This window comes from Cupressus sempervirens, chromosome 1 (assembly GCF_028749045.1).
Source record: "Cupressus sempervirens isolate cs-2001-9-10 chromosome 1, ASM2874904v1, whole genome shotgun sequence".
NCBI classification, from domain to species: domain Eukaryota; kingdom Viridiplantae; phylum Streptophyta; class Pinopsida; order Cupressales; family Cupressaceae; genus Cupressus; species Cupressus sempervirens.
In genome coordinates, this window is record NC_143118.1 from 632,923,877 (window position 1) to 632,995,965 (window position 72,089).

General features: G+C 35.1%; 2 non-coding genes across 2 annotated transcripts; both read left to right on the forward strand.

Moving 5' to 3' along the window:
• The first annotated feature begins 31,283 nt into the window (after positions 1 to 31,283).
• On the forward strand, positions 31,284 to 31,355 carry TRNAQ-CUG (transfer RNA glutamine (anticodon CUG)). The gene has a single exon. It is a non-coding gene; the product is annotated as a tRNA-Gln (tRNA).
• A 95-nt stretch (positions 31,356 to 31,450) lies between these two features.
• On the forward strand, positions 31,451 to 31,524 carry TRNAN-GUU (transfer RNA asparagine (anticodon GUU)). The gene has a single exon. It is a non-coding gene; the product is annotated as a tRNA-Asn (tRNA).
• Positions 31,525 to 72,089: the final 40,565 nt, after the last annotated feature.

Consider the following 72,089-nt stretch of genomic DNA (forward strand, 5'->3'; position numbering starts at 1 on the left):
AAAACCTTAAATCTTTGATATGTTTCAGTGTACCCATTCTTTGTAGTATGTCATCAAATACACTTTTTCATCAATGGCTTAGCTGATCCTTATACTTCATTAAAACATCATAACTTCAACCTTTCTCGAGGTGTTCCAGTTACATCTTATTGATTGCCACCACCTTGACAATCAACTAATTGATAGTATTTGGATCACTAAAGCAATTGTCATTCCTACAAGTAGCAAGTTTGACATCAATGACAAAACAATGATTGAGGACATTCTTTTACCAGTTCCATATGTTATTCCAACAACTTTTCTTATGATCATTTCAATCATTTCCAACAATCTCCCTCTTTGGCATTGATGGAAAACCAAACTAATCAATTATTACAATTAATCAACTCAGTTACCACCAAGATTGTATACGTTGTCTTGCTGCATTTTTGCTACTAATCTCATATATCCCCCTCTTTCATATATATCTCCCTCTTTCTTTGTATTGATCAATTTTTTGCATATTTCTCCCTCTTTGACATAAATGCCAACGATGTAGCATCTTTATCTTGCAAAATATAAGCTTTGGCTTCTTTGTTGTTTTTCTCCCTCTGTCACCATGCTTGTGAGTGATTTGGAGTTTCTGTTCCTACTGTCATCCTTTGCATCAACCTGTTAATATTTTAATGATTTATTCCTGTTGATGCAAGGCAACTTTCTTGTTGTCTTAAATAGCTTGAGTTAGGGGTATGACCCCCAACTTGCTTCTAAGATATTCATAGGCATCCTTGGGCAATGGTTTGGTGAAGATATCTGCAGTTTTTTCCTTTGTGTGAATGTATTCCAACTTCACTTGTTTGTCTTCTACCAATTCTCTAACATAATGATACTTGATTGCAATATGCTTGGTTTTTGCATGCATCACTGGATTTTTAGATATGTTAATAGAACTTGTATTATCACAATACAATATCACAAGTTTTGTTACTTCTTCTTTCATTCCATTCAATAGATGTGTGAGCCATACAATGTTTGTGCAATTGACTGTAGCTACCACATATTCTGACTCTGCAGTGGACTAGGATGTACATGTTTGTTTCTTGCTAGTCCAGGTAACTAGCCTTTTGCCTAGAAATAATGCACCTCCACTTGTGCTTTTTCTGTCATCAATGTTTCCTCCCCAGTCTGCATCTGTATATGCATTGAGCTCAAATTTTCCATTCTTTTTGTAGTATAGACCAAAATCATCAGTTCCTTTAAGATATCTCATTATTCTTTTTATTGCTATGAGATGATTTTCTTTAGGATTAGCAGAGAACCTAGCCACTATTCCAACTGCTAATCCTATGTCTGGTCTACTATGTACAACATATTGTAGTTTTCCAATCATGGATCTGTACATTGTTTGATTAACTTCAGCTGACTCATCATTTTTGGATAGCTTATTTCCTGTGGCCATTGGTGTGCTGTCTGGTTTGGATTCCTCCAATCCAAATGTTTTAAGAATTTCTTTAATGTACTTTGATTGTGTAATAAATATTCCATGTTTGAGTTGATGTACTTGCAATCCAACAAAAAATTTGATTTCTCCAAACATAGACATCTCAAATTCATGTTTCATTTTGTCAGCAAAGCATTTGCAAAGTACTTCCTTACCACCAAACACTATGTCATCCACAAAGATTTCAGATACAATAATGTCTTTACCTTCTTCTACTTTGATGTACATGTTGTTGTTATCATCAATTCTTTCAAATCCAATTTGTACTATATACTTGTGAAGTCTCTCATACCATGCTCTAGGTACTTGTTTCAAACCATAGAGTGCTTTATGTAACTTACACACCATATCCCTGTTGTTTTCATCAACAAATCCTTTTGGTTGTTCAATGTAGACTTCTTCTTCTAGTATACCATTTAAGAAAGAAAATTTTACATCCATCTGATAGACTTTAAAATCTTTGTAAGCAGCATATGCAAGTAAAGTTCTTACTCCTTCCATTCTAGCAACAGGAGCGAATGTTTCTCCATAGTCTATTCCTTCTCCTTGAGCATAACCCTTACATACTAGTCTAGCTTTGTTTCTGGTAATCTCACCATTCTCATCTAGTTTGTTTCTAAATACCCATTTGGTGCCAATCACATTCTTGTCAGTTGGTCTGGGAACCAAACTCCAGGTTTTATTTTTTCTTATTTGATCAATTTCTTCTTCCATAGCTTTATACCAGTCATCATCTTGTAATGCACCATATACTGTCTTGGGTTCAAATTTGCTGATCAGACATGATTCATGTCTTAGTCTATTCCTTGTCATTGGTCTTGCATCTTTGTCACCAATTATTTGTTCAGCAGGGTGATGTCTTTTTACATATTTGGATAATCTTGGCTCTGTCCTTGTTTCCATGTTTGATCTTTCAGATTCAGGATCACTATGCACTTTGTCATCAGGTTGTTCTTCATCATGTATGTTGTCTTCAGAATTAGATTGTGCATTTTCTTCATTCTACAACTCGGCTTCTAAATGCAACTCGGCATTCACTGGTTGTGAATCGGCTGAAACTGATACCTGTTGTTGATTTCCAATTTGATTGACATCATTTTCATCAACAATCATTCCTTCATAAGAATACACAAAGGTTCTGTACTCTTCCATTTTCTTTGGTATTTCAGTTTGGACTGCTGTGTGCTCATCAAAATTTACATTTGCACTTTCCACACTTTTGTTAGCGTTAATATTCAAAAACTTATATGCCTTACTTCTAGTGGAGTAACCAAGAAATATGCCTTCATCACTTTTTGCATCAAATTTTCCATTTCTAACATCTTTAAGGATAAAGCATTTGCAACCAAACACTTTGAAATGTTTTACATTTGGTGAGTGACCATAGCATAATTCAAAAGGTGTTGTATTTGTACCTTTCTTGACTTGTACTCGGTTTAGTGTATGAACGGCTACACTTACAGCTTCTCTCCAATATAGTCAATCACAGATCTATTTCTTCTTTCAGCAATTCCATTTTGTGGGGGAGTTCTAGGAGCTAATGTTTGTCTTTTGATTCCTTTGTCATTACAGAATATCTTGAATTCCTTCGATGTAAATTCACCACCTCTATCTGATCTTAGGCATTTCAAGCTTTTTCCAGCTTCCTTTTCAACTCTAGCCACATACCACTTAAACATTTGAAAAGCATCAGATTTTTGTTTTAAGAACATAACAATCATCATCCTAGAATAGTCATCAACAAATAGCATTATGTATTTATCTCCTCTATAACTTTGTATTTCCATTGGACCACATAAGTCAGTTTGAACTAACTCGAGTATCTCTTTAGATGTATAGTTTTTGCTTTTGAAACTTGATTTTGTCATCTTTCCTAGCTGACATTGTTTGCACATGATATTATTAGGCTTCTTCAATTTTGGTAAACCTCTAACTTTCTTCATTTTACTGATGTTGACTAGATTGTCAAAGTTGACATGACATAATCTTCTATGCCATAACCATTCATCATCAAATTTTGCAAATAAACAAGAAACATTATCCATATCAAGGTAAAACAAATTACTCTTTGTTTGATCTCCTTTTCCTATCAATTTACCATCATTATCATAGATTTTTGCAGTTTTGTTTCCAAATTCCACTTTGCAGCCTATATTGCCTAACTGTGAGACACTCAGTAAATTTTAGTTTAATCCTTCAACATAGTATGCATTGTCACATGAAATTTGTTTTGTGAGCTTAATGAAACCTTTTCCTTTGATTTGACATGGAGCATCATTACCAAATCTAACACTATTTCCATCATACTGAGTAAAGTTAATAAACTTACTTTTGTCTCTTGTCATGTGATGTAAGCATCCACTATCTATGATCCATATGTCATTCTTGTTTATACATGTTACCTATGCTGTGGTCTCTTCTTCATCTGATCGGTCCTTCATAGCTACATAAACAACTTCATCATCATTATCATTAGAATTTTCTTCAACAATATAACACTTCTTACCTTTTTCTTTGTAATCTCTCTTGTCATCATCTCTTCTACTCTTGTATTTGTTGCCTTCCTTGGAATCCTTTTTCTGTGGACATCTTGCAACAATATGACCTACTTCATTGCAATTAAAACAAATGATAGGCATCTTACCTTTAAATTTTCCTTTGCCCCTGTGAAATCTTCTAGCGAGCAATGCTTCCAATTGTTCCACATCTTCTTCACTAGTGCTACTGTCACTGGATACATAGTTCATTTTTTTTCCTTTCTTTGATTTCACATGTTCGGCATCTTTCAGTGATAACTTGGCCTTAAAAGAAAATTCAGCATTTTTCAGGTTTGTAGTTGTCAAAGTTAGATAACTCAAATGCAGTGAGTCTACCTATTATACCTTCAAAGCTTAGATTATTTCCTGGTATACATCTTAGCTCTTGTATTGCTGATACTCTAATAGCATAGATAGGGAGCAAGGTTCTTAAGAACTTACTATTAACAGTATCTTCATCCAGTTGACCACTCAAGCATCTTATTGCACTTACCACTTCCTTTATTCTTGCACCATACTGAGCAACATTCTCATTTTCTTCCATTTTCATGTCATCAAACTTTCCTCTAAGACTTTCTCTTTTTGCTCTTTGTACATTCTGATCTCCTCCATAGATGTCTGATAGGGCTTTCCACATTTTGAATGTAGTGTCACATCCTTTGATATCATCAAATTTAACATAGCTGAGTGTAGAGGCAATTTCCAGCATTTTCTGATTGTGTTCTTGCTTGTTTTTCATGTCTTCTGCAATAGGAGCACCTGTTGGATCTACATGTTCAGTGACAATTGAATTTTGGGCATAATCTCCTATGGATCCAAGATGTAGCTTCATCAAACTTTTCCATGCAACAAAGTTGTCTTTGTTGAGCTTGGGAACTTCTCTCTTTGCCATTTTGATCTTTTCTGCTAGTAGTCCCTTTAAACTGAATCAACAGTCAGGCTCTAATACTAATTGTTAGAATTCGTTAGAATAATTGAGAGGGGGGGTGAATCAGTTATTCAAGGTCCAAAATTCCCTATTAATACGTTTTTACTACTTTTAATGAATCCATACCCTTTTCATCTGTTCAAACTTAAATCAATCATATAAGCAAGTTACAGTAAATCAATATGCAATGACAAAACATCCAAGATCAACACATGACACAATGATTTACGTGGAAACCCAATTTGGAAAAAACCACCAGTAACATGCTACTTGATTCTCACTCTTCTGAAGTGATGCCCTGCTAAAGGCTTACAACACACTGTTAAATGTGACCTTGTTAGAGGCTTTCACCAAACTGTTAGGAATGGGCCTGGTTAAAGGTCTTTAGAACATTCACTTGGAATGTCACCTTGTTAAAGGATTTATCTTATGGATATTAAACCAACCTAAGTCCATAGGATTTATACTTACTGTTACAATTGCTATAAAGTAACGATAATGGTCTTTTGATCTAATATAACTTACAACATACTTTGCAGATTTCAGATCTCACTTTCAGTCCAATCCTTATGCTTGGCTTCAATCACTTCAGCTCTGACTACTTGTCTCCCTCTCAAGCTTCATCTCCTTGAGTCTTCTTACTCATTTTGCCAATGCAATCATCCTTGTGGTCATCTATCCAAACAGAGTTCCTGTGCTTTCTTCTCCTTAGCACATTCTACAACACTTTATGCTTTTATGCTTGACCACCTCTCTTTCTTTATTCCCCTCTCACTCTCTTTCTTTATTAACTTATGTCTTCATATATAGAAGTCTAATTTTCCTTTGCCACTCAATTTTCCCTCTCCAATTTTAGGGTTTCAAAATGGATTAGGTAGGATACAATGTATCTACCCCATATCTTGTTCTCTTCTAGAAACTTCACCAGTTGTATCCTTAAAAGAAAAATGTTCTACATGGTGTTCTGTGCCACCAGCTCATCATTCTTATCTTTCGTTTAATTCACAAATTTCTAGATAACAAGCTTGTTGACTTAGATCTAGCGAATCTTTGATTTCCAAAATAATGCAACAGCTTGGCATTATTGAGTTACTGGTGCTTGGCACCTCTGTGTTACTCAGCACCTATACCTGCTTGGCACTTGGTTCTGCTCGACACTTGGTTCTACTCGGTACTTGGTTATGCTCGACACTTGATTCTGCTCGACACTTAGTTTTGCTCGGCACTTAATTAACTCTGTGTCACTTCACATCTGAAGTTTACTCGGTATTAACTAGGAATTTTCTTGGCTCTTACTAGCTTGCTCGGCTCCTTCTCTCTAATGAACTTAGTTTGAGCTTTACAAAAGACTTAGCTAAAACTTTAAATCTTTGATATGTTTCAGTGTGCCCATTCTTTGTAGTATGTCATCCAATACACTTTTTCATCAATGGCTTAGCTGATTGTTGTATTTTATTACAACATCATAACTTCAACCTTTCTCTAGGTGTTCTAGTTACATCTTATTGATTTCCACCACCTTGACAATCAACTAATTGATAGTATTTGGATCACTAAAGCAATTGTCATTCCTGCAAGTAGCAAGTTTGACATCAATAAAAAAACAATGATTGAGGACATTCTTTTAACAGTTCCATATGTTATTCCAACAAATTTTCTTATGATCATTTCAATCATTTCCAACACCTTTTCCTTTCAGTTTCCCAATAGTTTTGAATAACTGATTCTTGGTATTTCCTTTTCAGTGTTGCATGATGTCTTAGTAGAATCCAAGAGACCCCCTAACTCTTCATCCTTCATATTGGGTTTATAATACTCCATAAATTTCAAAGTCATGAGTAATTTAGATTCATATGCCATTTAAAAGATATGTATATGTTTCTTTACACAAATGACATGTCAAGGTTTAAAATGAGTGATGACTCATCATTCTCAATTTGGGAAATACATGGGACATATCTTACTTCTCATGCTTCTATTTAATCCACCAGCACATAGACTTCCATTTACCATAATTTGTGGAACTTTTGAAACATTATTCTGGTATTGTATAATGTTCTTATCATATACTTCCAATGATATCTTCCGTGAGTTTCACGAATACCATCTATTATCCACATTGTGCTATCAAAGTTAGTCCCTACCTTTGATCAATTATATCAACGATGCTTCAAATTTTTCAACCTGCATTCCATCAAACGTTCATCACTCACGGACCCCTATAATACATGCATGTTGACAAGTGGCATTTGCTGGTGATATAGTGCTGATCCGATAGAGTTGCAGAAAGACACGTGTATCTCATGAACCGAAACACATTTTAACGATCACTTCAATAAAAAGTTAGAAAACCAGGATTATTCTGACATATCTCAATTTCACAAAGATCCAATGGTGGAGTTGGGAGTTATGCCCCTCGCACCGAGACCCAATTTGATTGTTTGCATTATGTAATTGTTATTGTTGAGCTGATGGAGGTGCAAATAGTGATGTATATTTCATGATTCTGGACACATTTTGGAAATCGCTCTGGTCCTAAATTAGAAAACTAGGATTGCAAACACATATCCAAAATTGAGCTCGATCCAACGGTTGAATTGTGAGATATCACCCCTGAAATGTGACTTTTTTTTTCTGCCATCAGATAATCTGGGATTTCTTCTGCTTGTATATGTTTGTTCCATTTTAAGATGGATGAATTCTAATGTAAGCTCATTGATTAAATGGAGCAGGCTATCTAGTAAATAATTCAATAATTCATAGCTATCTTATTGTTAGAATCCCTTGAAATGAGGAGCTTTAGCACACACAGCACTAAAAATAGAAATCGGTTGATGACTTCAATTGCATGTCTTCTAATTGAGAGCCACTTTTATGGTGTTGGGCATTTGAATTATTACACTCTAAACTTCTATACTGAAAGGTTGACCTTGACCATTTAAGCCAAGATCTAAATCTACAAATTGAACCAATGAGCCACCTTGAACTTCTAAAACAGTTTGAACCACCTCACTTGAACTTCATCTTAATTTGCACCTCTGCACTTTCTTGAAGTCATGGAACTAACAAACTAAACTTGGTGAATACATTGGGATAGAATTCTGAACTTTCTAACCAATCTTCATTTTGAACCCATTTGAACTGCTTTGAAGCACTTTGAACTACTTTGAACTTCAATTCGAAGTGGTTCAAAAACTCTGAACTTGAGGTTTTAAAACTGTGACCACCTTGGGTACTAACACTATGAATGGGGGCCCTCAAAGCTTTGATACCATGTAAAAGAACACAACTTCACAACATAAAATTATTCTAAGGAGCTGGGTGAACTTGACATGTTAAGGAGCCGAGTGGAGTTATCTCGGTAGTAGTATATGTTGAGTTGCTTAGAAACAATGAGACCTGAGCAAACTTGGTCACCAAAGGAGGGTGGAGTGTGGAAGAATCAACACCTGACCAACACTATGACTAAGTGAACTTGATTGATGAAGGAACCAAATGTGCTCAATCTACTTGGTGAAGAAACTCAGTTAGAAAATTGAATGAACTCGATAGACACAACAAAACTTTCGCTTACCAAGTTACCAGAAAGAGAGCTTAGTTAACTAAGGAATCGAGTGAGTTAGCAATAGACAAATTGACTGAACTTTTCCACCAATAAAACACAAAGAATGATAAGAAAGAACTTGCAACTCTAATCTTCTCAAATACTAAGCACCATGTGATAAAAAATAGAAAGGAGACAAAAAAGAGTAGTATGCCTTCTTGCATGCTTTATATTCATAAATTGATTAAATTGAATACAAATCAGGGAGCCTAGGGCTTCAACTAGAAACAAAATTCTTTAACCTATAACTTCTACTTGAAATACAAACTTGAAACACTACAAGGTTTCATACAATAACACGTGTAGAGAAATCATTGCTTCACAGGATAAAATAAAATGAACTTACAAATTGATAGGGAGATTCAGTACATGTTGTTGCATACGTTGAAACTGAACTTTCCTTCTATCCTCTGAACTCTGCTCTGAATATTCCTTTCACCTATGCTCTGATCTGTTGATCTTCTTTCTACACATTTTGAATGAATGAGCTTTATCCCTTTTGTCTTGCATCAAAAACATTTCCCTTTTTTTTTTGAATTCAAATTCACCTACCATGTTGAGTGTTGTTAGGTGGGTAGGTGGGTGTGTGGCTCTAGGACAACCAACTAATTTCAAATTTCTAATAGATTGATTGTTATGAATTTATTTTTAAATGTTAGTGTTACAATTATTGATTAAGAACTAAAAGCCATAAGAAAAATGTGTTTATGATGAGGTCAAGGAAATATTCATGAAGATTTTAGCAGAGGTCGTTGAGGAGGTTTTTAAGTTGGATTTGGTGTTTACCAAGAATCTTTATTTCATTGAGTTGAAAGATGAATATTTTACAATTGATGTCACTCATAATGCATGGAAACTGGCAATGCACAAAAAGGAGTTGGGTACCCTAATTGAAGAAGATGGGCCTTCATTTAACATCAATTTGTTCAAACCTTATTTTGAAATCACATAAATTTCACATGGGAAATTGGGAGGAATTGAAGCCCCAAATTTGATGAATGAGCTATTGTGTTAGCCATGGATGTAAAAATATTTGGGCCTAGACCTTATGACTATGTAAGATATATTGCAAAGTGTATTCATTAACCCTTTCATCAATTTTAAAGGTAGTGAGAATCCCATTTTCAAGCATTATTCATTATTGATGCATATGGTGTTATTCTATGGGTAGTGGGTGGGGATTTGGCTAAAGGAGTTAAGATTAAATATTAAAAACAAGGATGGAGAAGATCAACTAGAATATTTATGGACTTAAATTTGGGATTCAAGGTATACACTCTTAAATTATGTAAAATTTGAAGAGTTGTATCATATGTCCAATCTTCCAGTTAATCCGTCTATTTCAGGAGAAATTAAAATATTTTTGAGACCTAATGGTCTAAAGTAGGTTGTTAACCACAATTGGGGTGATTGATACATGTATACAATGATTTTACATGTTTTATGGGGTTTTGAAGATGTGCCATATAGATTTCCGAAATCTATCCCAACAACAAATAATTTGGAGACACTACATGCAAGTGGAAATTCCCTCCAAGATCTCTTATTTTCAAAGATTTGACTATTGTATTATCTAGAGCATATGAAGTTATTGATAATAAATTGCAAGAGGAATTTTACATGTTGCACCATACTACCAAGAAAAATCATGACCCTAAGAGATATATCCATACATGCATAAAGATGCAACATCTAGGAGATTGCCCCGATGTAGGCATTGAGAAATAAGAATTATTTGGGAATTTAGAAGCTGGTGAAGCTGAGAGGCTAATCGATGAATATAATTTGAAGTTGATGGAGTAGAAATAGGAGTTGGCACAATTCATTATAGAAGCCCATGATTTAGAAGAGTAAGCTACTGATGATACAATCTTGATATATTGTATAATTAAGCTACAAAAAGAAGAGATTTATAAGGAAATAACAATTGTCACTAGATTGGGTATTCATCAAGATGTCAGATTAAATGAATACAACTCTTTTGTTTCTAATGATAATTCTATTAAGTCAGGAAAGAACCTTTTTAATAAATTCATGGGGAAAAGGCTTAAGTAATCTATCCCAACTATAACCCCTAATAATGAGGAGGCATTTTTATTAAAACTCAAAGATGATATAAGAACATAATTAGAGGTTATGACTCTTGAAAATGGAAAGCAATTTTTAGTGGAAGCTGGTGTTATTTTGTTTCTAGGATGGGACTTGGGTGCCTCATTTATTTTTGATAGCATGCTCAGATACGAGAATAAAGATTTCAAATTGGATATAAAAGGGTGAAGGATATTTTTATTAGATTTAGATTTATTGAATATGAGAAAACCATGTTGTTCTAGGCCTTGTATCCCCCACATATGAGGCCCACACATTATCAATGCTGACAAAACATTTGGCCATATGATGATACTGAAAGTAGGGGACATTAAAAGCTAATGTTGATATGTCAAGGTTGAATGAAACACATGTCATTAGAGTGGCAAGAGAAAGGTATTAGTATAAGAAAATGTGTGATGAATGCTTCAAGAGAAGAGGACAACCAATCCCAATGTTGCTGACCCATGATGACATGAAATGGAAAAATAAATGTGACAAGTTACAAGAAGAAAATAAAAAGTTAACAAGGCAGTTGCAATTTGTTCAAGTTGATAATGTTGGTTTATTATTAGCAAACATATTTGGAAACTTGAGGGTTCATTTGGAGTCATTTTTGGATTCATACCAAAGGAATTATAATACTAAATTGTCTCATGATTGAGAGAAGGAAAAGTTGGAAATGAATTTAGATGATGATGTGAATGCTAACATAGGTCAATCTAAAGTGATAAAAGGGGAGTTTAGAGTAGAATTAAAGATTGAATTTGAATGATTTATAGAACTAGTCAAACATGACATCCCATCATTGATGACCAAAAATAGATAAATTTATGAAAATGACAAAAGGATTGTAAAATGCCAAAAACTACTCGAGAATTCCCTTGTTTCTATCAAGAGGGACAACTTTGAGTTAAAGGAAGTGATAGAGCACATGGAATGATTTGTGGCATTAGAGATCCTAAGAAAAAATATTGTGGAGGATGTAGATACTTATATTTCACCTTGGAATACATGCAATATGTGGCTAAGTATGAAAAAATCCAAGGGGATTCACATCTCCATAACTAAATCTATCTAATATCAAATTTGTTAACTAAACTTTTGTATTTAATTTAGTTTCATCGGTTATGTTTTGTGAAATATTGAATCATTTCATTTTGTAACTAAATCCTCATCTTTATATAGAGGAATGCAAAAGTTTTGATTAAAAAAGGCAGGAAGAGTGTCTTGAACCCAAATAAAATAAAGACCATCTCTGCTATAGGCCATTACAACCAAGCATCAATGAACCAAACTATGACCTAGTGGTTAGAGTCCTACACAAAACTTATAGAATCACAAAATAATAAAAAATATGCCATGTTCTTCGAATAGTTTAAGCCAATCAAATCTAAAGCTAACATAAGTCTAAATTATAAACTACTAAACTTACTAACCAAAATAAAGATTTTGCTAACCCAACATTAGTGGGGATTAATATGATAATAGTAATGAGAGACCAAATCGATAGCATCCAGAACATAAAAAATGAAGTTTAAAAAATCATTAAAAAAGGCTATAACCAACAAAGAACTAAAAAGTGCCAAAGGTAGAAAAGGGAAAATATACATTAACAATAGATTATACAATATATACAATATTTTTTAGATTTTGTTTCCCTGAAAGTGTGAAACTATGAACAATCATATGTATGAGAAAAATAGATTGGTTTATTTTAATGCAATATAAGGATCAAGTGTTCAATATTCTAGTGATTCCATCTTTCATTTTCTTTAATCAATTTCTCTATGATGCTATTATAGTTTAACTTGAGTTTTCAATTTGAAGATTAAAGTGGAATAGTGATTTTCAAATTCTATTATATCATATTGGCCTTTCTGAAAAGAGTTAAAATCAATGAGACTAACTTCAAATCCATATTTATATTATGATTCATTTGGATGCCTTCGAAGTGATATTTTTTATGTTAAATTATTAAAAGTGTCTCCACAATTATACATTTAGTTAATTGAATTGAATTGATAAGGAGTCACCTGAGATTGAAGCATTGGTTAGAGTATTTCATTTGAGTTAATATTAAGAAGACATTTTCAAAATCACTTCCAATTCATATTTCATATTTACATTCTTCTAGAATAGCTTTGCAACATTTTAGTATGAAGTAATTAGGCAAGTTAAAATTTGATTGAACTAAAGATTTAATTTGTTAGATAATATAAGAATTTATACATGAAACTACTATTTGTTGTAAAATTTCTCCATATCATACCAAGAGATTTGGCTTGAAGTATAGGATGACCCATATTGATTTTGTTAAGTCTAAAGTGTAGAAAAATTTGATCATTTAGGATCATTCCTCTCACTTGACCAAATTAAGTTTGAAGATCCAAATAGTGAGTAGGAAATGTCAATGGATTTCCAACCAAATAATTCGAGTACCAACACACCCATTCCCTTCCAATGAAGATACTTCTGCAAAGACTTCATTTAAAGATTGTTCAAATGAACACCTCTGCATAATGTGTTTGATTAAAGACCCAAAAGGTTGTTAATTTTTTATAACTCAACTATTTATTATTAATTAACTAAAACAAAATAGTGAAAAAAAAATAAAATAAGCCACACACACATAGGCAATAATATAGATATACCCAAGAAACCCCAATTTGGAAGAAAACCTACAATTGTTGGATCTCATATTTAGCGTAACAACAAAGTTTCTCTCAAAGTCTAATAGAATCTAATTTTAAAATTTTCTATTGCAATCATACATTTATAGAGCCTAGCTTCTTTTCATATTTGAATTATTTTTCTTTCTATGAATTTGATGTGCAATTGATGTGTAACTGGGTTATAAGAAGTTAACATGGTATCAGAGTCATGAACTCTATATACAAAGCTAAGATCTATGACACAAATTATGGAAAAAAATTAAAAAATTGTCTCCAGTTTCTTTTATGGCTATAACAACTAGTGATCGAGTAAAGACAGGTTGTAGGTTGACTATGGTGACCATCATTTGGCATAGAGTTTGCACGATATGGATCCAAGGAGCAAGGATGGGTAGTGTAGAGACTTTGAGGAAGTTATTTCTAGTAGGAAGATATTTCCTCAAAATATTGAGAGGGAGACATTTCCTAGATATGTTGAGAGGAAGAGATTTCCTAAAGACATGGGTCTCTGTAGGATCATGGTCAACCAAACTATGGCCTTAAGTGGTAGTGAAAAACCAACAAATAAGGGTTATGTCAACTTACTACATAATCTTAAAGTTTTGTACTTTATATCAAAAAGTTGTAGGAAATTGAATGTAGTTTCTAAAATACTAGGCCTTATCTGGAGAAAAAATTATTTGATTGGTCAAAAGTTTGGATTTTAATGCAACATTACAAAAATTTCAGGGCGAAAGTAAAAAGTAGGTGTATGTCTGACCACCTTAATTAGAATCAAATGATAACATTTTTTAATATAATTATAGATATAAAAAGTAGAATCATGCCTAGATGTGACACATATTTGGGGTAATTTTATTTCAAATAAACAATTAAATATGAATTTTCTACTATAATTTTTCTAGAATAAAAAAATTCATGTGTCTAACCACCTTCACTAGAAAAATTTACCAAATTAATTTTTTTTCTTTATACTAGGCAAAGCATAGAATGTGATACAACTTTTGGATTTCAAAAATATTGTACCATTTGAAAGTTATAGCTATTTTTCAATCAGTACATCACTCAACACATTACAAACATCTTCATTAAAAATTAACTAATAAATACTTATCGAACTCAAAATTTGACAACAATTATATTGATGGAATCTTGAGAGTGTTATAAAAAAAACCTTTTTCATTTCATTGAATTTTGATGAAAATAATATTGTCAAATGGCTACTCGAAGTCTGAATGCCAGTGAAAGTCTCTCAAACACAATTTTTGAGTTGACCAAATAGGTTTGGTAAATACCAAGCCTAATTGGGTACTTTATTTCAAATCAGGTATCTGATAACACATTAGATACCCAATATGAAATTGGGAACCCAAAAAGTGGTAGCCCTAATTTTTGAAAATTTGAAAATTAGAGGCAAACTGCCCAAATATTGGAGGGTAACCACAATTTAAGAAATGTGGGCTTTATTATTATTATTATTACATATAATTATGATTATTATTATTATATATAGTGATATTATATTATTATTATATAGTAATATATATAATTATTAATATAACTAAATATAACATAGTAATATATATGGTTATTATTATTATTAATAAATATAATATAGTAATATATATGATTATTATTGTTACATAATCTAGTAATATATTTTTATTATATTAAAATATATAGTATTATATTATTATTAAATGTAATATTTTCATGAAATGCATCAAAAGGGGTCATAGGTTAACCTATGACTCCTTTCGATGCATTTGAACCAACCAAAAGGGTTTGTAGGGGCCCTAGGGCCCCTAGGGACATATGTTGTCATGAAATACATTAAAAGGGGCCATAGGTTAACCTACGACCACTTTCGACACATTCGAACCAACCAAATGGGTCCTTCAGGGTCCTAGGTCCCCTAAGGACATATGTTGTCATGAAATACATTGAAAGAGGTCATAAGTTAATCTATGACCCCTTTCAATGCATTCAAACCAACCGAATGGGTCCCTAGGGGTCTTAGGGGACCTAGGAACATATGTTATGAAATTTATCGAAAGGGGTCATAGGTTATTGTATGACCCCTTTCGACATATTCGAACCAACCAAATAGGTCCCTAGGGGTCCTAGGGCCCTTAGGAACAAATGTTGTCATGAAATATGTTGAAAGGGGTCATAGGTTATTATTTGACCCCTTTCGATGCATTCAAACCAACCGAATCGGTCCCTAGGGGTACTAGGGCCCCTAGGGACATGTTGTCATGAAATGAGTTAAAAGGGGTCATAGGATAACCTATGACCCCTTTCGATGCATTCAAACCAACCAAATAGGTCCTTAGGGGTCATAGGGCCCCTAGGGGCATATGTTGTCATGAAATGAGTTGAAAGGTTGATGCATTTGAACCAACCAAAGGGATCCCTTGGGGTCCTAGGGCCACTAGGGACATGTTTTCATGAAACGTATCGAAAGGGGTCATAGGTTATCATATGACCCCTTTCAATGCACTTTAACCAACCAAATAGGTCCCTAGGGATCCTAGGGCCCCTAGGGATATATGTTGTCATGGAATGAGTCGAAAGGGGTCATAGGTTAACCTATGACACCTTTCAATGCATTCGAACCAACCAAATGGGTCACTAGGGGTCCTAGGGCCTCTAGGGATGTAGGTTGTCATGAAATGAGTCAAAAGTAGTCATAGGTTAACTTATGACCCCTTTCGACACATTTGAACCAAATAAATGGGTCCCTAGGTCCCCTAGGGACATATGTTGTTATGAAATGCATCAAAAGGGGTAATAAGTTATTGTATGATCACTTTCCACACATTCGAACCAACCAAATGGGTCCCTAGGGATCCTACGGCCTCTAGGGACATATGTTTTCATAAAATGCATTGAAAGGGGTTATAGGTTATTATATGAACCCTTTCGATGTATTCAAACCAACCAAATGGGTTCCTAGAGGTCCTAGGGCCCCTAGGGACATATGTTGTCATGAAATGCATCAAAAGGGATCATAGCTTATTGTATGACCCCTTTTGATGCATTTGAACCAACCAAATGGGTCCCTAGGGGTCCTAGGGCCCCTAGGGACATATGTTGTCATAAAATGCATCAAAAGGGGTCATAGGTTAACTTATGCCCCCTTTCGATGCATTCAAACCAACCAAATGTGTCCATAGGAGTCCTAGGGCCCCTAGGGACATATGTTGTCATGAAATGCATTGAAAGGGGTCATAGGTTAACCTATGATCCATTTTGATGCATTTGAACCAACCAAATGGGTCCCTAGGGTTCCTAGAGCCCCTAGGGACATATGTTATCATAAAATGCATCAGAAGGAGTCACAAGTTAACCTATGACCCCTTTCAACAACAAACCAAATAAGTTCCTAGGAGTCCTTGGGCCCCTAGGGACATATGTTATTATGATCTCTTTCGACACATTCAAACCAACCAAATGGGTCCCTAGGGGTCTTAGGGCCCCTAAGGACATATGATGCCATGAAATGAGTTGAAAGGGGTCAAAGGTTAACCTATCACCCCTTTTGATGCATTCAAACCAATCAAATGGGTCCCTAGGGGTCCTAGAGCCCCTAGGGACATATGTTGGCATGAAATGCATCAAAAGGGGTCATAGGTTAACCTATGACCTCTTTCTATGCATTCAAACTAACCAAATAGGTCCATAGGGGTCCTACGGCCCTTGGGGAGATACGTTGTCATGAAATGCATTGAGAGGGGTTATAGGTTATTGTATGACCCCTTTTGATGAATTCAAACCAATCAAAAGTTCTCTGGGCATCATAGGGCCCCTAGGGACATATGTTGTCATCAAACGAGTCAAAAGGGATCATAGGTTAACCTATAACCCCTTTTGATGCTCATAGGTAAACCTATGACCCGTTTTGATGCATTTGAACCAACCAAATGGGTCCCTAGGGCTCCTAGGGCCCTTAGGGACATATATTGTTATGAAATATGTCGAAAGAGGTCATAGGTTAACCTATGACTACTTTCGATGCATTCAAACCAACTAAATGGGTTCCTAGGGGTCCTAAGGCCTCTTGGGACATATGTTGTCATGAAATGCATTGAAAGGGTTCATAGGTTATCATATGAACCCTTTCGACATGTTTGAACCAACCAAATAAGTTCCTAGGGGTCCATAGGCCCCTAGGGACATATGTTGTCATAGAATGAGTCAAATGGGGCCATAGGTTAACCTATGACCCCTTTCGATGCATTCAAACAACCAAATTTGTCCCTAGGGGTCCTAGGGCCCCTAGGAACATATTTTGTCATGAAATGAGTCAAAAGGGGTCATAGGTTAGCTTATGACCCCTTTCGATACATTTGAACCAGCCAAATGGGTCCCTATGGGTCCTAGGGCCTGGAGGGACACATGTTGTCATGAAATATGTCAAAAGGGGTCATAGATTAATCTATGACCCCTTTTGATGTATTCAAACCAATCAAATAGGTCCCTACAGGTTGAAGGACCCCTCGAGAGATGTGTTATCATGAAATGTGTTTAAAGGGATCACAGGTTATTGTATGACCCCTTTCAGCACATTCAAACCAACCAAATGGGTCCCTAGGGGTCTTAGGGCCACTATGGACATATGTTTCATGAAATGCATCGAAAGGGGTCATAAGTTATTGTATGATCCCTTTTGATGCATTTTAACCAACCAAATAGATCCCTAGGGGTCCTAGGGCCCTTAGGGACATATGTTGTCATGAAATGAGTCGAAAGGGGTCATAGGTTAACCTATGACCCCTTTTGACACAATCAAACCAAACAAATGGGTCCCTAGGGGTCCTAGGGCCCCCTAGGGACATGTTGTCATGAAATAATTTTGACACATTCGAACCAAGCAAATGGGTCCTAGGACCCCTAGAGACATATCTTGTCATGAAATGCATCGAAAGGGGTCATAGGTTAAACTATTACTCCTTTCAACACATTCGAACCAACCAAACAGGTCCCTAGGGGTCCTAGGGCCTCTAGGGAGATATGTTGTGGTGAATTGAGTCAAAAGGGGTCATAGGTTAACCTATGACCCATTTTGATGTATTCAAACCATCCAAATGGGTCCTTAGGGGTCCTAGGGCCCTTATACATATGTTGTCATGAAATGAGTTGAAAGGGTCCCTAGATGTTCTAGGGCACCTAGAAACATATGTTGTCATGAAATGTGTCCAAAGGGATGCATTTTAACCAACCAAATAGTTCCCTAGGGGTACTAGAGCTGCGAGGGTCATATGTTTTTATGAAATGAGTTGAAAGGGGTCATAAGTTTTGACACATAATAGTAATCACAATAATAATATATATTACTATATTATATTTAATATTAATAGTAAAAATCATAATAATATAATATAATAATCATATATATATATTAATATATTATATTTAATAATAATATTAAAAATCATAATAATATAATATAATAATCTTATATAAATTAATATATTATATTTATAGGTCATAATAATAATAATATAGTAATCATATATATCATTAAATATATAATATAATATAATAATAATTGTATATAATAATCAAATTTGTTCTTATAGCCCACACTTGCCAAATTTCTACTTCCCTCCAAAATTTGGGCATCCATTTTGGGTACCCAATATCATATCAGGTATCCGATTTGCGATCGGATACCCAATATGGGATCGGGTACCCAAAATACTGGCATGCTTTTTCCAAAATATTCTATGCCATTGTAGAGCTGACAATCACTTTTTTTGCAGGCCATTTTCATGGATTTGGAGAAAATTGATTTTTTAGGGCCCAAATGATCGAAAAAGTTTCTATAATGTATTCAATTGGGTGTCTGATAATATTTTCTAAATGGGGAGCAATAGTCGTCGAAAGGCTAAACACAAAGGGAAGGTATCAAATGAAGACATTGCAGCATATAGGGTAATAGACAAGGTAAATCACTGAAAGAAGAGACAAGGTATGTTAAATGTGAGTCAAATTTACGATATATTGATCGAAGGTGAAATCATGGAGTCAGATAATGAATATGTGTAGTTGGGGAATGAAAATGTAATAATCAATAGTGATAACATCAAGATTGAAAATTTAGAGAATGAAAATCTAGAGACTAAAAGTTTACCAGTTCATAATGTAAATTGCATGGTTGAACATGTCAAAAATTACAGTGCAGAGGAATGTTACATATCTCCTAATTATAATCGACACAAAGGTTCTAGAACACCAAAATGGATAATTGAATTTGATGAAACAATAATTACCAATTTGGAAGCAAAAAAATCAAAAGGAACCATTCGATTATGGGCTTCAAGACTATATAGGATGTTTTTCAACAACAAGACAGTGGTGGAGCAATGTTAACTTTTTATGCACTTATTAAAGATGCAAAAGATGAGACCTATGATTTCCAAATTGAAGATTTGTGTCAATAAAAAGTTAGGAAAAAATGCCATTATTGTAAAAAATCTTTTTAGTGCTCTCAATAGCATTGGGAAAAATAGTAGAGAGAAGGATAAGAGAACTACTCGAAGGGTTATTGCAACCTCTTTGGTAAGTCATCATTTGAGAAAGGGTAGATATATGAGACAAACTTGTATTGACTTGAACCTAAATTATATTACTTTGAGAAGAACACTTAGTAGATGACTGAGAATTGACGATCCTCTTCAAAATGAAACATGGGGTTTTGATGGTAGATTTTCACATTTTGATAAGAAGTTATCTAATGATGTGAAGGAAGAAATTACATAGTTTTGTCACTCTAGCTCAAGAGTATCACCCAATCCTAAAGATGTGTTAAAGTTGAGAATTGGAATCAAAGACTGCACACCACATCCTAAACATTATTTGGAGGTAAGTCAAACTATGTTGGTCAAACAATTTAAAGAGAGTCATCTAAGATTTCATATATCGCAATGGCTTTTGAATCTTTGAAGCCATTTTATTTTGTGCTAGTCAAAATTTGAAATACATGCTATTGCAAATATCATGTCGAGTTTTCTATGCACCATGAACTATTACGCTTCATTCGTTCTACTTTGCATAGTAAAGAAATATTGGAGAATTGTGGTGCTAGTGGTCTTCCAAAATCATCAAGAGACTTGCTAGATCTCATTTTTTATGTCATAGAGTTTATGGTTGTTTCTTTTATAGAAATGCTTTCTTAAATGATAAGTGTTCAAAATGTGGTGGCTTATCCAAGTTTGACACATGTTTCCATGAGAGGTGCAAACAAGATCTTGGGAAGACTAGTAAAAAAAATGGTATATAAAATGGTGAAATACACATTGAAGAGTGGGGATGAGCGCTCTAGATGTGAATTGGTTGCAAAAGAAATCAGTGTGGCTAGTTTTATTTTAGATTTCAAGAAAAATATTTTCTACAAGTATGCAAGACATAGTCATAGGTCTTAGTGGTTGGATCAACAATTTAGAATGTGTAAGGAGACTTTTCCCATTGGCACTATTATATCAATTGTTGACTTTATTGAGAACTACACATTGTAGCCTCAAAATGAGACACAATCTCAGTATTACAACTTCATTTAGATTGCTACTTTTGTCCACATAACATATAGACATGCCCCTAATAGTGTAGAAGATAATCAGAAGATTATTAGAGAGTACCATTTTTATATGAGTGATGATAGATCTCACTCTCACAAGTTTGTGCAAAATTCTTTTGAGAATTATTTTGATTCTTATAGGAGCATGCAATTGCTATGGATAAAAATATCATTTGGTCAGATAATTGCATAGGTCAATTCAAGATTGCTCGCATATTTTATTGGTTGTGTAGGATGTACATAGAGAGGGGGGTGCCTCATATTTGGAGTTTTTTTGAGTCCGACCACGGGAAAGGGGAACATGATGGAGTAGAGGCCTGTGTGAAGAGATCTCTAGTTAAGAATCATTTGAAGATTTTAGGAGTAGAGCTTCTTGATGCTCGTAGCACTATTGATTGGTGTAGTTCAACATTGTCATAGGGGGGAATCTTGATTTAGTAGCATGCAGGTTCTTTTGGTTGGTTGAGGAATGGTCCATAGGTGATAGATTAGATTGTGCTACAGTGAGAGACTCAAAAAAAATGCTTTCATTCTGGAGCTCTGATTCTAGTACATGGACCATTTAGACATGATAGCTAGCATGCATTTGTCCTAGTTGTTTTTAGTGTGATTCGGATCACTGTGATTTGAGTGAGTGGGTGGAGACATGGGCTCCACATTATCTTACTCCATTGTCTATCATACCCTCTATAAAAAATGATGACATAGGAAGTTCACATGAGCATAACCATCTATTAAATCTTCTTCAACTAGGACATGTTTTTGCACTAGTTGCACCACAGGGGAATGGTGAGAATTTAAAATATTGGTTAGCACATTGTATAAGTGGTAACCAAAAGTTAGCACAACTGATTACAAATAATGATTGATTAACATATCCTACTGGTTTAGTGATTTTTACTGGAACATAGTTGTAGACATACATGCTTAGAAGGAATGAAATTTTTGCATTCGAAGGCTATCAGAAGCACAAAACAATTCTTATATATTCACATCTTATTATAGAAACAAATGTGAAGTTGTTGAAGCATCAAGGAAGACCAAAAGTAAAATAAATTTTCACTATTACTTAATCTAATCATGAAGCCCTATTGGAGACCCTAAAATAGAGAGAGGACCCTATTGGAACACTCGACTAGGTATATTTACTTATGTTATTTTGTTCATAATGATTCAGTGAACTAATGATTATCTTGTTTAATACAATAAGTTACTAATATTTTTTATGATATTGGAATGTAGGTACATCATGAAGAGTAGCCATGCATGAAGATAAAAAACTAAATAAGAAGCAGAATGAAGAAAAATCTATTCTATTTTTGACACTAGTTTTATTGACACTACGATTTTTGACACTTCGATTTTTGATACTATGATTTTTGGTAGTTGTGTATTGATGTAATAATGATGAAACACTTGAGATATTAATAGTGTAAACTTGTTGATTTAATGTAAGTAACAAAGATGATTTTACTTAATGCAATTTATGTGGAGGGACCTAAAAAATGATTATCTTCATACATACTAACGCCAAACTTGCACTATGCTGAATGGAAAAAACTTTTAAGAGAGATAAAAAATAATGTTTTTACTTAATAATAACCCTACTGACACCCTTTTTGAAGCCATGGAGAGCCTCCATTGTTCATGGCCACCCCGTATTGGAGAGCCTCCAAGGTGCTCTAAGTGCATTTCAAGGTTGATATTTCGAGGGTCATAACTCAGAGATCATGAGGGATATCAATGAAATGTCAAATTCTATAGGGTGGCCATGCCGAGGCCTACAATAACCTATCTCATTTTTGAGAGATCACATTCCATTTGGATTGTGCACAGTGATCTTGCTCAATGCCAAAATTTCTAGTGTGCCTCAGTTCATAGGTGTATCATAGTGTAACTTTGAAACCAATCATCTTGGCATTGAATCATCAGAATCATTAGCTTTGGATGGGTGGGTGAACCTTAGTGACGCTCTTGTTCTAGCCATGGAGATCCTCCATCATTCGTGCCCACCCCATACTACAGAGTCTCTGAGGTGCTCTAAGTGCATCTCAAGGTTGATCTTCCAAGGGTCATAACTCGAAGCTTATGAGGGCTATTGATGAAATGTTAGATGCTATAGGATGGTCATGCCAAGGCCTACAATATCCTATCTCATTTTTGAGAGATCACATTCCTTTTGGATTCAGCACAATGATCTCGCTCAATGCTAAAACTCATAGTGTGCCTCGACTCAAGGGTGCATCATAACATAACTTTGAAATCACTGATCTTGGCATCGAATTGTTAGAACCATTAGCTCTAGATGGGTGGGTGAACCCGAGTGACACCCTTGTTCTAGCTGTAGAGAGCCTCCATTGTTTGCAGCCACCTCATACTGAAGAGTCTCCAAGGTGCTTTAAGTGTGTATGGAGGTCGATCTTTCAAGGGTCATAACTCAGAGTGTGTAAGGGCTATTGATGAAATTTAAAATGCTATAGTAAATTCAAAACAAGTCCTAAAATAATCTATCTCATTTATGAGTGATCACATTCTGTTTGGATTCGGCACAACGATCTTGCCCAATGCCAAAACTCGCAGTGTGCCTCAGTTCATAAGTGCATCACAGTGTAACTTTGAAACCACTTATCTTGGCATTGAATCATCAGTGCCATTAGCTCTGGATGGGTAGGTGAACCCTGGTGACACCCTTGTTTCAACTATATAGAGCCTCCATCATTCATGGCCACCTCATACCAAAGAGTCTCCAAGGTGCTCTAAGTGTGTCTTGAGGTTGATCATCTGAGGGTTGTAACTCGGAGCTCATGAAGGCTATTGGTAAAACATTGAATGATATAGGACGGTCATTCTAAGGCCTACAATAATCTATCTCATTTTTGAGAGATCATAATCTATTTGGATTTGGGACAATGATCTCGCTTGATGCCAAAACTCACAGTGTGCCTCAGTTCATAGGTGCATCAAATCATTACTTTGAAACCATTGATCTTGACATTGAATTGTCGATGCCATTAGCTCCAAATGGGCTAGTGAATCCTAGTGACACCCTTGTTCTGACCATGTAGAGCCTCCATCATTCATGGCCACCCCGTATTGAAGAGTCTCCAAGGTGCTCTAAGTGTGTCTCAAAGTTGATCTTTCGAGGGTCATAACTCAAATCTCATGAAGGCTATCAATTAAATTTTGAATGCTATAGGATGGTCATGCCAATGCCTAAAAATAACCTATCTCATTTTTGAGAGATCACATTCTATTTGGATTTGGTATAGTGATCTTTCTCGATGCCAAAATTTGCAATGTGACTAACTTCATAAGTGCATCACAGCGTAACTTTAAAATCACTGATCTTGGTATCAAATTGCTAGCACCATTAGCTCTAGCTAGGTGGGTGAACCTTAGTGACACCCTTTTTTTAGTTGTAGAGAGCCGCCATCATTCATGGCCACCCCATACTGAAGAGTCTCCAAGGTGCTCTAAGTGCATTTTGAGGTCAATCTTTCGAGGGTCGTAACTTGGAGCTCGTGAGGTCTATCGATGAAATATCGAATGCTACAAGATGGTCATGTCAAGGCCTAAAATAATGTATCTCATTTTTGAGAGATCACATTCTATTTGGATTTGGCACAATGATCTCGCTCGATGCCAAAACTTGCAGTGTACCTCAGTTCATAGGTGCATCAGAACGTAACTTTGAAACTGCTAATCTTGGCATTGAATCATTAGTGCCATTAGCTTTGAATGGGTGGGTGAACCCTAGTGACACCTTGTTCTGGCCACATAGAGCCTCCATCTTTCATAGTCACTGTGTACCAAAGAGTCTTCAAGGTGCTTTAAGTGCATTTCGAGGTAGATATTCTATGGATCATAACTCAGAGATTGTGAGGTTTATCGATGAAACGTCAAATGCTATAGGACGGTCATGCTGAGGCCTAGAATAACCTATCTCATTTTTTAGAGATCACATTCCATTTGGATTTGGCACAAAAATCTTGTTGGATGCCAAAACTCACAATGTGCCTCAGTTCATAGGTGCATCACAACATAACTTTGAAACCCCTAATCTTGGCATCAAATTATTAGTGCCAATAGCTCTAGATGAGTGGGTGAACCCTAGTGACACTTTTTTTCTGGTCACAGAGAGCTTCCATCATTCGTGGCCATTCCATACCAAAGATTCTCCAAGGTGCTTTAAGTGTGTTTCGAGGTCGATCTTCCAAGAGTCGTAACTCAAAGCTTAAGGGGGCTATCGATGAAACTTCAAATGCTACAGGACAGTCTTGTTGAGGCCTACGATAACCTATCTCATTTCCAAGGTTCTCTAAATGCGTTTGGGCGGGTGAACCATAGTGACATCTTAAGGGATTGCAAAGATAATTTCAAATTAAACATATATGATACCATTTCAAATTAAACATTGCATCAAAATTTTATAATAAAGATTGTTAAAATGTTATTCATACTTTATTGCATTTGAATCAAATATAACAGACATGATCAAAATGAATGATATTCCATAAACAAGAACAATACACATGATCCATGATAAATTGAACAATACAATACTAAATTAATATGTATATCATTGTACACATAAATGACAAAAATATATTTTAAAATGCATACATCCATAAAAAAATTACACAAATATATATCAAAGTTCATGTATCCATAGACAAATTACACAAATATATATCAAAATGCATAGATCCATATACAAAATGTTGCTGATCATGCCATCAGAATATGTATAATATCAATGTTTCTATATACAATGTGGCATATGTCATCTCAAAATGTCTCATGATGCATCCTATGACAACTATGCTATCCTATGCTACTAGTGGATGATCAAAATGCAACCTCTTCACTGCACTAAGTGGATCAGATGCCTCCTACATAAACAACAAAGAAAAACCCAAAGTTAGACTACTAAATTTATATGGTTCTATGTATCTAACATTGAAATACTCAAATGCATAATGATCTTTTTTTAATAAATATTTATAGTATTAAACTTTCATCATAAATACCTCTCTTGTCAACCTCTTATGCTAGTCAGGAGTCCTCTCATATGTCCTCAACAATGCTTGAACCTCATTGATTGTGACCTGTGTATGTTCAAGTATGTTTGTCATATGAATCTACAACTTAAACTATAACATTATAATTCATAGCATGCTAAATTTATAACATATAATCAAAAATTCAAACTACAACTTACTTGTAGCAACTCCTCCTCTAGATATAATGGCTACATCAGCAAATATACAAAACTCTGGCATCCAACCTCTTGTGCACTAGGTGTTTCCTATGAGATACAAAATACTAGTTGTTAATATCATGGAAATTAGATTTGAATTTATTTATGAAAATAAGGAAAATAAAAAATAAATGATACTTATACATAGGATGGGGCTCTCACTGTGAATGGAAATGTTAGAGGGTCTACATCATGGAATCTACAAAGACTCATCACTAGTAGCCATGCCATATACAATAAATAATGTAATTAAATTTCATTACCACAAAAATTTTACAAGAATGCATCGATATTTAATCACTTTAAAAGTACCTAATTACCTTTCCCTTATCAATACATTGTGCCTCATCCCCTGCACTCTACCCTCGACTGATAGGTGATACTTGTAAGAGACAAGAAAGATTAGAAACCATATATGCTCCAATATCAAATAGAAAAATAAATGAGAACACAACATAATGTACCGTAGATGTCTCAAGAACAAATGAAACAACTGAGAGCATGACATTGTCAACCTATTTGAGCTCCTCATCAGTCATCAACTAAACATGAATGAAGATCACATACATGTATAAGTTAGTATGGGTTAAAAATTAAAATTATTCTATTATAAAGATTAACTTTAAATCACATATGTCGTAACAAAAAAATGTACACACATATTGACACAGAAGCACTCCATGCCTCTACATGCCCCTCCTCTCTCACATCAAGGTGTGTGGCCTCTGTATGTGCATCTGGTGTATCCTCCTCAAATACAAATTGATACTCAGAAAGATCACCTATGGGACCCAAAAAAATATTCTTGCACGTTATGCAAGTATGGTGCACACAAACATGTGATGAGCTCACTGATTATGAACTCAGGCCAGCATGGAGGCAACCTTGACCTATCTTGGGATATCAATAGGCTACTCAATCTATAGATAGCTCTAATAGTCTAAGAGCTAGCCTTTGCAATGATATTAGGATCCTACACTTAAGGAGGGGGGAGAGATTAGTAGGGGGAACAAAAGTGCCAGCTTTTTTTCACTGGTCAAAGTGTTTATCTCGAGGAGCTCCTCCTCCTACACCCATATTGGGCTTCATGCTCCAATAGTTCACCTTGAGGCCCAACACAAATTTGGCATACAAATTTCTAATGAAATAAAATGGCACCTCTAAATTGTTGTGTAGAGGGATGTCCAAAACCATCCACCAATGATCTCAAAATTTCACATCCACAACCTTATTTGTGTACCATTTAATTGATAGTTTGGGCTTTGTGTGTTCTACTTGTTTACTAGTTTTTGGGTTTGCAAAAAGGCTAATCATATCATCTTTAGTTATATTTAGGGTCGTAACCTCATCATAGTCCAACCCAGCATCAAACATGGCATGCATTTGGTCACGCCAGCGAAGAGCAACATTTTGTTCATTAGTAAGTGTTTCAGTATTATCCACTATGGTGTTTAACGTGGATAATATGGAAGCCAATGTGAGTATAGTATTATATGTGGTTCACAAAACCCTCAGTTCGACAAGAATTTCAAATATCAAATCTTCAATTTGAGGAGGGTTTTGAGGGGGTAGGGGATTGTTTGGTGGACAGTTTTGAGGGTGTACTAGATCATTTGGTGGAGGGTTATGAGAAATATTATTTCTTGGCTCAGTGTCATCATTTGGGTCAGCCATACCTATTAATTTACAAAACATAATTTCTATTAAAAATAACCCAAATTTCAACAATTTCTATTTAAAAATCTAATTTTTAAAAAATTCAATTAAAAATAACTAATTTATAATAATATTCATTCAAAACATTAAAAAAAAAAAAAAAAACTTACCCTTATTGTATATCCGTTCCAAAATTCGATACTCGAATGGATGTAAACACTCAAACAAACAAAAATGCAATGTGAAAAGAGCTCTTAGTTTTTTTTTTTTTTTTTTTTAAATCTATGTTATAGGTTCCAAGTATCTGATATGAAATCAGATACCCAATATAATATCGAGTATCCGATATGAAATCGGATACCCGAAAAAACTTGATCCTAACTTATTAGCTTTGGTATCAAGATGGGTGGAAAAAAGTTAGAGCAGATTTTGAAACGCTTTTAGACATTTTCAAACTCTATTCTTTTCACATCGTCACTTTTTGGCACACAATGATCTTGCACATACCCACATTGAAGAAGTGATTTCTTGGTGGAAGAGTATTACCTGGATATCGAAAGGAAGAGGTTTGCTCGAGATCTAAAGAGAAAGGAAGATATTTTCCTTGGATAAATTGTGTGGAAGAGATTTCTTAATTCATGTGTTTTATTTTTTAAAAAGATTTTAAATTACTATGAAGGGAGAGAATTTCAGCTAGAGAAGCAAAGGTGCAATTATTCTTGTGGATATAAATTGCTATACTTTTAGCTATGAATTTTTCAAATTCTTCCCAACATTATTTTTAGCAAAAAAATTTGTGTGCATGTTTAGTAAGAGCTATTTTCTTAGTAGAGAGAGGATTGTGAGGCTGAAGTTATTTTTGTATAACTGCAATGACAATCTTGTAGTCTGGTATTTCTCTTGAAGCTGGATAGAAAGTGTAGTTGCAGGTTTTCTTCATCAGAGATTGAGTGGAGAATTGGATAGAAAAGATCCAATACTTTCCTATTGGCTAATAGTTAGCAGATTTACGATAGTAGATATATCGACAAAGCTTTGGTGAAAAATAAGTTTGTATTCTTCAGAGACAAGTTGGGTGTTGTAGAACACATTCTTAGTTAAGATGGAGTGTTTGTTTTTTGTTGTTTAGCTCGGAAGATGGAGTGGGGTTGCTTTAAAAAAAATTGAGTTGGATATTTAGTAACAACTTTGTTTTTACTCTTTAAAAGAATATTTTTGAGTTTGTGAGTTTGAGAAAAATAGAAAGTGATTTTATATATGATTTAAAGCCTAAGAAAGCAGTAAAATATCTTTTGTTGCAAGCTAAGTAAAGCAATTGGGCTCTCTCTCTATATATAAGATTGCATTAGCAAACTTGAAAACTTGAAAATTGGATTCTATTAGACTCTAAGAGAAAGTCTGTTGTTAGGTTGAATAAGAGATCCAAAAATTACAGGATTTTTGTAGGTTTCAATAGCTCTTTAAGAAGTCAAATCCTACTTATGGCTGGTAGGTAACTTGGTCTCTCAAAGTCATTTAGAGAAATCAAGTGAAATATAGAAAAAACTCTTGCAACTTGTCATCTGCCAGTTTTTAGCGAAGTACGCACGTATACTTCCTCCTATCCAGCAAGCCTCTGCAGATTTCTTCACTACAAATGGACTCGGATATTCATTTTTCATAATCAAGAGCTTGAGACAAATGGAATTCTTGGGTAAAGTTACTCAAGAGAGATGGGGTAGAAGAGCTAGCAAAGATCTCGATGAAATTATGTTAAGAGTGGTGGAGAATCATATGGATGCCAATTTATAGGTTCCTTACCTATCTGAACATGGTTTTGTTCCTTCACCAGTATTGCAGGAATGTCTGAAGAGGCCTATTTTAACCATTAGCTATAGGACTTTCAAAAATTCCAAACCAGTAATAGAAAGAAACATATAACTCCTACAAAAAAAAGGTAGGCCAAAATGAGGCTGGTAAGCCTTGACTGGTGGACAAACAAACTTATATAATAAGGAGTTCCCCCTAATTTGAAACCGAAGGAGATAGAAGTTGAGAAGTTGGAGAAAGAGAAATTGGACGACATAGATGGGTAGTATAATGATATGAAGTAGATTCTCAAGTCATGATATTAATAAAAATGTAATAACAAAGTAAGATTTTTGTTTATGTATTGTCACTGTTAAGGATTGATATTTTCTGATCTGAGACAATTATATGACATGCTGTAAGAAAGCAAGAAAGAATCCTTATCACTTTTTCCAAAAATAATAGACCTTTGTAACTGATTGATGTTAACCTGTGCAAATTTTTTTGGTAATGAGGTGGATATATTTTATATTCTTGTCTAATCTTAGTTGATTGCTGTGGAGATCCTTCGTTAATTGACTCTTTCAATTTTCTAAGGACCCTGTTAAGACTGAACAAATTAAACATCACAAGCTAAGCTTCATTGCTAAGACCTTCATGATCATCCAAATAAAACAAAAACAAATGATATTGAAAAGAAATCTCGGATTTATATATCACCCAGAAATGATTAAATATGGGTTTTATCTGACTGTTTGATGACATAGCATAGAATCTGAAGGCCCATCTTCAAAGAGTTATTCTTAGCATTGCCTAATTGTTACTGAGAGTTCCGTGGCTCAAAACCAAGTCAACCTTTGAATACCTAATTCAGTGCATCAGATTATGTCATATGATATTTGGAGATTCACTCTCAATGCAAACAGTTTACAATTTCAATTAAGCCAATTCATTTTCTTTAACTAGATACCTATTGTTAACTTAGGTACCTATTGTTAAATATGGATGGATGGATCGAATGTCATCATATATATTGTTTTTACACAAGGTTCATATACATATATTGACAAATTAATTACCATTTTTGAGAGTTGTAGCTTTCAGATACATATATGGACAGATTTCTGAGAGTTAAGGTAACACTATACTGAATTTACGAAAAGACAGTTGATTTATAAGTTCACTAATAGCTTTGAGTTTATAACAACCAATCTACATATATGAAAGCTACTCGCTCAAATCAATTCTTCAATATCTTTGTTTTCTTTAACTCTCTTTAACTAAAAACAAAACAATCTCGGCGTTTTAATTTCCAAATTAACATTCGAATAAGTTTATGTTATAGGAATAGTTAATGGTTAATTAACATTTGGCATGCATCTATTGCAATTGGTAATGGTCATTTTGTCATATGTACATTTGGTATGCATATATGCACCCTCTTGAACTGCAAACAAAGAAAGTTTTGAATCATTTGGTGGATCTTGCATTTTCACTTGTTTCTGTTAAGATTTTATCTTCTTCAAACCAACTAATCTGCCTAAAAAACATTGAAGGAAGCACGGAGAAGAAAATTTAGTTTTTATATTGCACTCCAAACTCTACAAATAAAAAATGGTAGATCATACAGAGTTTGATAATTCGGTACATTAAATATAAAATATTAAAAACGAAACAAATGAATTGGCCCCATGGTCTAGTGGTGAGGACATTGGACTCTGAATCCAGTAACCCGAGTTCAAATCTCGGTGGGACCTTTCCAAAGAATAATTTATTTTTCGTAAAGATGTTACCACTTCTTGAACTCTTGGTACTAGTAAAATTGATTTTATTATACATTTTCAACAACAAGGCTGGAATAGCTCAGTTGGTTAGAGCGTGTGGCTGTTAACCACAAGGTCGGAGGTTCAAGCCCTCCTTCTAGCGTATGTTTTAATTTGTTTCCAGTGTTGAACAGTCTGTATATTGTATTTTGTAGGAAGCCAATTATTGAGTCAGAAGATTACAGCATGAGCTGACAATATGATCAGATGATTACAGTCAGCATGAGCAGTTGCATTTTAGCTTTCTCCATTTCCAAGTAATAATTTACATGAAACTTCTACTCTGATCTGCTCCATGAGCCAGAAAATTCGACTCATTTGTTCCTCATTGCGTCCATTGAACATCTGGCTGGTTTCAAGGAAGGGAAATATTCCTTTGCTGTCAGTAACAAGTACCCTGAAAATTCAACATCAACAAAGTTAACTATATTTTTTTGACGTATTATTTTCTATATAATTGTATACGGATTATTATATATTCTAGAGTATTTGTAGAAAGTAAAAGTAGGTTGAATACATAGATCATTTTGTTCCTCTATCTATCTTCCTATTCTTACTTATATATGTTTCTTATTCACACATTCTCTCTCTAATAGAATCTTATATCTAGAGAGAGAATCTTATATCTATTTATCTAGATCTATTTAGCTATTATCTATTTATCCCCTTATGTATCCTAATAGTTCCATCTCTCCTCTTCTTATTTCTTTTTCTCCTACTTCTTCCTCTTTATCTCTCCTTTCATAACTATCCCCCACTTTGATATTTGAGTTTGATCCATCTATCACTGGATCATTCCCTATTTTTTCCTACTTTATTCTTCCATATATCCCTTTCTCCATCTCGTTATGATGCACCATCACTCCTTTGCTCACATTGCATATACATTTGTATTCTTTGTGCATCTTGTTATTAAAGGGACTCTTTCTACTCCTACATCATGAAAGTCTATAAAGAATTCACCACACATGAAAAAATCAACCTTTTGCCACTAAAGTTTTTAAGAAAATTGTAGTTAGAAATTCTTCTACTTTTGTTTATATTGTAGTTTTTATCCATGTTGAATCTCTTATAACAATCTTCCTTTCTTCCTTCCGATCTCTATGTTATCTATTTAAAGGTTCTCCCTCTCCCTATCTCTATTTCATTTTCTCTATTTCTCTTTGACTTACTAATTAAGACTCTCTCCATTAGTTTTTAAATAAAATAGAAAGATAAAATTATATATGTTAATTGAAATAATACATATACAAATTTTATAAATTTATAACATTTTTCATATTATACAAATATCAAACTACTCTATAATATAATAGTTTCTCTCTTACCATTTCTTTCTCATACCATTCTATCTCCTACTTAGCTATTTATTATAATTATAATTTACTTAATTTCAATATCAGAATTGTATTTTAATTAAACAAGCTTCTCTACATGGTATTCGAGATAGAAACTTAGTGCATACTAACATAAACATCACATATTGTGCATTAATAGAAACACTTGTAATTTATGTTGTTGGATTATTTTTTGGTATCGTATGTATGTTATGGGTAGTTCAATTAATACTGATACTAAGAAGTGCTTTATTTTTTAAATAAAAGCAGCCAAAACAAGGGGGTTGGCCCATTACAAACAAGCTAGATGACTACCAATAGATAACCATCAGAATAACTAAGCTCTAGTGCTCTTTAAAACATAAACATAAGTTTATACTATAAATACTACAGTAACTAAAGGCTATAAACAAAATGCCTATTAACAAGCAACAGAAGTTTCTAGTATAATTATAAAAGTAACTATAGGCTTCAAACAAAATCCCTATTAACAAGTTGAAGTCACTTAACAAAAACAAAGGCATTATAGCCTTAAAACCAAAAAAGTCTGTAAACCAGTGGATTAACAGCATGCAAAAATAAAAGAAGGGGGGAGCCCTTAAGATTTCTTGACCTCCTTCCTCCCCAGAAGGACACTCGCCAGTCTTCCACCAAGAAGTCAAAAAGTAGCTTGGAGTCCTCCTTGGGCAGGTCCCCTTTGACGTCCTTCAACAGGCAAAAAGTAGTAGCCACCGCATGAGTGACTTTAACTGTAAACTTGGTTAACAACCCCATTCTTTCCTCCAGTGCCTGGATTCTCTCCCACAACTCATTAACAATCATATCCGAATTGCCCAGATGACTGTCCCTACCAGCCTAAGTATCTTGCACTTGAAGGGGGTTAGTGGCCTTTGTAGAACCTACCTTAACAAGGAAGGAGATTGTAATGGGGGAAGGCATCCTATCCACCATTTTACGGAATTGATCTCTTGTTAGGTCTACACACCTGAGCACAACTGTTGCCGAGACATGTAACACCTCCTTATTCTCCTTGCCATTACCCAAGGTTGACCTAGAGGAATTAGAAATCTCCTCTTCAACCTCCTCTGTACCTCCCACTCCAAAGTTAACAGTTTTCTCCTTCATTCTTCTTTTATGGCAGCTTGAATCTTCAGAATCTGAATCCTCCTTCTGCAAGGTTCCCTCCCTTAATTTTCTCTTAGCCTAAGACATAGCCAACCTCCCTGACCTCCTCCTTCCCCCTCTCCCCTCATCCTTCGATTCCATCTGCATCTTCTCTTTACCTTTTCCTTTTTTTCCCATAGGGAAGGGATTCATTGAGGACCCACTAGGAGAGGGCTGAGGGGTAGGGGTTTTAGGACCTCTAATCCTAAGGAGGGGCATATGGGGCCTAGAGTTTAGGTGAACAAGGATATCAACTTCCACAATCCTAGGGGTACTAGGACAAGTTGAAATTGGTACAACCTAAAAATTAAACCTTGGTATAGAATAGTAAAATTAACCCCCCTTCTCATTTTATCTTTCACGTCAACAACAGTATCCTCAAGATCATGCAACAAGAAGAAGGGAAGTGAAAGAAAATTATGGTGTCAAAAATGATTAAGAAGAAGAAAATGGTAGTAGTAGCAAACTCCATACCTTCCTTCTAAGGTCAAATACTTCATCAGAATCACAAAAACCTCCTTCTACAAGTTAGGTAGTTTTTCCCTCATGAAACCCCCTCTGTGTCGAACTGGTTCCTCTCCTTCCATAAAGAAATGTTCCAAACTTGTTTCATCAGTCACTTGTGTCACCTTCTACCATTTTCTTCCCCACATCACCATGCCTATCACCATAGCAATCACCTCCTTTGAAACATGAAATGAGATACCATTAATTTTCACTTTGTGATTCTCCCATGAGTTAACAAACTGCATAGAACAATTCTCATCACAACCATTGAGAGTCTCCATGAACAGTTGAAAACTACCCTCCCTCATAATTTACCAGACTGAGGGCTTCCTCACACTATCATCAATCATAGCCGGTTCAATGCGCATAAGGTCACTTTCCATCTTTATGATTTTTTTCTCTCCTCTCTCTCTATTCAAATCCCAGTACCTAAAAAATACTTCACTCTTAGAAAGATAAACCTTTAAATGGAGATGATAATTACAATTAATAGTAATAATTGAACTTACCAAATTGGTGCAAAAGATCATGAGACAACCCCCATTTCCATCATTCCCAACATGCCACAAATCTATAAAAAAATAAATCTTTTTTTTGCATGGTGTACAATGCTCCATAAAGGGAAATGAATAAAAAATTCCCCATTCCAAACTTCTAATTTTTAGGCCATGAGTTATAATTATTGCCTGTACCCAAGCCTTTCTCCTTACCACATAAGCATCAAGTACATTACGTCCTTGCTAGCTCAACAACATTATACATAATAACATTATTTATTTCTTTATTCACTAACTCCCTAACCAAATTTGGCAGAACGGTCAAGTTTTTCCAGCCTCTTAGCCCTTCTAGCTTTAAGCCAATCACTACCAAACCATCAGTCGCATTATTTCCCTCCCGAAAAATGTTATTCAAATCAAACCTATTGAGGATGGCTAATAGGTACTTGATATCATCAATAATACTTTTAATAGCCTATTCCTCCCTCATATTGCCTTTAATAGTCGCAATAATGACTTTAGAATCACCTTCAACTTGTACATTCCACCATCACCTTCAACTTTATAAGTGCTATGTTATGATGTTAGTCATTCACGTGTTTTTGATGTCCAAAAAAGGTATTGATTAGATAGTAGGGGGTAACTACTAGTTGTTCTCCATCCTTCTATACTATGCGGTCAATCCCCCTTTTTGGCTACTATCTAATAAATTAAAAAAATCAGATATAGTGCATTGTAGCTAAGTTAAAGTCTTTCAATTCCCACCAAAACTTTTCATTTTCAAATCAACACCCGCATTTCTCAACCAAGAATGCAGATGTTCTCTTTATCAAATTTCATTGATGTGTTTTCACTTCCTTTACAGTCTTTATTTTTCAATAGATAATATGTATCCAATGCAGCAAGTAGTTAAATGGGGTTTATATTTTGCAATGAATGTTTATGTTTGCATTCAATTTATCAGATTTTATATTCTTAATGTATTTGAACATTATTGAGCACCAGTTTAAATTGATTGTTTTGGAATTTGATTAGTAAGCTCATCTCATGGAGCATATGGATCTGGTTCTTCATACCATCAAGTGGATGAAGAGGAGCTTTAGGATTTACTATGAAGCTACTCCTGAGTTTTTCATTGCTAGTCAAGGCCATATTCTAGTGTTTTTTAAATTTTTTTAGAAGCCCTCATGATCTGCACAAGATATTCTTCTATTCGAGGGTCTCTTAAATCCTCTAAAGGAGTCTACAATAGGTTTCCCTAATGTGGCTCCTTGTTTACTCATTTACATACCTTCTAGAAGCAATTGATCCAGGTGGATACACATGATCTTAAAGTAAAGAATGAAGTTGGATTCCCAACTTTTTCTTTGGTGAATAAGGAGTGGGACCAAGTATTCCTGCACATGTATTTCAGTTACCTATCTTTAATTCAAGTATTCAAGGCACCATTCTTCAAGAACAAATGACTATGGATCAATTGGATGCATTGTTGAGGCACTCCATAAGATCCTCTGAAAAAAAGTGATATCAAGCTTAACAGTGTGATATCTTATCATTATCCATCAAAGAGTCTCTAGAGCCTAGATTTCCTAGAAATAAATTCATAATTTTCTAGGTAGTCTACAAAAACCTAACATTTTGTGTGCAATAGTATGCCATGGTAAAATTGCAAATTTCTTGAGCTTGATTGCATGTCCAATAAACAAGGTTGTAAAAAAAATGATAGCTTTTTTTTTTGTTTATCGACATCTAACTACCTGAAAGTCCAAACCAACCAACCAAAGTTTCTCAAGGAGTGAAGTCTATCGTTTTAATTATTATCGTACATCTATTATGAATGAACATGACCATCGAGTATTGACTCTAATTTTAACAATTGATTGAAAAATATATATGGTAAAATGTAAAAATTATTATATTTGTATTATGAATCAAGTCACATATTTATGATTATGGATTATTGAGTGTGATATAAGTTACAAAACCCAAATATAGGCTCTAAGGAATTTAGGGCCAATCTATTATATTTATAGAAAAATGCATATTAAATGCAACAAAAGTCATAGACCAAAGTTAGATTTACCATTAACAAAGGATAGGTGAAACATTACATAGAATGTGAAAAGCATGGGAAGATTATTGGTAGTTGGGTCAACCTTGATTTGTATGTGCCTATAGTGACCAAGATAATTGATTTACCATCTAACTTCCCCCCATAAATTAACTAACATACTTTTTAAGGACCCCCCCATAATGTAGAAATGATAGGTCTTGGCTTAAAGCCTTATTAGATACCTATTTACATTCACTTATCAATTATTCTCATTCATATTGTTCCCCCAATCATAGTTACTTTAGGTTTTTACAAATTACCACTAATCGATGTAGTAATTTAAAGATCACCACAAACTCCAAAAACACCATAGAAGTGGTTTCAAGATCACCATAAACTTTGCATGAAAGTGGTTTTGGCTCACCAAAAACCTCACTCACAAATGATTTCAGAATCACCACAAACATTGCACTCAAGTGGTTTTGGATTACCAAAAACTAAACATTCACATGGTTTTGATGACCACAAGTCATCACTATGGGAAAACTACCATCACTCTGGGCCTTTATCCTTTTTTTCTTTCATGAAAAATAATTATTGAGTCCATATAGAGAAACCCCATCTACCGAGATACATGGGTACCCAACCATTGTACTCACTAGTTGTATAGGAATCCTTTTCAAATACATGGTTCATCAATATGTCAAACAAAAAACCTTTGGATTTTCAGACACAACTGATAATGCACCCCATACATTCACATATCCCATTAACAAACATCTTTAAATCAATCTTTATCACTTTTTTGGGGGATCTCAATCTAATAATCTTCTATTACATGACCATATCTTGACAACATCCATAGCTTTTAGAATTAAACAAACAAATTCTCATGGCCAAACCAACACTTTGAACCCTAACCGAAGTACACATCTAAGACATAACTCATTGGAGCATGACAACTAATTCACCACCAATCCAAACTATTTTCACTTAATCCAAACAAAACGAACTTTAATAACTATTCTATAACATCAAACACACATACTTCAAATAAAATCACATAATAAAACATGTTTAATAGAAATCTAATAAGCTTTAATCATTGACATTAGCTTCCTTCTTTTCATAGATTTTCTCTTTTTTAGAGTTGGCATTCAATTTTGCATTATTTTTTTTCATTTCATCAACTCACAACACATATTTCTAAGCCTAGGATCAATTTCCAATAGTTATGCATCTTTAGCAACTTCTTTTCTTATTTTAGCAAACTCTATAATTTCTTGACCTCTTTGAATGACAACTCTCTACTCCTTTCAAATGTTTTAGTAGCAGTAAGTAACTTCTCCACATTCTTCTAGTAAGGGTAGAACACTTCTCATATTATTGTCAACAATGGTTCATCTTCACGTCATCTTTTTGCATTTGCCTAAAATTCTCCAACATCTCAACATGATGTAAATTTCTTTGACAAACTCAAAAGTATGAAATATGTCTGAGAGATATCACATCAACACTAACCATAAATAATCGAGAAATAAACCAACATGTTATTTGTAAATTAGAAACACAGTCAAACTCTTTAATCTCTCCCTATGGCTTTGATACCAAGTTGAGAAACCCAAATATAGGCTTTGAGGAATTCAAGCCAAGTCTATTATATTTATAGAAAAATCTATATTAAATGGTACATAAGTCAAAGACCAAAGTTACATGTACCATTAATGAAGGATAGGTGAAACATTGCATAGAATGTGAAAAGAATGCATAAACTAGTGGTATTTAGGTTGGCCTCGATTGGTCTATGCTGATAGTGACCAAGATAATTAATTTACCATCTAACAATATATACACAGTTGAAACAAAAAACTATCATGCATCTATCATGAATCCACCCTCCTCTTTTAGATCATTGACTACTGAATATGATTAAAAAAATACATAGTTAGAAACTAAAGCTATCAAGCATCTATTAGAGTATGAGATGATTGATAAGATTCCTTCTAAGATTGTATGAGTTGGTTAGATTCATTTTTTCACTTTCATCTTCTTCCTCATAGATCATTGAGTGTGATTCAAACATATATATGTGTGTGTGTGTGTGTGTGTGTGTGTGGTATATATATATATGTATGTGTGTATATATATATGTGTATATGTATACATATATATATACATACATGTATACATATACATACATACATATATATATATATATATATATATATATATATATATGTATGTATGTATGTATGTATGTATGTATGTATGTATGTATGTATACATACATATGTATGTATCTATATATATATATGTATATACATATATATATATATATATATATATATATATATATATATTTATATACATACATATATGTATAAATATACATACATATACATGTATATATATACATATGTATACATATGGGTATGTGCAGGATCATGGTGTACCAAACTATGGCCTTAGGTGGCAGTGAAAAATAGCAAATCAAGTTTATGTCAACTTGACACATCATTTTGAAGTGGTTATGAACTTTATATCAAAAAGTTGTAAGAAAATAATCTGTAAGAAATTGAATGTAGTTTCTAAACTACTAGGCTTTATAAGGAGAAAAAAATAATTAATTGGTCAAAAGTTTGAATTTTAATGTAGTAATAAGAAAATTTCAGGGCAAAAATAAAAAAGTAGGTGTATGTATGACCACCTTAATCAAAATCAAATCATAATATTTTTTTAATATAATTATAGATATGAAAAGTAGACTCATGCCCGGATGTGACGCATATTTTTCGGTATTTTTATTCTAAATAAATAATTAAATATGAATTTTCTACCAAAACTTTTTCAAAAAAAAAAAGTCCCATGTTTGACCACCCTAACTAATAGAAAATTTTACCTAATTAATTTTTTTTTTTTCTTATACTAGTCGAAGTATAGAATGTGACGCAACTTTTAGATTTAAAAAATGTTATACCGTTTGAAAGTTATAGCTATTTTTCAATTAATATGTCAATCAACACTTTACAATTATCTTCATTAATAATTAAGTAATAAATACTTATCGAACTCCGAATTTGACAGAAATTATATTGACGAAATCTAGAGAGCGATATTAAAAAAAAAAATTCATTTCATTTAATTTCGATCAAAATAACATTGTCAGACGGCTACCTGAAGTCTGAGTATCACTAAAACCCTCTTCAAACACGTCTTTTGGGTTGACCGGGTAGGCTTGATAAATATCAAGCCTAATTGGATAACCGATTCGAAATCAGATATCCGATATCAAATCGGATATCCGATATAAATTGGATATCCGATATAAATCGGATATCTGATTATTAATCTAATATCCAATATGTTCCGATGGGCAAATTCAAAATCCCAACTCATTTTGGAGGAAAATTTGGGTTTAAACATCATAGCTTATTATTTATAAGTTTTTTCACTTATATTACTATGTAAAGACGTATTTTAATACATTATATATATATTAACGTAATCTAAAGATATAAAATATAATCTAGCAATATATAATAATATATTATGTTAATCTTATTACAATCTATAAATATAATTTATATTATTATTATTTTTACTAAATATAATAATGTAATTTATATATATATATATATATATAATAATAATAATGTAATATATTAAATATAAATATAAAATATGTATTATAATTATTTATATATATTAATATGTATGTTATATATATATATATACATATATAATAACATAATATTTTTATTAAATATAATAAAGTAATACATATATATATATATATATATATATATGTTATTAATATATATAATAATGTCATAGGTATATTATATATGTTAATATTATACATATCTATTATATTAAATATGTATACATATTAATATATATGAGTCAAAGGGGGTCATAGGTCAACCATTGACCCCCTTTGACGCATTAAACGATGACATATGTCCTTAGGTGTCCTAGGAGCCCTAGGGACATATTACAATGGTTAATATGGGTCAAAGGGGGTCATAGGGTGACCTATGACCCTTTTTCACCCATTAAATGACAATATATGTCCCTACAGGTCCTAAGACCCCGAGGGACATACTTGAATCATTCATATGAGTCAAAGGGGGTCATAGGGTGACCTATGACACCCTTTGACCCATTAAACAATGACATATGTCTCTAGGGGTCCTAGAACCCCTAGGGACATATTTGAATGGGTAATATGGGTCAAAGGGGGTCATAGGTCCCTTTGACCCATTAAATGATGACATATGTCCCTAGGGGTTCTAGGACCCCTAGGGACATATTCAAATGGGTAATATGGGTCAAAGGGGGTCATAGGGTGACCTATGACTCTCTTTGACCCATTAAACGATGACATATGTCTCTAGGGGTCCTAGAACCCCTAGAGACATATTCGAATGGGTAATATGGCTCAAAGAGGGTCATAGGTCCTCTTTGACCCATTAAACAATGACATATGTCGCTAGGGGTCCTCGAACCCGTAAGAACATATTCGTTCATATGGGTCAAGGGGGTCATAGGTGACCTATGACCCCCTTTGACCCATTAAACGATGACATATGTCTCTAGGGGTCCTAGAACCCCTAGGGACATTTCTAATTGTTCATATGGGTCAAAAGGGGTCATAGGGTGACCAATGACCCCTTTTGACCCATATGAACGATTCAAATATGTCTCTAGGGACATATTCAAATCGTTCATATGGGTAAGGGGGTCATAAGTGACCTATAACCCCCTTTGACCCATTAAACGATGACATATGTCTCAAAGGGTCCTAGAACCCCTAGGGACATATTCGAATTGTTCATATGTGTCAAAGGGGGTCATAGGGTGACCTATGACCCTCTTTGACCCATTAAACGATGACATGTCTCTGGGAGTCCTATAACCCCTAGGGACATATTTGAATCATTCATATGGGTCAAAGGGGGTCATACGGTGACCTATGACCCCCTTTGACCCATTAAACTATGACATATGTCAGACATATTCGAATCGTTCATATGGGTCAAAGGGGGTCATAGGGTGACCTATGACACCCTTTGACCTATTAAACAACAACATATATCTCTAGGGGTCCTAGAACCCCTAAGGACATATTCGAATTGTTCATATAGGTCAAAGGGGGTCATAGGGTGACCTATGACTCCCTTTGACCCATTAAAAGATGACATATATCCCTAGGGGTCATAAGACCCCTAAGGACATATTCAAATTGTTCAAGTTGGTTAGAGGGGGTCATAGGGTGAGTAATGACCCCATTTGACCCATTAAATGACGACATATGTCCCTAGGGGTCCTAGGACCCCTAGGGACATATTCGAATGGGCCATATGGGTCAAAGGGGGTCATAGGGTGACTTATGACCCCCTTTGACCCATTAAACAATGACATATGTCTCTAGGGGTTCTAGTACCCCTAAGGACATATTCGAATCGTTCATATGGGTCAAAGGTGGTCATAGGGTGACCTATGACCCACTTTGACCCATTAAACGATGACATATGTCCCTAAGGGTCCTAAGAATCTTAGGGACATATTCGAATCGTTCCTATGGGTCAAAGGGGGTCATAAGATGACCTATGACTCCCTTTTACCTATTAAACGATGACATATGTCCCTAGGGGTCATGGGACCCCTACAGACATATTCGAATCGTTCATATAGGTCAAAGAGAGACATAGGGTGACCTATGACCCCCTTTGACCCATTAAACGACAACATATGTCTCTAGGGGTCCTAGGACCCCTAGGGACATATTCGAATGGACCATATGGGTCAAAGGGGGACATAGGGTGACCTATGACCCCTTTTGACCCATTGAACGACGACATATGTCTCTAGAAGTCCTACGACCGCTAGGGATATATTTGAATCCTTCATATGGGTCAAAACGGGTCATAGCATGACCTATGACCCCCTTTGACCCATCAAACGACGACATATGTCCCTAGAGGTCCTAGGACCCCTAGGGACATATTCGAATAGTTCATATGGGTCAAAGGGGGTCATAGGTGACCTATGACCCCCTTTGACCCATTAAATGACGACATATGTCCTTAGGGGTCCTAGGACCCCTAGGGATAAATTCAAATCGTTCTTATTGGTCAAAAGGGGTCATAGGGTGACCTATCACTCCCTTTGACCCATTAAGCGATGACATATGTCCCTAGGAGTCCTAAGACCCACAGGGACACATTCGAATCATTCATATGGATCAAAGGGGGTCACAGGGTGACCTATAATCCCCTTTGACCCATTAAACAACTACATATGTCCCTAGGGATCCTAGGATCCCTAAGAACATATTCGAATCGTTCATATGGGTCAAAGGGGACCCATTAAACGATGACATATGTCCCTAGGGATCCTAGGACCCATAGGGACATATTCGAATCGTTCATATGGGTCAAAGGGGGTCATAGGGTGACCTATGACCCCCTTTGACCCATTAAATGACGACATATGTCCCTAGTGGTCATAGGACCCCTAGGGACATATTCGAATCATTCCTATGGGTCAAAAGGGGTCATAGGGTGACCTATGACCCGCTTTGACCTATTAATCGATGACATATGTCCCTAGGCGTCCTAGGACCCCTAGTGACATATTCGATTGGGCCATACGGGTCAAAGGGGATCATAGGGTGACTTATGACCCCCTTTGACCTATTAAACGACAACATATGTCCCTAGGGGTCCTAAGACCCCTAGGGACATATTCGAATCGTTCCTATGAGTCAAAGGGGGTCATAGGGTGACCTATGACCCCCTTTGACCCATTAAACGATGACATATGTCCCTAGGGGTCCTAGGAACCCTAGGGATAGGACACCTATGGACATATTCGAATCATTCCTATGGGTCAAAGCCTATGACCCCCTTTGACCCATTAAACGACGACATATGTCCTTAGGGGTCTTAGGAGCCCTAGGGACATATTTGAATCGTTCTTATGGGTCAAAGGGCCCTATGACCCCCTTTGACCCATTAAGCGATGACATATGTCCCTAGGGGTCCTAGGATCCATAGGGACATATTCAAATCGTTCATATGGATCAAAGGCGGTCATAGGGTGACCTATGACTCCCTTTGACCCATTAAATGATGACATATGTCCCTACGGGTCCTAGGACCCTGAGGGACATATTTGAATTGTTCATATAGGTCAAAGGGGGTAATAGGGTGACCTATGACCCCCTTTGACCCATTAAACGACAACATATGTCTCTAGGGGTCCTAGAACCCCTAGGGACATATTCAAATGGGTAATATGGGTCAAAGGGGTCACAGGTCCCTTTGACCCATTAAATGATGACATATGTCCCTAGGGGTCCCAAAGACATATTCGAATGGGTAATATGGGTCAAAGGGGGTCATAAGGTGACCTATGACTCTTTTTGACCCATTAAATGACGACATATGTTTCTAGGGGTCCTAAAACCCCTAAGGACATATTCAAATGGGTAATATGGGTCAAAGGGGATCATAGGTTGACCTATGACCCTCTTTGACCCATTAAACAATGACATATGTCGCTAGGGGTCCTTGGACCCCTAGGAACATATTCGTTCATATGGATCAAGGGGGTCATAGGTCACCTATGACCCCCTTTGACCCATTAAATGAAAACATATGTCTCTAGGGGTCTTAGAACCCCTAGGCACATTTCGAATTGTTCATATGGGTCAAAGGGGGTCATAGGGTGACCTGTGACCCCCTTTGACCCATTAAACGACGACATATGTCTCGAAGAGTCCTATAACCACTAGGGACATATTCAAATCGTTTATATGGGCCAAAGGGGGTCATAGGGTGACCTATGACCTCTTTGGATCCATTAAAAAATGACATATGTCCTTAGGGGTCCTAGGACCCCTAAGGACATATTCAAATCGTTCATATGGGTCAAAGGGGGTTAGAGGGTGACCTATGACCCCCTTTGACCCATTAAACGACGACATATGTCTCTAGGGGTCCTAGAACCCCTAGAGACATAGTTGAATTGTTCATGTGGGTCAAAGGGGGTCATAGGATGACCTATGACTCTTTTTGACCTATTAAACGATGACATATATCCCTAGGGGTCATAAGACCCCTAAGGACATATTCAAATTGTTCAAATTGGTCAGGGGGGGTCATAGGGTGACTTATAACCCCCTTTGACCCATTAAATGATGACATATGTTTCTAGGGGTCTTAGGACCCCTAGCGACATATTCGAATGGGTCATATGGGTCAAAGGGGGTAATAGGGTGACTTATGACCCCTTTTGACCCATTAAACGATGACATATGTCCTTAAGAGTTTTAGTACCACTAAAGACATATTCAAATCGTTCATATCGGTCAAAGGTGGTCATAGGGTGACCTGTGACCCCCTTTGACCCATTAAACGACGACATATGTCCCTAGGGGTCCTAGAAATCCTAGGGACATATTTGAATCATTCTTTTGGGTCAAAGGGCGTCATAGGGTGACCTATCACTCCCTTTGAACCATTAAACGATGACATATGTCCCTAGGGATCATGGGACCCCTACAGACATTTTTGAATCATTCATATGGGTCAAAGGGAGACATAAGGTGACCTATGACACCCTTTGACCCATTAAATGACAACACATGTCCCTAGGGGTCTTAGGACCCCTAGGGACATATTCGAATGAGCCATATGGGTCAAAGGGTGTCATAGGGTGACCTATGACCCCATTTGACCCATTGAACAAAGAGATATGTCCCTAGAGGTCCTACGACCCCTAGGGACATTCGAATCGTTCATATGGGTCAAAGGGGGTCATAGCATGACCTATGATCCCGTTTGACCCATTAAATAATGACATATGTCTCTAGGGGTCCTAGGACCCCTGGAACATATTTGAATCGTTCATATAGGTCAAAGGGGGTCATAGGGTGACCTATGACCCCCTTTGACCCATTAAACGATGACATATGTCCTTAGGGGTCCTAGGACCCTTAAGGATATATTCGAATCATTTCTATGGGTCAAAGGGGGTCATAGGGTGACCTATCACCCCCTTTGACCCATTAAACGATGACATATGTCCCTAGGGGTCCTACGACCCACAGGGACATATTCGAATTGTTCATATGGGTCACATTTGACCCATTAAATGACGACATATGTCCTTAGGGGTCCTAGGACCCCTAGGGACTTATTCGAATCGTTCATATGGGTTAAAGGGGGTCATAAGGTGACCTATGACCCCTTTTGACCCATTAAACGACGACATGTCCCTAAGGGTCCTAGGACCCATAGGGACATATTCAAATCGTTCATATGGGTTAGAGGGGGTCATAGGGTGACCTATGACCCTCTTTGACCCATTAAACGACGACATATGTCCCTAAGGGTCCTAGAACCCCTAGGGACAGACTCGAATCGTTCCTATGGGTCAAAGGGGGTCATAGGGTGACCTATAACCCCCTTTGACCCATTAATTGACGACATATGTCCCTATGGGTCCTAGGACCCCTAGTAACATATTGAAATGGGCCATATGAGTCAAAGGGGGTCATAGGGTGACTTATGACCCCCTTTGACCCATTAAATGATCGCATATGTCCCTAGGGGTCGTAGGACTCTTAGAGACATATTCAAATTGTTCCAATGGGTCAAAGTGGGTCATAGGCTGACCTATGACCCCCTTCGAACTATTAAATGATGATATATGTCCCTAGGGGTCCTAGGACCCATAGGGACATATTCGAATCATTCATATGGGTCAAAGGGGGTCATAGGGTGACCTATGACCCCCTTTGACCCATTAAATATGACATATATTCCTAGGGGTCCTAAGTCCCCTATGGACATATTCGAATCATTCCTATGGGTCAAAAGGGGTCATAGGTCCCCTTTGACCCATTAATCGATGACATATGTCCTTAGGGGTCCTAAGACTCCTAGTGACATATTCAAATGGGCCATATTGGTCAAAGGGGGTCATAGGGTGACTTATGACCCCCTTTGACCTATTAAACGACGACATATGTACCTAGGGGTCCTAGGACCCCTTAGGGACATATTCGAATTGTTCCTATGGGTCAAGGGGGTCATAGGGTGACTTATGACCCCTTTTGACCCATTAAATGATGACATATGTTCTTACGGGTCCTAGGACCCCGAGGGACATATTTGAATCGTTCATATGGGTCAAAGGGGGTCATAGGTCCCCCTTTGACCCATTAAATGATGACATATGTCTCTAGTTGTCCTAGAACTCCTAAAGACATATTCAAATGGGTTATATGGGTCAAAGGGGGTCATAGGTCCCTTTGACCCATTAAATGATGACATATGTTACTAGGGGTCCTAGGACCCCTAGGGACATATTCGAATGGGTAATATGGGTCATAGGGGGTCATAGGGTGACCTATGATTTGGTTTGACCCATTAAACGACGACATATGTCTCTAGGGGTCCTAGAACCCCTAGGGACATATTTGAATGGGTAATATGGGTCAAAGGGGGTCATAGGCTGACCTATGACCCTCTTTGACCCATTAAACGATGACATATGTCGCTAGGGGTCCTCAGACCCCTAGGAACATATTCGTTCATATGGATCAAGGGGGTCATAGGTGACCTATGACCCCTTTTGGCCCATTAAACGATGACATATGTCGCTAGGGGTTTTAGAACCCCTAGGGACATTTCGAATTGTTCATATGAGTCAAAGGGTGACCTATGACCCCCTTTTACCCATATGAACGAATGGAATATGTCTCTAGGGGTCCGAGAACCCCTAGGGACATACTCAAATCGTTCATATGGGTCAAGGGGGTCATAGTTGACCTATGGCCCTCTTTGACCCATTAAACGATGACATATATCTCTAGGGGTCCTACAACCCCTAGGGACATATTCAAATTGTTTATATGGGTCAAAGGGGGTCATAGGTCACCCTATGACCCCCTTTGACCCATTAAATGAATACATATGTCTTTGGTGGTCCTATAACCCCTAGGGACATATTCAAATCGTTCATATGGGTCAAGGGGGTCATAGGGTGACCTATGACCCCCTTTGATCCATTAAACGATGACATATCTCCTTAGGGGTCCTGGGACCCCTAAGGACATATTCGAATCGTTCATATGAGTCAAAGGGGGTCATAGGGTGACTTATGACCCCTTTGACCCATTAAACGATGACATATGTCTCTAGGGGTCCTAGAACCCCTAAGGACATTTCGAATTGTTCATATGGGTCAAAGGGGGTCATAGGGTGACCTATGACCCCCTTTGACCTATATGAACGATTCAAATATTTCTCTAGGGGTCCTAGGACCCCTAGGGCCATATTCAAATCGTTCATATGGGTCAAGGGGGTCATAGGTGACCTATGACCCCCTTTGACCCATTAAACGACCACATATGTCTCTAGGGGTCCTAGAACTACTAGGGACATATTCGAATTGTTCATATGGGTTAAAGGGGGTCATAGGGTGACCTATGACCCCCTTTGACCCATTAAACGACGACATATGTCCTTAGTGGTCCTAGGACCCGTAGGGACATATTCAAATCATTCATATGGGTCAAAGGGGGTCATAGGGTTACCTATGTCCTCCTTTGACCCATTAAACGACGACATATGTCCCTAGGGGTCCTAGGACCCATAGGGACATATTCGAATCATTCATATGGGTCAAAGGGTGACCTATGATCCCTTTTGACCCATTAATCAATGACATATGTCCCTAGGGGTCCTAGGACCCATAGGGACATATTTGAATCGTTTGTATGTATATGGGTTAAAAAATGAAAGTATATATATATATATATATACTATTTATACTATTTGATGATAATAATAATAATAATATAAATAAAAATTAAATATTAATATTATTATATCTATAGTAATAATAATAATACTATTATATAGCTATAATAATAGTATATATATTAATACTATATTGTAGCATAATAATAATAATATAAACAAACACTAAATATTTACACTATTATATCTATAGTAATAATATTAATACTATTATGGGTATAATAATAATATTGATACTATAGCTATATTAATACTATATATTAATATTTCTATATATTAATACTATTATATATTAATACTATTATACTATTGATACTATTATATATTAATATTACTATATTATTAGCTTAGTAATAAACTAAAGTCGGTTTCCCTCCAATGATTTTCATAATATTAATATAATTATGGCAAAGGAGGTAAATTATAGCAAGTTTTCCTCCCAAATTTTTTAATTTCATAATCGAATATCCGATTTCAAATCGGATATTCGATTTTACTGGCACTAATTCCTTGTCCCTGCAGACCCGACAACATCACTTTTTCACTTCTATTTTCACGGGTTTTAGAAAAAGTCGCATTTTTGGGTCTAACTAATCAAAAAAAATTTGAAAATATAACCTTAGATGTTCGAATTTGTCATCTGAATGGAGAGCAGCAGTTGTCGAAAGGATAAACGCAAAAGGAAGATATCCAATGAAGACATTGCGACATATAGGGAAAGAGACAAAATGGACCACCTAAGAAAAAGACAAGGTATGCTAAATATCAGTCAAGTTGATGATGAATTAATCGAAGGTGAAATCATAGATTCAGATAATGACTATGTATAGTTGGGGAATGAAAATGTACCTATTGAAAATGATAATGCCGAAATTGAAAATTTAGAGAATGAAAATTTTGAAAAAGAAATGCCACCAAGTCATAATCCAAATTGCATAATTGACCATGTCGAAGATGACAATGCACAGGAACCTAATGCACAAGAACCTTACATATCTCCTAATTATAATTGACATGAAGGTTCTAAAACACCAAAATGAATAATTGAAATTGATGAAACAATTATTACTAGTTTGGAAGGAAAAAAATAGAAAGAACCATTCGGTTATGGGCTTCAAGACTATATCAGATTTTTTTCGGCAACAAGACAATGGTAGAGCAATGTCAGCTTTTCCTGCACTTATTAAAGATGCAAAAGATGAGACCTAATCTTTCCAAATTGAAGATTCATGTCAATAAAAAGTTGGAAAGAAATGCCATTATCGTGAAGAATCTTTTCAGTACTCTTAATAGCATTGGGAAAAATAGTAGAGAGAAGGATAATAGAGTTGCTCGAAGGATCATTACAACCTCTTTGGTAAGTCATCATTTGAGAAATGGTAGATATATGAGACAAACTTGTATTTATTGGAATCTAAATCGTACTACTTTGAGAAGAGCACTTAGTCAAAGAGAGAAAATTGATGATCCTCTTCAAAATGAAACATGGGCATTTGGTGGGAGACTTCCATGTTTTGATAAGAAACTATCTGACAATGTGAAGGAAGAAATTACACAATTTTGGCACTCTAACTCACGAGTATCACCAATGCTAAAGATGTCTTAAAGTATAGAATTGGCATTAGAGACCGCACGCCACATCCTAAACACCATTTAGAGGTAAGTCAAACTATGTTTTGCAAACAATTTAGAGAGAGTCATCGAAGTCTTCATATATCACAAAGGGCTTTTGAATCTTTGAAGCCATTTTATTGTGTGCCACTCAAAATTTGAAATACATGTTGTTGCAAATATCGTGTTGAGTTTTCTATGCACCATGAACTATTACGCTCCATCCATTCTACTTTGCATAGTAAATAAATGTTGTAGGATTGTGGGGCTAGTGGGCTTCCAAAATCATCAAGAGACTTGCTAGATAAACTCTTATGTTGTAGAGTTGATGGTTGTTTCTGTTATAGAAATGCTTTCTTAAATGAGAAGTGTTTAGAATGTGGTGGCTTATCCAAGTTTGACACATGTTTCCATGAGGGGTGCGAAAAAGATCTTGGAAAGACAATATTGAAAAAAAGGGTATATGAGACGGTGAAATACACATTGAACAGTGGGAGTGAGAGATCTAGATGTGAATTGGTTGGAAAAGATATTAGTGTGGCTAATTTTATTTTAGATTTCAAGGCAAATATTTTTTACAAGTATGCAAGACATAGTCACAGGTCTCAGTGGTTGGATCAACAATTTAGAACGTGTAAGGAGACTTTTTCCATTGGCACTATTATATCAGTTGTTGATTTTGCTGAGAACTACACATTGCAACCTCAAAATGAGACACAATCTCAGTATTAAAACTCCATTCAGATTACAATTTTTGTTCACATAACATATAGACATGCCCCTGATAGTGCGAAAGATAATTGAAAGATTATTAGAGAGTATCATTTTTTTATGAGTGATGATAGATCTCATTATCATGAGTTTGTGCAACATTTTTTTGAGAATTTTTTTGATTTCTTACATGAGCATGCAATTTCTATGGATAGACATATCATTTGGTCAGATAACTGTACAGGTCAATTCAAAAATGCTCGCATGTTTTATTGGTTGTGTAAGATGCATGTAGAGAGAGGGGTGCCTCATATTTGAATTTTTTTGAGTCCAACCATGGAAAAGGGGAACATGATGGAGTAGGAGCATGTGTGAAGAGAGCTCTAGTTAAGGAGCAACTGAAGATTTCAACAACAGAGCTTCTTGATGTTCGTAGCATTGTTGATTGGTGTAGTTTAGCATTATCACAGGGGGGGACTCTTGATTCAGTGGTACACAGGTTCTTTTGGTTGGTTGAGGAAGGGTCCATAGGTGATAGATCAGATTGTTCTACAGTGAGAGACTCATCAAAAATGCATTCATTTCAAAGCTCTGATTCTAGGACATGGACCATTTGGACATGACAACTAGCTTGTTTTTGTCGTACTTATTTTCAGTGTGATTGGGATCACTGAGTCAAGTGAGTGGTGGACACATGGTCTCCATATTATCTTACTCCATTGTATATCATACCCTCTATCAAAAATAATGACATGGAAAGTTCACTTGAGCATAACCATCTATCAGATCTACTTCAGCCAGGACATGTCTTTGCATTGGTTGCACCACAGGGGAATGATGAGAAATCTGATTATTGGTTACGACGTTGTGTAAGAGGCAAACAAAAACTTGCACAACCGATCATAGATGATGATGGATTCACATATCCTACTGGTTCAGTGGTTGTTGCTGGAACATGGCTGCGGACATACATGGTTAGAAGGAACGAAATTCCTGCATTCGAAGACTATCAGAAGCACAAAGTAATTCTCATATATTCGAATCTTATTATAGCAACAAATGTAAATTTATTGAAGCATCAAGGAAGACCAAAAGTAAAAGAACTTTTTAATATTGCTAATGCTGATCATGAAGCCCTGTTGGAGACCCTAAAAGAGAGAGAGGACCCTATTGGAATACTCGACTAGGTATATATACTTCTTATATTATTTTCTTCATAATGATTTAATGAATTGATGATTATCTTGTTTAATACAATAAGTTACTAATTTTTTTAATGATATTGGAATGTAGGTACATCATGAAGAGTTGGAGGGGGGTGGTATTGGGGAGAATTTCTAAAATTTATGATGTATTATGATGTAAAATGTGTACCTTTTTTGTATATGGTTTTTGTATTTTGCTAGGTTCTTTGTAAGGAATTATAAGAGGAAGATATTGAACAAGTTCTTGCAAATCATATTTGCATGTGATACAAGGCTATAAGGACAACTTTAAGAGTATTTATAACTATATGAAAGATAATTGCATGCGGATATCTTATTACAAATTTGGTTTTTTCCTTATTTGACATAAAGCTGACATTATGATTATTAAAACTATTTTTATCAAACTAATCAAATAAGAAAAATCTTGAAAGTATGGATGAACAATTAGAATACTTGATTTCCTCCATTTTGCAACCAATCATAGCATAATATTGTATAATGTTTTGAAAGACTTTCATATTGAAAAGTTGTATGAAGCACATTTGGGATAAGCCATGAAATCCATGAAAGAAGATAGCATGTAGGATACACAATTAAAGCCAATAAGCAAGATAACACATACATAATGACATGATATGAAGTTGGATATGAAGGCTATGAGTGAATGAGAAAGTAAAATAGGGAATCTCATAGATAAGATAATGGTTTTCACCAAGGCACATTTTTTTATCTTCATTTCTATTTTTTTTTAATTTTTTAAAAATAGGTCAACTATTTTCAAGTTAGATAGTGTTCCTAAAGGAAAGATAAGTTATGATAAGCCAAGACCATAGATAAGTATGCTCAATGATTTTGATAGGGTGAAGGAAGTGAGATGATAGTAGGATAAGAGTTCATTCCTTGGAAGAATTGTATGAGTATGGATAGTAGGTAAGTGTAGCTTTGAAAACATTGCATAAGGGTAGGTGACAAAGTGGGGAAGATCAACATTTACACACACCTTGGAGGGTTTCTGAATGATAGAGGAATCATGGAGGAAATGGATCAAGGTTTAGATGTATGAGCTGGTAGGACAATGTTAGAAGAAGATTGAGTGGAATATTTGTAAGCTTTTGAGAAAGATGTTTGGAAGAAAATGGAGTGGAAGCCTTTGGAATATTGAATGTCAACTTAGATTTATGTTCAATATTAAAGTCTTTCAAGAGAGACTTTGGAGAGCTAGAAGTAGAAAGTGTAGGAGAAGCTTTGAAGACTTTAGATTAGATGGATAAGGACCAAGGATAGAATTATGAAATGCAAAGGGATAGTGACTAGGTATTTCAACATCTTTAGAGTGAGTAGCATGACCAAAGTCATCAATAGACTCATGAGTACCTTTTATAGGAGAAAGACCTTTGATAGGAGTGTTTGAATCTTGAGCATAGTTTTGAAGTGGATATGGAGAAGTAGAACATGAGGGGACACTTTGATCTTGACATCTTTCTTTATATAGCATAGAAAGATCACTTTTCCCATAAGTTTCAGTAAGCTCAATGGAGGTAGTGGAAATGGTATCCTCATTATATGTAGGAGGTGGGTAACACACAGGATATAGAAAGGTGAAATTTTGGATGAGATGAAAAGGTGTTTTATCTTGATATTTATTTATATATTTTTCCTTTTGAGAGTCATCTTGATATGGAGCACCTTCTAAGGACAAGGGAAAATGTGAGGTGTGCATGATAGAATCTTAAAGCAATAATGCAGGATTAGCTAAAGTGGGCATAGTAATCATAGTATTGCATGAATGTTGAGGATCTTTAGTCTTAGTAGCATGGAAAAGGTTTGCAGACAAGTGAAGGTTAGCTTTATTTTCTTTTAGTTGTATCCCTTGAGGGTACACATGGTCTATATGGAAAGAATTAGGTTCTTTGTTTGGTGGAGGCATTTTCGAAAGCTTTGGCACTTTAGGAGGTTCATTAGTGTTATAAGAAGTGAAGGTGTCAAGGAAATTATCACTTGAAATAGGTTCATCAACATGATCTTGTGACACATGGGTATGTGCAAGATCATGGTGTACCAAACTATGGCGTTAAGTGGCAGTGAAAAACCAACAAATCAGGGTTATGTCAACTTGACACATAATTTTAAAGTGGTTCTGGACTTTATATCAAAAATTTGTAAGAAAATAATCTGTAGGAAATTGAATCTAGTTTCTAAAATACAAGGCCTTATCTAGAGAAAAAAATATTTGATTGGTCAAAAGTTTGGATTTTAATGCGATTCTACAAAATTTTCAGGGCGAAAATAAAAAGGTGTACGTCTGATCACCTTAATCATAATCAAATGATAATATTTTTAAATATAATTTTAGATATAAAAAGTAGACTGATGCCTAGACGTGACACATATTTTTGGGAATCTTTATTCTAAATAAATAATTAATTATGAATTTTCTACTATATTATTTTCAGAATTAAAAAACTCCCGTGTCTGACCACCTTAAGAAGTTAAAAAAAAATCAAAATTAATTAATTAATTTTATTTTTCTTATACTAGTCAAAGCATAGAATGTGACGCATCTTTTGGATTTCACAAATCTTATATGGTTTGAAAGTTATAGCTATTTTTCAACCAATATGTCAATCAACACTTTGTAGCTAACTCCATTAGAAAATAAGTAATAATTACTTACTCAACTCATAATTTGACAAACCTTACATTTATTAAAAGCTAAGAACATTCTTAAGAAACCCTTTTCATTACATCACATTTTGGTTAAAAAAAAGTCGTCAGCTACATGCTTGAAGTAAAAAACACATAAAAACACGCCAAAAACACATTTTCAAGATGTTTTAAAGATGACCATATAAGGTTGGTATCGAAAGATATAGTAGGAATTATAAAGGTTTTAATTGTTTTCATTTAGTATCAGGATGGGTGGGAAAAAAGTTGGAATAGATTTTGAAATTCTTTGAGGCATTTCAGAACTACATATTTTTCAGATCGCCACTTTTTGGCACACCATGATCCTGCATATACCCACATGAGTCATTAGAGTTATCAACAATCCCATCATGGAATCTTTAGTTTTATGAAATTTTCTTCCATGGAAGTGGCAATTATTATAATTTCTCCACCATGGAGGTTTGATTTTGGGTTCATAAGGTCTAGAGTTGTCTAGTAATGTGATGGATTCATTATCAAGAAGTGTTTGCAAGATGTTATCATGAGAATCTTCCAATGGAGTAAAAGTTCTCTCAAAAATTTCTCCATGAGAATTTTGTTGTTTCTTAAGTGAATAGAATGCATCCATGTCTTCATCATTATCTTGGTCAAAGATAGGTCCATAATGAAAGTTTGGCATAGGCTCAAAGGAGGTATCACTTGCTTGTTCTCTAAGGTGGTCTTTAGATCTAGAAGATGAAGATATTTGATGTCTTAGCATAGAATATGTAGACCTTGAAGAAGATGACCTGGGTGTATGTAAAGGTCTTAAGGGAGATTAATTTAAGAATGCAATATTCTCCTCTAACCTTTTCTCATGTTTAGAATTGATTTCTATCATGTGCTTAGAGAGATGAAGGTAAGAAAGATTATTTGTCTCTTCTAGCTCTTTGTATTGAACATATAGATATTGAAACCCTTTAGTGGCATGGAGGATATCATGATCATCTAGATTTGGTTGAGGTTTGGTAGCACAAGGTTTGAATACCATAGTGGTAGATAGATAATAAAGCGTGAAGGAGACTAGAGGAAGCTAATAAGGTGACACAAGATAACTTGATGTCCAAACTAGAGAGGTAGAGTATTCACATGTCAAAGAGAGGTAGAAATGAATGAGTGACTTATCAAACAAATTGTCCAAGCAGGTTACGACACTAGTGACTCAAGTCAAGAGCTACGAAAAAATCCCAAATAGCAATGTAGATAAAGAAAGAGAGATGACAAGCGAACAAATTTAAATGTAGTCAATAGATCAAGGAAACCATTTAGTGAAAGTAATTCTTAGTATGCATATCATAGACCATGAAGTTAGAAAATACCAATAGCTCTAAGACCAAAGAGCCATTTTAAGCATGTTCAAGCACTAGAGACATAGAAAATCAAAGTCAATTTATGAAACTCCCCTTAGCAAATAATGCAAACAAATATTTGCACTTGACGTTTTGACTTGGTTGAAAAAGTTTGACAATAATTGATAATATTGTAAGCTTGATGTTCAAAAGAAATTTCTTTTCCAAGAAAGATAGTGACACATGGAGTAGTCTTCAAACAATCAAGCAAGGCACAAAGCAACCTTTCATGATACAAGTCAAAGGTGTCAACCTTTCTTGACAACTTTTCAAAATCTAACTCCTAATGGCTACAAGTCAGTGCCATTAGCTCCGAGTGGGTGGGTGAACCATAGTGACACCCTTGTTCCAACCACGGAGACCCTCTATCATCCATGGCCACCCTGTATTGAGGAGTCCCCAAGGTTCTCTAAGTGCATTTTGAGGTCAATCTTTTGAGGATCATAACTTGAAGCTCGTGAGGGCTATCGATAAACTATCGAATACTATAGGATGCTAATGTTGAGGCCTAAAATAACTTATCTCATTTTTGAGAGATCACATTCTATTTGGATTCGGCACAACGATCTCGCTCGATGCCAAAACTCGCAGTGTGCCTTAGTTCATAGGTGCACCACAACGTAACTTTGAGACCACTGATGTTGGCATCGAATCATCAGTGCCATTAGCTCTGGATGGGCAGGTGAACCCTAGTCACACCCTTGTTCTGGCCACAGAGACCATCCATCATTTGCGGCCACCCCATACCAAGGAGTCCCCAAGGTTCTCTAAGTGCATTTTGAGGTCGATCTTTTGAGGGTCATAACTTAGAGCTCATGAGGGCTATCGATGAACTGTCAAATGCTACAGGATGGTGATATTGAGGCCTAAAATAACCTATCTCATTTTTGAGAGATCACATTCTGTTTGGATTCAGCACAACGATCTTGCTCGATGCCAAAACTCATAGTGTGCCTCAGTTCATAGGTGCACAATAGCGTAACTTTGAAACCGGTAATCTTGGCATTGAATCGTTAGTGCCATTAGCTCCGAATGGGTGGGTGAACCCTAGTCACACCCTTGTTCTGGCCAAAAAGACCATCCATCATTTGCGGCCACCCTGTACTGAGGAGTCTCCAAGGTGCTCTAAGTGCATTTTGAGGTCGATCCTTCGAGGGTCATAACTCAAAGCTCGTGAGGGCTATCAATGAACTATTAGAGGAGACAAGTTTTTAAGGATGGAGTGGCTTAGTGTTTTTGATAAAATGAGTTAGTGGGAAAGCTTTATTAGAGGGTCTTGGCCAAACTAGTGGGGTGTTTTCCCACTCCCTAATTTTAGAGACAGTTAGGTTTTGGAGGGAGATTAGGGGAGCTCTACTACAACTATCCTTACCCTAGCTTGGACCAAGGTTGGTATCTCAAACTTGCTTCTTTTCCATTTCTTTTTTTTAGCATGGTTAAGAAAATATGCAAGTGTGGAGTTTATCAATGGAGTATGCATTGCATTGCATTGTGGAGTAGCATTCATGTGAGTGCTTGAATGGTGTTCATTCCATGTAGATTAGTGTGACACCATTGTGCATCTTGTTGTATTGTGACTCATTTTCCATATCTTTCAATGTTCATGTTCCTTATGATTTTGAAAAGTCCCTTATGTTGCCCCATTGTGATGGAAGGAGATTGTATCATTGTTACCTAATGTATGTGTAGAGGAAATAATTGATAAGGTTGTATATGCATGTTTCATTTGGAGTCTATATTGTTATGAAAGCATTGGTATGAGTCACAGATTTGTTTTGACATCGTTGTTATCATTTGAAAATGTGAAAGAAAGTTTTCTCCTTGTGGTATTGTAAATGACTAGTTGATAATAACAATTCATACATGTTATGTGATACCATTGATTGTATAAATTTAAAACTTAGTAGATTGCTTACAATCTTGTTGTGCACTCAATAATTTGGAAGGAAAATTTTATGTTCATATCACATGCATGGATAACATTGATTTTAATTACCAAGCTTAATGCAATTCTAAGCAAGGAAATCATCAAATTAATTTCATGATATAACAAAATGAAGTTTGTTGTAAGAGAAGACATAATAAAATCTATGAGATACATTGCTGTAGGCATGCATTTTCCTCTTTGAAAAATGTATGGTAAAGGCAAATAAATCCCTTCCTTAATACAAAGCAATAAAATATTAAAGAATATTCCCAGATTCTAGACTGCTATCCAATAAAAATAAAAATAATAATAGCATATAGAGACTAATGAGTGTCCCAGACTAATATATTTCCTAAGTGACAGAATGGTACACATTACAATCTTGTGACCTCTAAGTCACATCCAACACTCAAATAGTGAATTAGTCATTAAATAAATAAAGGCATATTAGTGTGCATGTTAGAGAATATGAAAAATTTAAATATTTAACTCAAAAATAAAATAAAAGCCAAGATTGATCTTGACTGCCCTTCTAGAGTAGCCCCCAACATTTCCTAAGCCATCATAATGCAAAACGTTTTCTCCACTCCCCAAGGCCTATTGTTAAATTTGACATTCATTCTGACATGTCATGTCAAAAATTTTATCCTTGAGCTTGCCTCCTTGAAAAAGGGTTTCATCCCCATTAATATACTTGGGTGCAAAGGAGAAAGGGTTTATGTCACATCCTTGTCTTATGCACTAGTTGTCCCCTCCTTGCAGTAGTGGTCACATGTTCCCAAGCATAGGTAGTCGACTTGAAATTTCTTGTAGTAGTGGTCACGTGTTCCCAAGCATAGGTAGTCAACTTGAAATTAAAGGGGAGTGGGATAACAATCCCAAGGGATTTGTACTTAGGAGAATGTCAAGTTGACATTTAATATGACTTGTTCACATTAGGATTGTTGATTGGAGGAATGAGAAAAAGATGTCCTAAGGCTTGGATTAGTCAAAATTCTGCACATGACCCACGTGGGACCTTGTGGGGACCACATGTAGGAAGAAATGTGGCCTTGGTAAGAGTTAGGGAATGATGATGATTTAAGATAGATAGGAGATTCACCCTTTAGATTTGTTTTTATTTTTATCAGATAATTATTTAATCATTTCAAGTCTTGAATAGAGGATAATGACACTTAGTGTATTTGAGCTTAGTTTAAGGGTAATGTTTATATCAAGGGGCTCATTTAGAAACATGTAACAATTAAACCATATAGTAATGGAAAAGCTCAATATATGAAAATAAATTAAATGAAATAAATAAGTTTACGAGAATGCATATATAATTGAACATGATGTTAAGTACGGAGGGTTTAATTAAATTAGTGTTAAGATTGTAAATTAGGATAGTTGGATGTACATATAATAGGGTTAATATGAAGTAAGTTATCAGATTGATGGGATTGGAGAATCAAGGATAAGGATGGATGATGGATTAAAATAATAACTCAAATCTAGTTTTATCTAGTTAATAAAGCACATTGATAGATAAGAGTTACTAGATAGAATTGAATGCATGACAAACCTGTGTAGATGTTGGATTTAATGTCAAGTGAATTTTATATTTGGCTTGAGGGAATGTTAGTTAGATAATGAATGTTTTGGATTCAATTGAAGATATTAGTAGAATATTGAAGTTGATAGAATATAAATACCAATTTGAAAATGTAGTGTAGGAATAAAGCATTAGTTAGCTAGTATGTAATAAGGGTCAATAGGCATGTCATTAGAGGTAGCTCGTCAGCTCACGTACCCTATGTATAATTAATGATAATATGATTCATGTACACCACATTTTACTACATTATTTGCATGAAATGATGAATACATATATGTCAGAATGACAAGCTATGTTATATACAAACCTTATTTATACGCTTGCACCTAATCCTTGCATAAACAATTCATCTAACAAATTTAAATTGACACACTCAATACGATGGTGTAGTAGGATGTGTTTAAATATAGATTGTGAATTATTATTGAGTTAAGTACTTTGAATTGGCCCTTAGACTTACCAAGAGTTCCTCATTTTATGTGCTTACTAATTCGTACTATGAAACTACTTTGAATCTTAACATGCTTTGATAATAATAATATTGATAGTGAGAAAGTGAGCTTATGGTGAATAATTAGATGTAATAATGTAAAAAGTAAATGTAATAGTATAGTAATTATAGTAATTAAAATAGTAAATGTAAAAGCATGGCAATGTAGTTAGATTAGTTAGTAGTTGATGAGCTAGATGGTTAGTAATTGTCTTTTGTTAGAGTGAGTTTAATTTATGTATTGAAATAGAAATTTTTGTGTTTAGGAAACTGTAGTGAGTGCTAGTTTGGTGAGGAAGCAATGTTGATAGAATGCACAAGGATGACTAAATAGAGTAAAGAGGGAGAAAATGACTCAGTATTAGTCCAATCTTCGAGAGGACCTGTAACTAGTAAGATATGGATGCAAGCACATGATACACGTTTGACACATAAAACAAATTGTTTATTCCATAAGTTGTGTAACTAATGTGTTGAATGATGGATACTATCAATGCAAGTGGCCCCTTCTCCATCATGTAGACTTCAAAGCTACCTTTGGGGCATATCTTTTCTAATTTCCAATGGTTAGATCCGATATAGTGTGGTAGATAAGTGCACATTTTCTTATTTGACTAAGGGTGCTCATGTGATGAGTACTAAATCTAAATTCTCTAGATACGTGTGTTTAATCGATTAAGATATACTACACTTCCACACCATATAGTAATTGTCACATTAATATATATTGTAATGATTAATGAATGTGTGTACATTGGTAATGAGGATAATAAGTAATTCTGATCCCCTTCCCTTACATGCTAGAATCACAACCTAGTCCATATGATACAATCGACAGACCCTAATAGAATATTAGTATCAAAGGCTTGTTAGGATATGAACTACCTCAATAATTTATGAGTGTTGTATCTTGAACTTGCTCATTTGATTCGTGATGCTAACTTGAACTAGACTGTCATCCAATCTATTTGAAAACCACCTGTGACTAAAATGTTACAACTAGATGACACTATCCACATGAGTCTTGAACTCCTATTCAATGATAACCTTGTTTTAAAATATGTAATTTCTTATGCGACTTCATAAGCTACAAAAAAATAAAAAATTGTTGTGTTTTTACTAGTAAAATTTAGGGCATGACACATGATCCACGATAAATTGAATAATACTAGATACTAAATTAATATGTATATCATTGTGCACATAAATGAAAAAAAAAATATCAAAATACATGTATCCATAGACAAAATTTTACACAAATATATATCAAATATCATGTATCCATAGACAAAGCACTCAAATATGTATCAAAATACATAGATCCATATACAAAATGTGGCTGATCATGCCATCAGAATGTGTATAATATCAATGTTTCTATATACAATGTGGCATATGCCATCTCAAAATGTATCATGATGCATCCTACAAAAACTATACTATCCTAGGGTGCTAGTGGATGATCAAAATGTAGCCTCTTCACTACAGTAGGTGGATCAGATGCCTCCTACATAAACAAAAAAGGAAAACCCAAAGTTAGACTACTAAATTTATATGATTCTATGTATCTAACATTGAATTACTCAAATGCATAATGACATTTTCCATAATGGACATTAATACTATCAAACTTTCATAATAAATACCTCTCTCGTCGACCTCCTGTGCCAGTCAGGAGTCCTCTCATATGCCCTCGGCAATGCTAGTACCTCTCTGATTATGGGCTATATATGTTCAAATACCTTTGTCAGATGAATCTACAATTTAAACTATAACATTATAATTCATAGCATGCTAAATTTATAACATATTTAATCATGAATTCAAGCTACAACTTACTATTTTAGCCTCCTCCTCAGGAGTGAGTGGCTGCATCATCAAATCTACATAACTATCCCATTAGACCTCATGTACACTAGGAGTCTCCTATGAGATACAAAAAATGTTGTTAATATCATGAAAATTAGTTTTGAATTTATTTATGAAGATAAGTGATGTAGGAGCATCCCATGCTCATAAGGGAAACATTGAAGATCCAAGGCATTACAGAGGTCATGGAGAATCTCTTGAAGTCAATTGGGCAATCCTTGCACCAATTATGGCTCATGGAAGCATACAAAGTTATAATGTTGGACTCATATGTGGAAAAAAGTTGTAATTGGTAATGAGATAGGATTTTAGGATTTCACATGGTAGATGAGTCATTTGATAGGTTCATGTAGGTTTTCATGATCATATCTTGTCATTAGACAAGACAAAACGTTCAATAAGCCCATTAAAAGCATAGTTTAATAGTTAGAAATTTGAATAGTAACGGTTATGTGTTTTTTGGAGGGAAACTCCATAATTTAAATTTTATGAAGAGTTAAAAAATGAAACCAATTGGAGGTGGTTGAGGGGGTTACTAACCATCTCTTGAAACTTATAAATTGTGATTGTACAGCTTGGAGGGTCAGATTTGTACGGACTATCTCAGAAAATTGAATGAAAGTGCTTGGTTTTCAAGAGCAACTTGAAGAATCCTTTTTTTTGTAAGTTCTTTATGGTATTGTAATGAGTGGTAATATCATCTTAGATATGTAAATTAATGGTGAATTCTGAAGGAGAAGTTCTAGAATTGAGTTTTGGGGTTTGAACAAGCAGGCCCTAGTTTTTAAGCCATTTTAAGGAGAGTTTTGAAGTTTGGGTGTTTAGGAGAGTGACCAAGACCTATAATCTTGAAAATACTTTGATATAGATCATTAATAGAGACTATGAAAAAGGATTAAGTCAGATTGCAAGTTTGAAGGGTACTTGCTTTGTAAAAGTGGTCTAATTAAGCCTAATTCTGAGACAAACTGCCCTGTTTCGTACAATATTTCCAAAGGAGTGATATCTGATTTTTGGATATGTCATAAAACTTAAAAAAGGGTATCTTAAAAGCTAGTTTATTTTCTTGGTGTTTTGGAAAGTTTGGGAGAAAAATTAAGAAAATAGGGTCTGCTGATCCAAAGAAGAGAATAGCCTAGTAAAGGGAAAAAATGGTCTCTTTGGTATCTACTAAAGATTTGTGGGTTTAGAAACCTTAGAAAAATGTTGGTTGAAGTTTTTAAAGGTGTGTAGAGGTGGAGGGAACACTTGGTGAATGTAAATCCAAGTTTGGAGTCTTTGGTGGCATTGTGTGCATTTGGGAACACCATTGAAACATAGGGGTTGGGTCCATATTGTGCTTGAATTTGCAAGTTTTTGGTTAGATCCTCCATCCTCTGTATCAAATGGTATCAGAGCATCAAAAAGGTCTTTTTGGAGTAGATAAGTTGTAGGTTTTGTCATCATAGGAGTCTTTGTCATCCTTAGTGTGTTGGTCTGTTTGTTGAAGCCTTGGCATGTCTAATTCCTCCTTGTGTGTCCCAGAGTTGAAAGGTACATAAGTGGTAACCAAAGATTTCTTGGTGAGGAAAGAAAGAGAATCAGTGAGTTGGCCCTTGGGAGGGAAGAAAATTTGTTGTGAAAATGCCTCCTAAAAATCAAATGGCTAGAGAACTTGAAGAATTGAGAGAAGAGTTGGCAAGAGAGAAAAGAGAGAGGAGAGAACTTGAAGCATCTAGAGTGAGGGAAGAAAGATAGATGAGAAGAGAGAGGCTGAAGCTTATTGCAAGGATAGTATCCTTAGAAAAAGAAAGGCAAGAACCTAGAGGAGAAGAGGTTAGAGGAAGAAATCATGGAGAGAACCACAAAGAAGAAGAGGTTGGTAATGTAAGGCAAGAGCATGAGACAACAGATGATCCTGAAGAAAGGAGATTTATGAGAATCATTAAGGAAGTAAAAGGTAATGGTGGGAAGAACCATATTGATTTGCCAATATACCAGGGTAAAATGGATAGTGAAGAAGTGCTAGGGTGGATAGAGGCCCTTGAGAACTACTTTGATCTTGAAGACATAGAGGCAGATAAGAAGGTAAAAGTAGCAAAAGCAAGATTGAGAGGAACAAAACTCACTTGGTGGACTAGTGTTCAGAATGAGAGAGAGGAAAGGTGGTGCAGGGCATCTAATCTATGTGGCAGGGTGGAACAAGTATCTATGTTACCAGACACCTTGCCACTCCATGAAAGCGAGGATTCAAGTAGATTAGGAAGTTGGAATAATGGTTTGGTCCATATTTTACAAGTTGGTCTATGTTTTGTAATAAAGGCACATGTAAGGCCCACAAGAATTTTGGTGTGGTTATAAACCAAGTGACTCCATGGGACCAAAAGGCCTTAGAATAGGGTATTTAGAGTCTAAACAGTATTAGCAAAAAGTGGTTGTGTGTTTGTGTTTATGGTTGGAATGCCTATATGGTTGTTCTAATGGTCATGTAGACCTTTATATATGTCATATGTGATCTCAGTTGAAAGGGGGAGATCAGAGTGTATGGTGGTTTGGAGAAAAAACAATAAAAACTTCAATTTTTTGGAAATTTACTGGTAATCACTCAGCTGTTACGCTAACTACGGATCCATACAAAATTTTTATGATTGCTAAGTGTATGAAATAGTTGCAAGGGTGAGTTAGGAAACTTTTAGTTTTTGTTTGACTCAAAAAGGAGCTGGGGTTTAAAAGTTATCTACATTTTAGTAGAAGGTGGTCTGAAAAGCCTTGTTTCCTAGACCCTTCCACAAATGCATCCCTAACTTGCATTCCCACCAGTGGCACCCTCTAAAACTGAGGGATATGCAATTTAGGAGACTAGGCAACATAATGCTAAATGTTGGAGGCTTGGAGAGAAGGGCAACTATTTTTCCAAGTTGGCCCTAGGTCAAGCAAGCCCATGTGCTTGACCGGTTTTTGCAAGGTAATTGGTGACAGTCATGGTTGCAGGCACTTTTGATTAGTTTGAGTGCTGGAGTTGGATGCATTGACTATGTTGGAGATTTCCTTAAGTGTTTTAGGTCTTGGAAACCCACCTTGCCCATTCTTCCTTGAAGCCCTAGCCTAACTTGATCAACTAGACCTAGGTACCAAGAAGCAGTTTGGAGGGTGCTGGAGCAAGATCAGCCCAAAAGCTTTTGGGTTCTTAGTAGGTGCCAAGAAGGGTGTTTGGACCTATGGAGAAGTCCCTATGCTGTTAAGGCATACTGGGAGAAAAGTGCAAAGAAGCTAATTGGAAGGCTACAAGGTTTGTAGGCCTAGAAGTGCAAAGGTGTGTTGAGGGTTTGATGGAACCAAACAAATTGATGAATTTGGGTTGGAACAGTATGTCCATGATTGTCTCCATTTCTGGTGATAGTTGGTGAGGCTTTTGAAATGAGATTTCCTTGTTTGGCTTGGAGGTTGAGTATACCCGGAGTGGGTAAGAGGACTTGTGAGAAGTCCTAGAATCCTAAGTTGGATTGTGACAACCATTTATTGGCTTGTGGAAGGTAGTTGCTGTAGACTCTACATCAAAAGGGGATTGAATAAGATTTCAAATTGGGAGAGAATGAAGACCATGGTGAGAAATCAATTCTTGCCATCTGATTTAGCAATCCAAATAAAGATAAGAAGGAACAATTTGAAACAGAGGGATATGGATGTCATGTCCTATACTGAGAAAATCCATACCCTGAGTATTAGGGGAGGATTGGAAGATGAAGATGAGAAGGTGGCTAGATAGATTAATGGCCTCAAGTACAATATTCAAGATGAAATAGGATTGAATGTACCAAGGACACTTGGAGAATATTTTCAGTTAGCAATCTGAGCAGAGGAGAAGTTGAAAAGAAAGAATGAGAGGCAAGCAAATCAGAGAGGAGGTAGAACAATGAGAGGAAGAGGTGTAAGAAGTCAGTTAAAGGAAAAGAGATTACATCTGAGACAAGAGGAAGTTTCAGGGGAGGAAGATTTGGAAGTGGAAGAGGTAATAGTGTTTTCATAGGTAAATGCTTCACATGTGGAGGAGTAGGCAATCAATCCTACAAGTGCCCTGAGAAAGGTGTGGATTTTAGGAAGGAGGAGAGGAGAGTCACCTTGACCCAAGGAGAAGAGGAAGAAAATAAATATGATAATGCAGACCCTGAACTTGAAGGAGAATCTTTGATGGTGAGAAGAGGACCACAAATGCAACAGCAAAAAAGAGACCAAACCATCCATTTTCAGGACAAATTGCATGAGCCATGGTAAGATTTGTAAGATGATAATAGACTCTGGTTCCTTTGATGATTTAGTGTCTTATGAAACGGTAAATAAACTAGGATTGAAGAAGTATCCTATTGATAGACCATATAGGGCATCTTCGGTCAGTGATGCACAAAATATTGTTGTAAGGGAGCAAGCAATAGTGGATTTCTCTATAGGAGAATATAAAGATCAAGTTATATGTGATGTCATTCTAATGACATGTTGCCATGTAATCCTTGGAAGGCCTTGGCAAGCCTCAAGGAACACTATTCATTTTGGCTCATCAAATGTTTATATAGTACACAGAGATGGTGTGAAGTTTAAGCTAAATCCTTTCACTGGTCATGATGAGGAAAGAGTTATTTGTTTTGGCAAGAAAGAGTTTGTGGACTTGCAGGAGTAGAGGGAGAGTAAACATGATATGATAGATCTGCCACTGAAGCCATCTCTTTTGGTTAAGAAGGATGAGATTGTTCAAGACAAAACTCAGAATTTTGCTTACAAGTAGATAGTGATAGCAAAAGGAGTGATGATAGGAATAGTATGGTGTCCTTTGGTGATGAGAGTGAACAAAGAAGTGAACATATCTATGGAGGATAAGAGACAGGGTTAGCATGACCTCAGACGAAAAGTTATTCAGCCTTTGTCAAGGATAAAACATGACTGTTCACAATCACCAGGCAGTAAGGTTACCGTGACTGGTAACAAGGATCCGATGCTTTTTGTTTCTAATGATTTGTATGCAGGTGTGCAGGGTAATACATTGCAAGTGCAAAGTTGCAAACATCCCTCTAGAAGGATGGGAGGAAAGAAGATAGTACCCCTTAACTCTTGGGACAAGAGTTTCTTTGAAGGTGGGGTGTTTGGTGTAGGGGCACCTATTAAATCATCTAAGAGAGCCTTGGTACCAAATGAAGATAGAGGATCAAAGACATCATTGATTGTTAATTGGGATTTATTAAAACCAATAATGGAATTATGTAATAAACAATGTTCTTTGAAAGACAAAAGTCATAAAAGTCCTAGTAAGGACCTAAGGGCAACATGATGTAAAATGGCCAAAAGAGCCATATGGGGTAGTCTTAGGATAGTTTCATACTTAGTTGCATTTAATAAATCCATATGACCAATTTTGAGTCAATGGAATAGTTTAGAAAGTTAGGGAATGCATAAAAACTATAGTTTGAAATTTGAATTTCAAATTCAAACGGTCATATTGGTTTTGGAGGGAAAGTAGTAATTTGGTATTTGTTTGATTAAATAAACCTTTGTAACCAACTTGGTCGATTGGACAGATGCATATAAGCCTATTTAAGTTGTAATGAACATATGCAAGACATGAATCATTATTGGTACAAAAAAATCACAGAAATTGTTCGGAACAACAATCATACTTTTCTCTGCATCAATAAGAAAAATAAAAAGTAAATGATACTTATACATACAATGGGGCTCTCTGTGCGAATGGAAATCCCTGATGATCTAGGACACCGAATCTGTATAGGCTCATCGCCAGTGGCCACACCCTATATACAATAAAGAATGTAATTAGATGAGATTACCAAAAAAATTTTACAACAATGCATCGATATTTAATCAATTAGAAAACATCTAATTACCTTTCCTTTATCAGTGCATGCTGGCTCACCCCCCGCACTTTGTCCCCTCGGGGCAGGTGGTATCTACAAGATAAAAGAAAGATTAGCAAACATATATGCTACAATATCAAATAGAACAAAAATGTGAACACAACATAATGTACCGTAGATGTCTCAAGGCCAAATGAAATGGCTAAGAGTGTAGCATCGTCTATCTTTCTGAGCTCCTCCTCGGTCATCAACTAAACATGAATGAAGATCACATACATGTAAAAGTCAGTATGGCTTAAAAATTAAAATTACTCTATTATAAAAATTAACTTTAAATCGCATCTGTCATAACAAAAAAATGTATACATGTACCAACATTGAAGGATTCCATGCCTTTGCATTCCCCTCCTCTCTCGCATCAGGGTCTGGAGCCTCTGCACGTGCGTCTGGTGTATTCTCATCTAATACAAAATGATACTTAGGAAGATCACCTATGGGACCCAAGTAAATATTCTTGCATGTAATTCAAGTGTGAGGCACACAAATGTGTGATGAGCTAGCCAATGATGAACTCGCACCAACATCATCAACACGAGGGGGCAGGACTGACCTAGCCTGAGATATCATTAGGCTACTCAGCCTATGAATGGCTTTGATGGTCTGAGAGCTAGCCTCTGCCATAATATTTGGATGCTACACTCGAGGAGGGGGGGAGATATTAGGGGGGGGGGGGGGGGGGGGGCAAAAGTGCCAAGTTTCTTCTACTAGGAAGAGGGTCTATCCTAAGGAGCTCCTAGTCCTAAGCCCATGTTGGGCTTCATGCTCCAATAGTTCACTTTAAGTTTCAACACAAATTCTGCGTATAATTTTCTAAGGAAATAAAATGGTATGTCTAAATTTCCATGTGGAGGGATATCAAAGACCATCCACCAATGATCCCAAAAATTTGCACGTATGGCATCATTTGTGCACCATTTAATTGATAGTTTGATTTTTTTTGGGTCAACTAGTATACCTGTTTTTGGGTTAGCAAAAAGGCTAGCCAAATTGTCTTTGGTTATGTTGAGGGCCGCGACCTCATCATAATCCAAACCATCATCAAACATATGGTGCATTTCATCACGCCAACGAAGAGCGGCATTTTTTTGGTTCGTAAGGGTTTCAATGTTATCCACTATGGTATTTAACGTGGATAACATAGGAGCCAGTGCAGGTACATTATTATATGTTTTATGCAAACCTCTCAACTCGGTGAGATTTTCATTTATCAAATCCTCAATTCGAGGAGGTAGAGGATCATTTGGTGGATGGTTTTCTAGGGATACTGGATCGTCTGGTGGTGGGTTATGAGGAATATTATTCCTTGCCTCAGTGTCATCATTTTGATCAGCCATTCCTATTGAATTGCAAAACGTAATATATATTTAAAAAAAATCTAAATTTTAACCATTTTTGTCAAAAAAACCCTACATTCAACTAAAACAAATAAAATTATCCTAAAATCTATTAAATTTAGGTTAAAAATGAGTTGGGGGAAAAAAAACATACCTGAATATTTGATATCCGATCTCGTATCCGATATCCAATCCACAGTGGTAATACTGGCCCCAAATTCACGTAAAATGAGGGCCCGCATGTTTGTGATTTTATTTATCCAATGCACAGGTATATCTGATATTTGATATTGTATCGGATATCCGATATGTCCCAACGCATATAACATATAATATATATTACATTATGTTACATTATATATATATATATTTATTATATTTTATATATATTATATTAATTTACTATATATTATAATATAAAATATTATATTATATAATAATATTATTATAATATTATATTATTATAATTTATAATATATTATACTTTTTTATTATATATTATATTATAAGATATTACTTTTTATTATTATATTATATCTTATATATATATATATAATATTACATTACTATATATTATAATATATTAAATATTATATTATATTATTATAATATAATACATTATAATATTATTATTATAGTATAATATTATACGATTATAATATAATAATAATAATAATAATATATTATAGTATAATAATTATTATAATATAATAGTATGATATATTATTTAATAATATTATTATTATTTAATATGATATTATTATTATTTAATAATAATATTATATTAAATAATAATAATAATATTAAATAATATATCATACTATTATATGATAATAATAATAATTATTATAATAATATTAAATAATAATAATAGTGTCACATGTCAGATATCCAATGATGTGAAATCGGATATCCGATAAAGCTCGGCCTTATCTTCCAAGTTTGGTTTCTGGATAGGTGAGAAAAAGTCAGAGCAGATTTTGAAGCACTTTTAGGCATCTTCAAACTCTTTTTTTTTCACATCGCCACTTTTTGGCACACCATGATCCTGCACATACCCATATGTATACATATATATACATATGTAGTTCAAACCAAAAGTATATATATACATACATACATATGTATACATATGTATATATATATATGTATACATATGTATGTATATATATTATATATATATATATACATACATATATATATATATATACGTATGTATACATATATATACATATATATACATACATATATATATATATATGTATATATATATATATATATATATATATATATATATATATATATATATATATATATATATATATATATATATATATATATATATATATATGTATGTATGTATACATATGTATATATATATATACATATGTATACATATGTATATATATGTATACATATATATATACATTTATATACATACATACATACATACATACATATATATATATATGTGTGTGTGTGTGTGTGTAGTTCAAACCAAAAGTTATCCTACATCTATTAAGGAACAACACTCTTACTTTTTGATTATGGACTATCGAGTGTGATTCGAAAGTTCAATTGAAATATACCCAAGGTTAGAGAAAAAAGCTATCATATATCGATTATTAAAAAACACTCTCTTCTTTATTATCATAAAACTGTGATTCTAAAGTTCAATTGAAATAAATACTGAAAGTTAAAACCAAAAGTACCATAAATCTATTATGAATCAATAATGTAAATATTTTTTATTTAGGGTTGAAAAATTATTTTTATAGGGAACCCAAAACCCCAAAAGTATTTAAAATATAAGAGTTAAAGTTTAACATAAAGAACAATGTTGGAACAACAACCAAAACCCCAAAAAACTAGCAATAATAAAAAAACACCCAAAACATAGAGACAAGAACCAACACCAAAACCAAATGACTAACTATGCAAGTAAACTTTAAACAAGCCAAAAAACCAAAAGAACATACAATCAAACAAGCATTTTACTAGATCAAGTCCTAGCTCTTCCTTCTATTCCTTAATCTTTTTGACAACTTCTTTGACGCCCTTTTTAATATTTTCTTCAGTCTTTGCTTTGAAGTTCCTAGTAGTAGACCTAATTCTCTTCTTACTTAGTGTCTCTTCCATGCCCTTAGCCTCATCCAAGACCAAAACCATAATTTTTTCCACCTACATATCTGTGTTACCAACATTTTTTTTCATATTCTCCACTAAGGCTTCCATCTATTTTTGGTAATTATTGATCAACATGGAAGTTTTTCTTTCCAAATTCTCAATTCTATCCACTAGGCCATGTATATTCTCCTCCACATTATCACCAACATTACCATTCCCTACCTCCATAATAAATATGTTATCAATTTCCTCCATTTTAGCATTTAGGGCTCTATAATTAATATTGAGTTTTTTTTATTGGAGTTGAAAGTCCATTGATCCATTCTAAGTGTTCACATTGAAATCAATTTTTCCATTTGGAGCATTCCAAGAAAATGTTAGATATCAATATCTTTTAGGTCTTCATCCTATAATTTAACATAGAACTCTTCCACACTCACTTTATTT